Source organism: Cnephaeus nilssonii (assembly GCF_951640355.1).
Source record: "Cnephaeus nilssonii genome assembly, chromosome: 17".
In the NCBI taxonomy this organism is placed as follows: Eukaryota; Metazoa; Chordata; class Mammalia; order Chiroptera; family Vespertilionidae; genus Cnephaeus; species Cnephaeus nilssonii.
The window spans coordinates 34,015,138-34,086,585 of NC_137088.1; the positions used below are offsets into that span (position 1 = coordinate 34,015,138).

The window sequence follows — 71,448 nt, forward strand, 5'->3', positions numbered from 1 at the left end:
CATAAGGTACGTAAGGGAAATGAATGCAACACGATTATAGTAATCAGTCATTAGTGAATGTTGTAGTTCGTTATTAATAATTATGTATAACAGGATATTGTAAAAATTATGTTACAAAATTTTTATTAAAATGTTTCTTACATACCGTTATATTGGCTGGGCTGCAAAAATATTCGTTGTGGGCCGCATGCAGCCCGCAGGCCATGAGTTTGACATGCTTGCTGTAGGTGCTAGAGGCTTCGAATTCCTCTAATCTTTGTTTTTACCTCCCCTCTTGACTTTGGGCTTCCTCAGATAGTCCTCCTCAAAGAGTTTGTGTTTTGTAGCTCTTTTAGCTATAACCCACTGCTATTACTGGAGCTCTGATCGTATGGGGGAGAGAGAAATTGGTCTCTAGTCTTATGATAAAATCTTAGTATTTTAGTGGGCCTGTGTCCCTGGGCTGTGACCATCATAAATGTTTCCTATCCCTGTGATATCTATATATATAAAAGCCTAAGTGACCGTTACAACCGGTCGACCAAACAAACCAGTCGACCGGTCACTATGATGCGCACTGACCACCAGGGGACAGATGCTCAATGCAGGAGCTGCCCCCTGGTGGTCAGTGTGCTCCCACAGCCAACCTCCTGCATCCAGCCAACCTCCTGCGGTCCCTCCCACCTGGCAAACCAGCCCCGATTGGCCCCGATCGGCTCTGATCAGGACTGGGCGAGATGGCCTCAATCGGCCCTGATCGCTGGCCATGCTGAGGGACCCCACCCGTGCACGAATTTGTGCACTGGGCCTCTAGTTGTAACATAATACAATACTAGAGGCCCACTGCACGAATTCGTGCATGGGTGGGGTCCCTCAGGGTGGCCTGCAGGAATCAGGCCAAAACCCGCAGTCCAACACTGCCTGCAGCTCCTACCTGCCGCTCCTGCTAGTCCTGGCTCCACTGCGCCTGCTGCAGGCTCGCACCCAATCAGTCTTGATCACCAGCCATGAGCCCTGCATTTGGCGCCCTCCCAAGGGGAGTGGCCTGCGGGATCAGGCCGAAACCAGCTCTCTGACATCCCGAGGGGTCCTGGATTGCGAGAGGGTGCAGGCCAGGTCAAGAGGCCCCACCAGTGCATGATCGGGGCTGGGGAGGGACTGTGGGAGGGCTCCAGGGCATGTCCGGCCCCATCTCGCCCAGTCCCAATCGGCCGGACTCCAGGAGTAAGCTAACCTATTGGTCAGAGCGTCTGCCCCCTGGTGGTCAGTGCACGTCATAGCGACTGGTCAACCAGTTGGCTGTCTGCCCCCTGGTGGTCAGTGCACATCATAGTGAGCAGTTGAGCAGCCTTAGCATATCATTAGCATATTACACTTTGATTGGTTGAACAGTCGACCGGTCACCAGGCGATCGGGCACTTAGCATATTAAGCTTTTATTACGTTGGCTATGTATATTTGGCCTTTGTTCCTGGTTCCCAGCTGGAGCTTCTAAAAGCCTGTCATTTTCTGAGACAGAAGCATCTTTTGTCATAATCTCTGGATTCTGTCCCTCTCCCTGAAATGGCTCTGGATAAAAGTGAAAGGAGCATCTTTGGTTATATCAATCCCCAGTTCAAACACACCTGTTTATGCAAATGAAGTGACTTTTGGAAAGCCCAAGGGGCCCGTTACCAGGAGAACCACGTGACAAAGAGTATTGGAACACTCAGCCCCAGCAATTTGTCAAAATGTTCCTAACAGGTATGGTTCTAATGGCTTTGCTCCAAGTAAGCAGACCTCGGCTGTGACTCTGAATTTACCTTTTCCCAGATGCTGGAGTGGCCATTTGCCCTGCAATCTCAGTTCTCTGATGGGTCCAAGAAAAGTCAGTGATTTTCAGTTTGTCCAGCTTTTTCTTGGAAGGACAGGAATGACAACTTCCAAACTCTTTGTGTGCCTGAGCTAAAACCACAGGTTTGTTCTGGCGGATTTTTTAAACTGTGCTAGGCTACTGAAGAGTTTTAGGCAGAAGAGCTTTTGATCTTAAAGCCCACAGGGAACACTTCCTATGGATGAAATACCCCATCCCACGTTAGAAACATGAGTGTCCACAGACAAAGCAGGCCGGGACAGTTTGGGTTTTGGAGTCACACAGACCTAGACTGGAATCCCAGTGGTATAACCCTGAGCCTGTTTAATCTCACCACACACATTTTTTTCATCTGTAAACCGAGGTTGTTGGGAAGATTAAGTGAGGTAATCCATGCATAACATGTAGCATTCTGTCTGGCCCACAGTGAGCACTAAATATTATTTCCTCCTGGTTTAGTAATCTATACAGGTCTTAGAAAGTTCCATGTCAAAGGCTCAAGTGATATCAGTATCAGAATCCCACTCAGCAGCTCCAGGTAACCTGCCCATCCCTACCACCTTTGGGACAGAAATAATGCTTGTGCATTCCCACCGTGCCTGACCCAGATCAAACCCTCCTTGCTACTCAGGGCAACGTGGGTCAGGCAGACCAGGCTTTAAATCCTCATCATCCCAGCACTGACTGGCAGTGCAACCCCAGCCAGGCTAACCTCTTTCAACCTGTTTCTTCATTTGTCAGATGAATACCCGAGTAAGTACCACACAGGCCTAAATGCAGACCTAAATGCAGACTGTGTGAGTATGTAGCAGTGCCTGGCACAAATGGCAGTGAAAGGTTCCTCAACCTTGGTAGGCCTGTTTCTTCCATGGGGGTAACAGGATTACAAAGGTTTACACTATGCCTGTGTAAAATGGTTCATCTAATTAACACTGCAGGAGTAACTGGGGATAAGGGCAGAATTGGAACTCACATTTACCCCAATGAGAGCCCAGTGACCTTGATTCTGTCTGGAGCCCTTAAGCCGACAGGTGAAACAGGAGCTAGGGCTATCTTCTGATACTCGGGTCATGAACAAAGTGGGGAAGGTATGTTATCTGGTGACTCTCATGCAACATGCATGCACACATACATACACATCTCCAACCACTAATATTTGTTATTTTATTTTTTTTTAAAGGTTCCAATACCAGGCCCCAGTGCATGCAAATCAATATCTCCATCATTGTCAGATGACCAGCATAATCTGCTACCACAGACTCTAACCTGGTAGAGACCAGCTTCTCACTTTGAGTCCCAAGATAACTATGCAAATGTCCAACCTACCACATGGCGGCTCATGGTGACCAGGTACATTTTAGTATCTGAACAGCAAAAACACATTGAGTTGCAAATACATTGAATAAGTATCCTTAGTGTATTAGACAGGGAAAAAAATACAAACAAGGCATAAAAGGAAAAAGCCAAAGTCTCTCCCATATATGATGTTTTTGGGAGATCTGCCAATGCTGTATCAAGATCTTGCTCATTTTCTGATGAAGGACTGCAGGAGGTGAAATATTCACATGAGTCAAGAACTTGAAGTTGTGATTATAATTCATAGGCCATCTTTTCCCTAATGTTAACCCACCTCTGCAAATCCAACTGTGTGCCTGTGTGAATTCTGGGACATGGTACTGCTGAGGGATAGTGAATTCTAACTCCTATCATGTCCATGATTATAGGAGAAGAGAGCCATGTAAGAATTAAATTAAAGAACTCATGGAAGCTGCCCTAACTGGTTTGGCTCAGTGGATAGAGCATCGGCCTGCAGACTAAAGAGTCCCAGGTTCGATTCTGGTCAAGGGCATGTACCTTGGTTGCGGGCACATCCCCAGTAGGGGGTGTGCAGGAGGCAGCTGATGGATGTTTCTAACTCTCAATCCCTCTCCCTTCTTCTCTGTAAAAATAATAAAATATATTAAAAAAAAAAAAAAGAATTCATGGAAGATTATGGCCACAGAAGAATTCAGTCATATCAGCGGGTTTTAGTTTAATTTAGGATACTCAGTGTTTTGTGGGGGAGGGTTTGTGTTTGGGGTTTTTTTGTTTGTTTTAAAAATGTTTCCTATGTGTAGTTCTCAATGCTTAGTTACTTGCATATTGCTACCTATGGTTGATTTCAAAGACTAGTTTAGTAAACTAGTGTTAATTGAAACCAGCAGCTAACTAAAAGAGATATATTCTCATAAGGAAAGTGATTATGATGTAAAGCAGCTTTGGCAGCATTTAGGAACTACCTGGTTTTTTGGCAGAGAGCTTTCTCCTCTTCAGTCAGAGAGAAATGACAGACTGAGCAGGGAGGATGTTTCTGGAGGCCATCCATGAAGCCTCCAGAATTACAGCATGAAGGGCGTGGACCTCAAGGGAGAAATGACGCCTGTATGAGGCAGCATTATAAATGCCTGAATGCCAACTTCCCATAACTACCATGCCAGCAACATTGGTACTGGCTGACGTTAGTAACCCACTCATGTTCCTTTGTGAACAGAACCCTAATGCAAAGAGTCTTCCACTGACTCCCCATTCCCACATCCTTATACACCCCCCTTTTCATTCAGCCCAAAGATCCAGCAGGTGCTAAAGAAATGTAAATAGTGTCAACACAAACACACAATATTTTTATACCACAATGTTTTTCAGAATGTAGCTCTCCCATCAGTAACCAGTGAGAGTATGACCCAGAGTTAGTTAAGGGGTATAAAGTGACTAGTGGTCAGTTATTGTTCATTAATTAACAAGTGTAATTACAGGAACTCTACCCAGAGCTGAGCACACTTGGATATCATGATGTCAGATGTCAGTTAAGGGTTATGTTCCCATAAACCAAAGCACCAGAGCTAAATTAACAATTTCCCTTTTTGTCCTTAGTTGGTGAAGAGTTCAAGAACTGCCGTGTTACTAGAATGGTCCCGGGTTGTGCTGCTTCAAACATTTTAGTTTTTTAATGTTAAACATTGGGAAGAAAAATCTCACCAGTGCCCCAGGTCAGGACAGGATGAACAAAAAGGGAAGAAAGCTGATTAACCAGCCTTGGAAATTATTTTGATTTACCTTTTGACTTAGGGAAGCGTCTATCTGACAATGTTCCACGAAAGCCTCCTGATCACCCATTCCTAAATTACAGACAAGGCCTCTAAAAAACCCCAGGCACAGGTAATTTTGCCAAAGCTCCAGGAGGTTTCTCCAGGGCCAAACAATTGTTCCAATAGTCAGAGAGAACAGACAACATTTGGGTGGAGACTCTTTTCCCAAATAATACGACCTTGATCAACCAAAAAGTTAATCTTCTATTTTCTAAAAAGCTCATGATCAGACTACAGTGATACCTCAGCACTGGGAGTTTAACTTCCTAAAAGAGACAAATAAGAACTTAAACTGAGGGAAACACACCCTGGTGAAACCTCATCCCCATCACCTTCTTTAAAAAAAGTGCTGGGATCTCCTGGGTCTAAACTAGCACCTTCCTAGCATACCTGACCCCTTCCTTTGCACAGGCAGGATGTACCCAGCAGGGCAGAGAAAGATCCAGGGAAAGGAACCCACAGCCTAACGGGGTCAGGCTTCTGCCAGAGGGCACGGTTTAAAGGAATCCACCTTGTCAGTCTTGGCTAACGGAGGCCATATATAAGGCTGCCCTATAATACTCATCACGACCGAAGACTAGGCAGGACAAATGGACCCACGAGTGCACACCAGGACCCAGCAGAAATGCATTTAGTTATATCTCAGTAGTGAAAATGTTAAGTCCCTTCTAAAGGGAAAACCCAATTTAAAAAAAAAAAAAAAAAAAAGCCCAGGAAAAACAGCAAATGATTGCTGGTTCTTCCTGTTCTAGTTCCCATTTTATTTTTCAATTGTAGTGAAAAAACCTCCAAGTACACAGCATGAAATAGCAGATTTCCTCCCCTGACCTGTATGCATCTTAAAATTCTCATCCTTCCTCCTGCCCATCAATTCCACCAAGCCTCTCCTGCCAGGCCCCTGGGCCCAAAGGTGCTCTACCTGCCCAGTGGCCAGTCAGAGCCCCCCTTCTGTTTGGCCAGGGTACGCTTCAGCTCCCTCAGGTTCTCTGTCAGTACCTCCACCTCATCCAGGCGACCGCACTGCTTGGCGTCAAAGATGTACGCCTTGATGTTATCGATCTGCTGGAGGAGGAGCTCCTCCTCTATGGGCTCCTCGCCCTCTGGCCCACTGTCACTGTCCACCTCGAAGGGGTTGGTACCCGTGGCCTCCTCGAAGGGGTTGCCAGGAACAGGAGGGCTTGAGGGCCTCTGGGGAGGACGCTCCTCTTCCTCACTGAAGGGGTTGGGTGCTGGGCTGCTGGAGTTAGTGAAGGGATTCCCTGCCGCTGCCACCTCTTCCTCGTCTTCCTCAAAGGGATTGTACTCTTTGAGGATGCGGGATGGAGGGCCAAAGGAAGGCTCTGCAGCACGCGGGCTGGTAGGGCCCTCGGCTGCAGGGCTGGAGGAGTCTTCCTCATCAAAGGGATTTAGGGAGGGCACCTCGCGTGGCTGTGACCTGGTGCTCTGGGGGAAGAATTCCTGGCCAAGGGCTGCGGGCCCAGACCACACTCTGATAGGCTCAAGAGCAGAGCTGGGTGAAGGGGTCTTGGGAGTTGCACTGCTCTGAACTGGGGAAGAACCCAGATCCAAAGCATGAGCAAGGGGGGTGCCAGGCTCTGTGCTGGGCTCCAGCTGAAAAGGCCTGATTTCTCGGAAGTCCAGGGACCGGGTCCGTGTGTGCAAGGATGCCGCCTGGAACTGCTCCCTTTCTCGCTCCCACTCCCGTTCACACAGCATCTGCAGCTGTTCCCGCTGCAGGTCCTCTTCCTCGGCCTGCTTGCGGGACAGCTCGATGGCCTTCTCTGTCTGCTGCTGGTCATACTCGTCCTGCAACTGCTGCAGGTTCTCCTGCAGGGTGCGCACTTCGTCTGTCCGGCCTGCGGCCTTGGCCTGCCTGATAAATGATGTGATGTTGTGGATCTGCTGGAGGAGGGGGTCCAAGTCTTCACTCTGCCCCTGACCTCCTGACAGTGGGAGCCAGCCCTCAGCCTTTCTCAAGGGGGCAGAGCCCCTTCGAAGGTACACCACCTCCCCATTGGCACGAGATGGCAGGTCACTCCGCCTTTCCTCAAGCCTTCGCTGGGATTCCAGGGAAGCCTAGGGAGACATCAGAACCAAAGAGAAAAAACACAGTCACCAGGCCACCAGCAGCCACACAATCAGCTGCCCTCTGCATTCTCACTATTCCTGTACCTGTGAGACTCCAACTGCCCCCTTCAGGACTAAGACAGCCAACTGCTAAAATCAAACCATGCTTTCGTTTCAGGGAAAGAGGTGGGACAAACCCTGATTCTCAAAAATAAAATAGTAACATTAAGCTAAGGGATAAAATTTTCTCAATCTTAGACCCACTGGCCATACACTTGTCTTAAAGCACTCATCTGTAGAGAGCGCCTGGGAAGACACATGGGCATTTCTTTAATTATTGTCAGCTGAATCCAGTGGCGTTGGCAAAACCATGTCCTGGAAACACACTTTGCCAGAGGCAGGAGTGTTGTCAGCTTGACCTTCAGCCCAGGTGCCAGGGGGTGGGTTTTGTTATTTAAATCTAGCCAAGCACCAGGAATGAATAAAACTCGGGCCCACCCAAGAATGCACATAATCTCCTTTGTCTTGACCTTTAGTAAAACTTCCTGTTTTTGCTGTATAAAATAAACACACTGTATTGGCTCAGGGTCCCTGTCTCTCCATCAGAGGACAGCATTCTCACCCAGCCCCAGCTTTTTCCTTCCATCTCTGTGTTTGTCTCTTTCTTTCATTTTCTCAATCCCCAGCCGCCCCTACTCAGGAACCGGATCGCTCTCTAGCTGCGCTGGACTCGGAAAAGAGAGAAATATCCACACTCATCTACACCAGAGACTCTCACAGTATTAAATTTAATATTGCATATTCCAAAGTGTTCTACAAAGAACTTGCTGGTGTGTGGGTCCTCAGCCAGTCTCTACTGTATTCTGAACAGAAGAAAACCAGTAGCACCTCTGAAAGGAAAATAGGACTTGCAGAGAAAAACAAACAATTCTGATGTCTAGAGAGAGAGGCCAAAACAGAACAGAAGACAAATGGAAACTAGAGAGAGCAAGAGTTCTGATGTACAACCGCAAAGGACCTCTTGGGAGCATGTGGAGGCCTCTGTGCTCAAAAGAGCCCCAAAGAGGAAGCCAGATGCCAGCATCCCTGAGCTTCACTCACCTGTTTCTCCAGCATCTTCTTCCTTTCCATCTCTTCCTTCCTTTTCTTTAGTTCCTCAAACTGTTCTTGGGTTGGCAGTGACATCAAACCAAGCAACTTTTCCTATAGGGATTCATAGACAATGTTACACGTAAACCTTTAATGAACCTGAGCCCTGTGCTGAGAGTCTGTTTAGGCTAAGCCATTCCATCCTTGGACAGTCACATTAATTAGCAGTAGTAAAAAAAGACTAAACCCCTAAATGGGTCAGAGAGTCAGCTTCCAAATGGGCCTGCCTGTCCCTTATGAAATGACCACTACCAGATACCCCAGTTACCCACCTTCCCCATGAGGCCTTCTCCCTGCCCGCCCTGCCTCAGTGTGTAATTCTCCACCTGCGCTTCTGCCATCCTTCCTAGGCTTTCTATTTCCCACAGCACTTTCCAACGTAAGCTACATATCTTAGTTGTTTCTCATCTAACCCCCTTTCTGGAATAGATGCTTTGTGAGAACAGGAATGTTGCCTTTTTGCTCATGGCAGGATACCCAGCACCTAGAACACTGCCTGGTACACAGCAGACACTCACCATATGACTGTGGAATACAGCCACTAATCAAAAGGAGAAAGGCCTAATTCTCTGCAATACAATGTTGGAAAACTAACCCAATAGGACATTATTAAATTTCTCTTTCATGGAGCCCAAAGGTGGTTAAATGTGGCTCTCTGGGGAGCTTTCTGAGGTAGAAACAACTCAGATCTAACCACCCAACTTCAGCCTGCCCTTGAACAATCAGCTGTTTCCTCCCAATGGCCCAGGAAAAGTCCCTTAGGATCTTATCCCAAGGAAGAAATACTATGCACACATATATCCATCAGGCAATACTCACAATGGCAAAAAATGGAAGTCTATCAAATGTCCATTTGTTAAATAAATAGTTAAATAAAGGATGGTATATATATATCAAAGCAGTACTTTGTAGCAGTATTCAAATGATAGCTCTTTGAGGACCATGTAAAAAATACTATGATATAAAATTTAGTGATAAAAAGAGAAGACACAAATGTGCAAATGTATACTAATTATAACAATTTCTATTATAAATATAAATGGGAAAAAAATATATATATATACATATATATGTACCAGAATAATGGGTGGTGGTATTGGGGACATTAGGATTAAAAGTAGCTTTTACTTTTCTTTGAAATCCAGATTTTTCTCAAAATGTGGCATAATGCATTTATAATCTTAAAAAATAATCAATGTGCAAATAGGAAACGAACAAGCCATTGGCTTGGTCTGCCTCCTGAATGGTAGAAGAGCAGGGGCGGCAAGTGCAATGTTTCTGCCACCCCAGGATGGCTTTACCTGCACAAAAAGTGTAGCCGAGTATCTGATCATCCTCTGCAGCCGCAAAGTGTTTGGATGTGGTGGAGGGTCCTGGTTCAAGCCTAAGGTTAAGATCTTCTTACTGAATTGGAACAAACACATCAATGTAACAAGCGCTGTCAGCCTCAGAAACAAAGTCTCTGAGTTGCCAGGCTTGCATGCTGGGAAGATTTGTGGAGGAGACAGATTAGAGACTCCACCGAAGTGTCCTTGAAGGCAAAGTCCGTTTCTTACCCTTTGGCTGTATCCGAGGCCCCTAACACAGCACAGGGTACATGACAAACACTTGGCCATTGAGGGACTGACCACGGTGCAGAGGCAGCTTCAAGGGTGAGTGACATGAGCAACCACACATGGGTCTGGTGCTTAGAAGAGCCCCGTCCTTGGCTTACTATTCTGCTGTCACTGTCTTAAAATTCTTACAGTTTTGAACAAGGAACGTACATTTTCATTTTGCTCTAGGCCCCACACATTAGTTAGCCAGTCCTGCCTGTACGGACGAACAAGGGTTCCTCATCTCAATTCTTTCTGAGTCACTGTACTCCCTACACTGCAAAGGGCTGACTCAACCCCAACATCCAGTCCCCAGTTAAAACGTAGCTGCTGACTTGAAGAAAGAATATGGGTTTCAATCCTGGCTCCACCACTTTTGCTAGCTGTGGTGCATTTTCTCACCAATAAAATGGGGATGTTAATCCCTACTTCACAGGGTAACTTTGATAGAAAAAATGAGATGCACTCTATAAAAATATCCAGTGATATTTCCTGGCACACAGCTGGTGTTCAATAAACGCACATTCCTTTATAATAATACTGAATACTAGAAATCCTTAACCAAAAGTTACTAAGCCCTAACCGGTTTGGCTCAGTGGATAGAGCGTCGGCCTGCAGACTCAAGGGTCCCAGGTTCGATTCCAGTCAAGGGCATGTACCTTGGTTGCGGGCACATATCCAGTAGGGAGCGTGCAGGAGGCAGCTGATCGATGTTTCTCTCTCATCGATGTTTCTAACTCTCAATCCCTCTCCCTTCCTCTCTGTAAAAAATCAATAAAATATATATTTTTTAAAAAGTTACTGAGGCCGAAACTGGTTTGGCTCAGTGGATAGAGCGTCGGCCTGCGGACTGAAAGGTCCCAGGTTCGATTCCGGTCAAGGGCATGTGCCTTGGTTGCGGGCACATCCCCGGTGGGGGGTGTGCAGGAGGCAGCTGGTCGATGTTTCTCTCTCATCGACATTTCTAGCTCTCTATCCCTCTCCCTTCCTCCCTGTAAAAATCAATAAAATATATTAAAAAAAAAAAAAAGTTACTGAGATGTTGCCGAAACCAGTTTAGCTCAGTGGATAGAGCGTCGGCCTGCGGACTCAAGGGTCCCAGGTTCGATTCCGGTCAAGGGCATGTACCTTGGTTGCGGGCACATCCCCAGTGGGGGGTGTGCAGGAGGCAGCTGATCGATGTTTCTCTCTCATCAATGTTTCTAACTCTCAATCCCTCTCCCTTCCTCTCTGTAAAAAATCAATAAAATATATATTTTTTAAAAAGTTACTGAGATGTGTTGAGTGCCAAAGCTGACACCTTCCTCAGCCTCATCATTAGAAATACTGCTGTCATCAGGACTCCAGGTAAGCTCAGGTCTGCTAGCCACCCAATTCCTCATTAAAATAGCACCTCCTCTACTCAAGGCAGTAAGTAAGACATCACCAAACATTACCTTAAAGCATCTATTAGCTCGTACACTTTCTGCACTTCTACCCGAAGGTCATTGGCATGTTCCAGCCTGTAGGTTGTCTCTCCAGCACTAAGGAGAAATCATAGATTTTTATTTTAGGTTTTTAAATTTTTTATTTTCATAAAATATACAGCCATGAGTCATTTTATTTCTACTGTGGAAAAATTATCATGAATGATTAAATATTTAATTGCATTAAGATAAACTGGGCTTTCATATGATTTAGATACAACATATCTTTGAAAGCTAAATTAGCTTACTGACTACTGAATCTGTTACATTAACTGAGTGTAATTTTCACATTATCAATTGTTTTTATGGTTTATACTAGAGTCCCGGTGCACAAAAATTCATGCACGGGTAGGGTCCCAAGGCCTGGCCGGCGATCAGGGCTGATCAGGTTCCCTGCCTCCCCACCTCCTCCTTCCCTTGCCAACCACATGCCACCATGCGGTTCCCCCGCCTCCTCCTTCCCTTGCCACCCGCATGGTGGCGGTTCTCCCGCCTCCTCCTTCCCTCACTCCCTCAGCACCCCGCCGCCACCACTGGTAGCCTGCCATGTTCCACGTTGCCCCCTGGTAGTCAGCATACATAATAGCGAGCAATTGAATTCCTGTTCTCCCAGTTGAACTCTCGAGGGGACACTTTGCATATTAGCCTTTTATACATAGAGAGACTAGAGGCCCGGTGCACGAATTCGTACACGGAGGACGGGGAAGGACCGCGGGAGGTTGGCTGGCCACGGGAGGGACTGTGGGAGGTTGGCTGGCTGCGGGAGGGACTGTGGGAGGTTGGCTGGCCGCAGGAGGGACTGTGGGAGGTTGGCTGGCTGCGGGAGGGATTGTGGGAGGTTGGCTGGCTGCGGGAGGGACTGTGGGAGGTTGGCTGGCCGCGGGAGGGACTGCAGGAGGTTGGCCACCAGCCCCAAGAAGGGAGCCGGCCCTCAGCCCCCCTGGGAAAGGGGACGTGTCCACCACCACCCACCCTCGGTTCCCTATCCTAGTCCAGGCCCAAAGGCCCTGGCAGGGTTGGAAGAGAAGGCAACAGTCACTGGGTTGGGTGCAGAAGGAACGGACACCGATGCCACCATCGGCGCCCCGCCACCGTGCAGTTCCCCACCTTCCCCGCCCATCCTTCCCTCGCTGCCACGCCACCACCATGGTGGGCGGAAGGCCCCTGAGGAAGAGAGAGGATGGGAGCGAGACAAACTCTTGTGTTGAGTGCTGACTTTCAATAGATCGCAGCGAGGGAGCTGATCTCTACATACAAAACCCCGACCCAGAAGCAGGTCTCTACAAATGGTTTAGCACCAGGGGCCGATGGGGGCTGGCCGGCCAGGGGGAGGGGCTGCGGGAGCACATTGACCACCAGGAGGCAGTTCCTGTATTAAGCATCTGCCCCCAGTGGTCAGTGCGTGTCATAGCAACTGGTTGACCAGTCATTTCAGTCCTTTGGTCATAACGGTTGCTTAGGCTTTTATATATATAGATACTCACTGAACAATTTTTCAACATCATTTAAAATGACTGAAAAACAAAGGTCTCCAATATGTATGAATTAAGTAAATGTATATTAATTAGAATTTGAACACTTACTTTCTTCAAGAACAAAATGTTAATGGCATAATCATTAATTGTCCATGCACCAAAGTTGAGAAAATGAATTCACTTGGAATTTCTACTTCAATTTGCTAGCAAATATCATACTACTTAGAAGCCACTCTACATTTCATCACACTGACTAGAGCAGCGGTAGCCAATCTTTCGGACCTCATGGACCACCAGTGGTCCTCGGACCACCAGTTGGCGACCGCTGGACTGGAAAGTATAGCCTAAGAGGACTCTAAAGGTTTAAGGCCTCACAAAGGGACACACAGTTAATTCTCTCCAAGTGGCATTTCAGACTTTTGTACATAATGTAGTACAAAAGTTTGCAAATACCACAGGCCTCGAGGACCAGCTCTTAAACTCATCAACAAAATAAATGCAACCTAACCTTCTTTGGCCTATTTCCCCTAACCAATTTCACTATATCTAATAACATGCATGAAATCGTTTACTAAATGAATTGGTTACCCTACATCAGAGCAGAAAACACTTGGCTTTTCTCACTCACAGGCTATCCAGACACAACAGGAACAACTGGAAAGCTGATCAAGGGATTCCCCAATAGCGATATTGTATCAATTGCCCCATGCTCTTGGGTCTCATGAACAACTGCTCCCTACATGAGAAAAGCACTTTGACTCCAAATCTAGGAGGAGGAGAAGGAGGAACTCTGCCCAGGGTGGAGCAAGGGACAACAGGGAAGGCCAGAAGTGGTTTAACTCCAGTCTCAGAGAAACAGCAGTTACTTTGTGGTCTTAGAATTGATCATTTGAAAATATGTCACCCCCACCAGACTTTTAAATTCCAAGCACTGTGATTGTAGCTTTTCATTTTGATGTCTTCAGTAACTAGCACATGGATCAAGCTTAATCAGTGTTTACTGAGAAGAGAAACATTTCGGAAGATCTTGCAGCTATTAATCCAGCCTGAGCGTTGGCCACTCAACCCCGCTTCTGAAGCAGCAGCAATTTAAGTTAAATAAGCAGAAAGGACTGCTGTGCTTACCTATTTTACCACCTATAAAACAGTCCTAGCTGGAAAAATATTGGTGTGTGCTATAATTTGAGGACTCAGTAAGATTGTTCCATTATCTTTTACTACTTAGTTTGCAAAAAAGAACATTGGACTAGAATTGAGAAGACCTATGCTTTATTTCAATATCTCCAAGTCATGTGGAAAATAACAAGGCTGGCCCAAATCTGAAATCACTTCCCCTGGTTGCAATTATGACAACCAACTGCATTTCCCTCAGAGCAACGATCACATCTGGAGTTATCCTGTTCATTCTTTGTTCACTTGGATAAGGCCTGTGCTCCCACAAAAATGAAGCTCCACAAAAGTGGACATTGCTGTTCTGCTCATTGCTGCAGCCCCAGCACCTAGATTAGTGCTAGGAATAGAGCTAGTGCTTAATGACTATCCACTGAATGAAAGAGTAAGAGAATGAAATGCATGTAAAGCTCTTTAGAACCAGCCTTTCTAAGAGGAAGGAGTAGGAGTTAGATATATGGAAATGCCCTTAGCAATGGTAGCTCCCACCTGGCTAGGGAGGTCCATGAACCACAATTGTGTCTGAGGCACAAAGCAAAAACCAACTGAACTCAGGGAGAGGAGTCCGTTGGTAACAATTTCATGAGGAAATCACTGAGTGCCAGATCAGACTTCCAGGAACACAGCTCTCCTTGCTGACGTCCATGTAGAAATAGTTCTGCTCTAATGTCAAACCAATAGGCAGGGATACAGGAGGGGTGCTGATTCCAGAAAGCTTTAGGGGGAAAAGATTCTCCACGCCAAGAACTTTCCATTTGGGGGAGGTATATGTCAGAATCACCTGGAGTTCTTCTTCCAGCCTGCTCACAGAGAGGGCAGACTGAAATTCTTGCTCATTTCCCTGCTGTTCTTTAGAACCAGTGCTCTAGGCTAAGGAATGGAAAGAGGAAAATTGGGGTCTAGGAGGTACAAATACAAGGATTAAGGGGCCATAGGACAGTGGTGGCTGAGAGGGCTCAAGAAATAGGATTTTCTCTTCTTCCACTGTCTGCTGCCAGGGGCTGCAGACATTTAGATGTTAGGATGGAGAGAAACTGGGACAGGGCCTACAATGGTTTCCCTACCTTTTTGCTATTCTCTTCCCTGTGGGCTGGGAAACATTGGGGAGAGAACAGGGAAGGGGAGAAGAGAACCAATGCCACAGTAGAGTCAGGAAGAAATGTAAAAGAAGAGGTGTTTTTGCCACAAAACAACTGGATTTAGTCTTTCATGTTTTGTAAATCAAAGATTTACAAACTCAAGAGTCAGGAAACTCTTTAAGGACTGTACAAACAAAAAAGTTAATTTTCTTTATATATGAAATCCACAATGAGCTTAGAACATGGTCACTAACATATAAAGGTCACTGACACCCTTTGTTTTTTGAAACCACTATACAATATTGCCACTGTATATGTCCAAATAAAAATACAGGTTTGTTCTAAACAAAGCACATCTAATCCTACATGCATCACTACAAAAATGGCAGGTGGCAACACAGACTTAAGACAAAGGCAAACAATCCTCAAACTGAAAACAATGACTACCACAATTTTTTCTTCTGAAGGCTGGGAAAACACTGCTGGGATCTGACTTAGTAGTAGCACCTCAAATTCTAGCTCACACATCACTTCCCTTCAGAAGGAGCAAAGCTCTTAAGAAAAAGTCAGCAAATCTTTTCCATAAAGGGAGAGGGGGAATGAGCTATGACTGCTCATTCAGGATGCTGAAAAAAAATTTTTTTTAATTGACTTTAGAACAAGGAAGGAAGAAGAGTGAGAGAGAGAAATATCAATGTGAGAAACATCAACAGGTTGCCTCCTGTATGCATCCCAACTGGGGACCAAACTGGCAACCTGGGCATTTACCCTGACCAGGAATCGAACCAGTGACCTTCTGGTGCACAGGATAATGCTCAACCAACTAAGCCACACCAGCCAGAGCGAAAATGTGAGTTTGTGTGTGTGTGTGTGTGTGTGTGTGTGTTTAAAATATAATTTTATTGATTTCAGAGAGGAAGGGAGAGGAAGAGAGAGAGAAATATCAATGATGAGAGAGAATCACTGATTGGCTGCCTCCTACACGCCCCCTACTGGGGATCTAACCTGCAACCTGGGCATGTGCCCTTGACCGGAATCGAACCTGGGACCCTTCAGTCCACAGGCCGATGCTTTATCCACTGAGCCAAACCAATCAGGGCAGGGCAAAAATGTTTGAAAATTAATGCAGTGGTGATGTTTGTGAATATACTAAAAACTACTGAACTGTACATTTTAAAAGAGTAAATTTTATGGTGTGTGAATTTTATCTTCATTAAAAAAAAAAAAAAAAAGAATTAGCCCTGGCTGGTGTTTCTCAGTGTTTAGAGTGTCAAACCACACACTGAAGGGTTATGGGTTCGATTCCAGTCAAGGGCATGTACCTCAGTTACAGGTTCATTCCCCGCCCCAGTTGGGGTGCATGTGGAAGGCAACCAATCCACATGTCTCCCTCACATCGATGTTCCCTCTCTCCCTCCCTTCAACTTTAGTTAAAAGCAAGGGAAAACTATCTTTAGGTGAGGATTAACAAGAAAAAAAGCAGCAGCAGCAGATGGCTAGATTTGGCTTATGGGCTGGCATTTGCCAACCCCTGCTCTAAAAGAAATGCCTGCCCTAAGCCCTGATACCTCAGTGTTACCCGGAAGTGGCATCTACCCAGGCATGAGCAGGAGACACACTGCTCTTGCTCACCTCCAGATGCTGCACTTGGCAGTGGTGCCTCCGCCTGAGACCCTTCCCCAACTTGCTCAATCAGAGTAGCTGGGGTCCCCTCAACATGGCTACAGAGGACTGTAACAGTGCCACACGGAAAGAGACATGACAAAGATTCTCTGCAGTCGGACACAGAAGAAAAGTACAGCCAGAGTTAAGATTTTCTTTCAGCTACTAAAGATTTGACCTAAAATGCCTAAAACGAGTCAGCACTGGTTCAGAAAAACAGAGAGGAATAGCTTACTTTAATGATGCTGCCATCCTGATGTATTCAGGAGCTTTTTGGTCAACTTTCTCCATGCAAAGTTGTAGTTTCTAAGAACAAAAAAGAAGAGTAAGTGGTGCTCTCAGGGAACAGAAAAGCCTACCCAGAAGTTATGCTGCATCAACAAAGATATATTTAAACTGTACAGTTTTCTAAAATATAAAAATGCAGATAGTGCATTTTTTGTGGGGTTTTTTTTGTTTGTTTGTTTCTTTTTACTGTTATCAATTTCCTGAGTTACAGACCTACTTTACAAGCAGAAAATCTTGCAGGAAGGAAAGAGGAACAAGGCCTTCCAAGACACAAGCCAGAGTTTAGGGAGGCAGAGAAAAAGAATTAGTTGCTTTTTAGTTGGAATTTCTAAATTAGTTGAATTAGTTGGAATTTCTCTGCGAAGGGAAGACACCAGCACAAGGCATCACCAAGGCTTACTTCAAAAAAGACAGAAGCAAAAAGCACAGTGGCAATTTACAAAATGAGTTATCAGGTCATGAACTCCACATAAAGGATGGATAACGGCTGCACCTGCAGCTCAGCATAGGGTTTAATTAACACAATTTTTAGTAACTTGAATATTTTCATGGTGATTCCAGAAACACCGCCATTATAACCTGCAGAGCTGCTAACAGGGACCATGCAGTGATCAGCAGACAAATAAACACTGTTCCTCTGCTCAGAGTTTTGCATGAGTTGCTTCCTCTGCCAGGGCTCATCTCCTCCCCATCTCTCCCCACCTCCCTACCTACCTCCTCAGCTTGTAGGTCTCACCTGGCCATTGGGAGGGCAGCCTCTGTGACACTAAATCCCATGTTTCTGTACTACACTATGTTCCTCTCAAAGTAGCATCTACTAAAGGTGTTCTAGAACTGAGGCACGTGAATGGACTAAATGGGGAAGCTCTAAGCCTGAAGATCCCGAGTGAGTATCACAGGACTCTTCTGGCCCACTGTTCACCACCAGCTCCAGCTTCTACCCTCACTCACAGAACCTGTCCACACCACATGGCAACAATCCTTTCTCCTCTTGTCCCTGGGCCACCAAAGCCTCCAACCTGTTTTCAAAAGGCAAGAAAGTGAGGGAACAAGTTTGTGGCAACACACGCAGGATGAGTCTGACTCACCCAGGGCCCTAGTTAGGAAATCATGCCACAGCCCTTCAGCAGAAACTAAAAATGCGTCAAAGGAACAACTTTCCAAATCATCCTCCCAAACCTGCAGGCGTGGATGTAATGAACAGCCAAATCTGCCTCTCGAAGCAGACCCAGGGCCGCACTCAGCCAGTCACCTCATAGAGCTTCACAATGTCGGGGATGTGCTCCTTCTCGTCAATCTGCTGCTCTCTCTTGAGCAGCGTGCCCTTGCAATGGGTACAGCAGCGGATCCGGTCATCATCCTTCTCATCCAGGACGGAGCTTACGCTGCTCACACTGCTGATGCTGCCCCGGCGAGAGCCATGGACACTGTTGGGTGACTGGCTAGGGCTCGTGTGGGAGCTCAGGGAATCCTTGCTGGCACTGGTGAGCTTATCTGTAAAGCACAACACAGGACAGGCAGCCGTGAGCCTGAAGCCTCCAATCACTCCACTGCCCACGACAGGAGGGGAGTCCATGCTGCTGGCGAGGTAAGAGCAGGCTCTGCCTATGAGCAAGAAGTACCCACATCTCTGCCTCCCTGGGGTCAGGTTCTGTGGCGGGAGGGACTCCACTGCCATCCAGGAAAGAGCCAGACAACCTAGTCTGTCTTTGAGGGTCTAAGGCCCACCGCTAGCCTAGCATTACCTCCTACTGCCGCCTCCATTTGCCACGCCTCAGACACAACCCACATTCTTCCTGGACTATGCTGACAGCCTTCCCCACTCCCCAACACCTGAATCCTACACCTTCCGAGCTCAGCTCAAATGGCATGTCCTCCGGAAGCCCTCCCCTATTCCTCGAAGCACGAATGATCTGCCTTTCCTATCAGTTCTTACCATGTTGCCCCTCATGGAGAACTTTGCACTTTTCTCCCTGTATGACAGGTCTATGTACACCCCCTGAGCTGCCTTAGGAATCTGTGACTCTTTCAGGGTAGAAATGACTTATTCATACTTATATCCCTACATATACTACAGGGCCAATTCATAGCAGCTGCCCAGTAAATGTTGGTTAATTAACCCAAGGAGAGAGGTGAATAGTCTCCAATAGTGAGCTTATAAAGTCTCAGGTGAGACAGGGAGTCGGTCTAAGGAGAAAGGGGAAGTATCAAGGTAATGCGTGCTCGTGGATGTCAGAGCTTGACAGAGGAAGCATCTGCTTCTGCCCATGTTGTCCAGACGCTCCATAGCCAACAGCACATGCAAGGTCAGCGGAACTCTCCAGGGTTGCAAAACCACCCAAATGTCCCAGAATTGGCCAGAAGCCCATAAGATCATCTCGAGCAACTTTTAACCAGCTGAGATTCAGAGTCCTGGACATCTGGTTCCACCTAACCTTTGTAGCTTCATTCCCACGATTCTCAAATATGTCTTCCACACTCCCCCAAATATTCTGTTTGCTCATCCATTAACCTTCCACAGGGCCTTTCCAAATTCCATGCCTTTGGTTCTGCTGTTTACCCAGGATGTCCTCCTGCGCCATCTCTTTGCAATCCTAGTCATTTTAAGGCTCCTCTTGAACATCACCTTCTGACCCTGAGTAGCCATGCTCTCACTCTCCCCCAGCCTCCACAACACTCAGTGTCTCTTATATTATGGCATTACCGTTTGTTCTATATGACAATGACCATTTGTGACTTTTATCTCAAAGAAATGGATTAGTCTGCTGCTCATTTTTCAAGACCGTCTCCTACAGTCTCCTCTCAGCACCTCATCTGCCACTTCTAAGCAGAGCAGATAAAGATTTGGTCAGCTCTCCTGAGTGCCTGATGCAACTTCTCTCATCGTACTTATCTCTTGTAAAGCAGTTACAGACAGTCCTCGGGTTACGTCAGACTCGACGTACGTCGTTTCATAGTTACGTTGCCATCTCCCATTTATTTATTTAAAAAAAAATGTCCGTCATTTCGACGTATGTACATATGTGCTTTATGTTTTTTATTACTGTTTTCTCGGGTTACGTCGGACTCGACGTACGTCGTTTCGTGGTTACATCTCCATCTCCCATCTTACCTAATAATAGACAAACATGGAGCACATACACAGCAGTAATGAAGTGAAACAGTGACAAAAATTTAAAAGAAAGATAACAATCCCTGACCTTTACTTGTGGTAAATAAATAATAAAAAACAAAAAGCACATATGTACATACATTGAAATGACGGAACTTTTTTTTTATATAAATAAATGGGAGATGGCCACGTAACCACGAAACGACGTACGTCGAGTCCGACATAACCTGAGGACTGTCTGTATCTGTTTGTGAGTCTATATCCCCTGCTAGATGCTGAACTTCTTGGGGGAATGAACAATGCCTTATAGACCAGAGGTGGGCAAACATGACTTATAAGCCAAGTCCAGCCTGTTTTTGTATGACCCTTGAGCTAAGAATGGTTTTTACATTTTTAAAAAGTTGTTTAAAAAAAGAAGAAATGTCACAGAGACCATATGTAGCCCACAAAATCTAAAATATTTACTATCTGAACTTTACACAAACAGTTTGCTAGCCCCTATTGTAGACCATTGCATCCCTGGCCCCTAGCACAGTGCCTACCCTGTTCTGGGCTTCATGGAATCAACAGGTGCATGAATAAAGATCCCAAACACCACTAATTTAAACAAAAAAGTTCAAAAATCACCCAGTACTGATTAACAAACAAGCTAGTCTCAGGAGGAGATTAGGGTCTAGGGTCCCGCTGCCATGTTACCTACTTGCCAGGGGAAGGCTGATGAGCTCCATACATTTCTTGCACATTATCGACCCGCAGAGCCGGCAGTGGTGGCGGCGGTTACGGATGCTAAACTTATTCCCACAGTCTGGACAAAAAGGGACATCCTGGTCGTTGACCCAAGGCACCACAGACTTTTCTATTGCTTTGAGAAGAACAAAACAAAAACCAAACAAATAAAAAAGCCATTTAAAAAAGAAAGTTGGTCAGGGAGAAAGAAAAATAGAATAAATGTGAGCAAAGTTCTTAAGAGTTACCTCGGATCTTAGCTGACTCAGCATTCGTTCTGTCAAATGCAGTGAGCTGACAAGGAGAAAATAGTGCCAAATGTAATTATCAGGTGATGGATACACTTTCCACAGGCATGAGGCATTAAGTGGAAATGACCATATCTGCATTTCTCAAGTCTCACCTCTCAGCTCCAATCCCACAAAGTCACAAGCAATTTCACATGGGATAATCTAGAAGGCACCTCCCTTTCTATGACCCACTTCCATTCTCTTTATTGTCAGTTAGCCCTTTAATTCTTAACCAGGGGTAGGCAAAGATGTGATGGGGGTGGCTCCTGAAAGCAATGGAGAACTCCTGATTCTCTACAATCCTACTGGACTATGCAGGAGGAAAATATGTGGCTAGTTTAGTAACTGTACCAGATCCTGACCAGTGTGGCTCAGTTAGTTGGAGTGTTGTCCCATACACCGAAAGATTGCAGGTTCAATTCCCCGTCAGGGCACATACCTGGGTTGCAAGTTCAATTCCCAGTCGGGGTGCATACGGGAAGTCAACCAATAGATGTTCCTCTCTCACATTGATGTTTCTCTCTCTTCCCTCTCCCTTCCCTTCTCTTTAAAAATCAATAAGCATGTCCTCAGGTGAGGATTAAATTTAAAAAACGAAAAAAACAACTGTACCGGTGTTTGCTGCCATGCCCACCACACAATCCAGCTTATATACCACAAGCATTTCTAGGGTCAAAGTAAAACAGAGTGATCGTGGCATGGAACACGCAGTCATACCAGAGAACAAAAGGCCTAGCCAAGATGTTTCAACACCAAGTTCTCCTCAGAGACCTAGTCACCAGCTCCCCCGTTTGCCAAGAAATGATATCACACACTATGCCCCAGTGTGTGATTACGCAAGGTCGAGAGGCTTCTTCAGAGAGGAAGAGGAAAGACTCTGAAGACAGAAAGGTTTTGCAGTAGCCAAGTGGGTTCATAGGAAGGAAAAGGGAAACTGGCTGTGTGGCAAGTCTGTCAACCTGGGCTATTCCCCTCAGTAAAACCAGGCAGGCGAGAATTGTCCCCCCATTCTCTGTACCTCTCTAGGTGAGGCATTTCTCTGCCAACATCAGATACTGCCAGCACCCAATATATACAATCTACGTAACACATGCTGCAGAAATGTAATTTTCCCCCAGAAAATATATACTTGCAGGAAAAGGGTGTTTTAAAACAGCAAAATTTACCTTTTCCAACCTGATTATTAATTTATTGACTTCAACAACATAGTGGTCAATCCTGGCAGCTCGGTGTTTTTTAAAGTCTGAAAGATGGCTTCTCACAGCACCTAAAAGGAGAGGAGGTGGGAGATATATAACTTGTCATTTCTCTGAGGAAGCCTCTCTACCTTGCTGCTTATCCTCAATAAATTTTAAAAACAAGTAAAAATTCTAGGATTTTAGAGTCCTACTAAAATTCAAAAACTAGGAAAGCATCCATGTATCTTTTCTTCTCTATCCATACTCTAATTAAAATTTACTTTCGTGTTCTTAGGGGTGACTGTAAATATTAACTTCTAAAATTTGCCATTTGCTTGACCTTCCCGAAATTTGTGACTTCCTTCAGCTACTGTAACAGGCAAGTTATTCAGAAAATCACCCTGATAATTTAACATTAGCAATCACGAAATAAGTTATCAAAAAAGCTAATAAGGCCCTGGCCAGTATGGCTCAGTTGTCTGAATGCTCTCCCATGTACTGAGAGGTCGCAGATTCAATTTCCAGTCATGGCACCTACCTGGGGTTGTGGGCTCGGTCCCCAGAATGGGGCATGCAGGAGGCAGCCAATTGATGTTTCTCTCTCTCTCTCTCCTTTCCTCTCTAAAGTCAATAGAAAACATTTTTTTTAAAAGCTAATAATAATTCACATACCTGAAATTTCTCTTTCATGTTTCCAATTGGCTTTCAGATGTAACTCATTATTACATGTGTATAGTATTATATTTAAAGCCATTTTCTCCCGCCTTTATGAAAATGTTCCTACTTTCCAATATGGTAGCCACTAGCCACATGTGGAGATTGAGCATCTGAAATGTGGCTAGTGTATGGCTGGAAAATTCACTTTTAATTTTATTTAATTTTACTTAAATTTAAATAGCTACATATAGTTAGTGGCTATCATAGAACAGTGCAGTTCTAGAAATTTCTTCATTCAAAAAGACACATTCTGTAGTGGCCCTATAAAAATATGGTAAATGACCCTGGGTAAGTATTTCTCTTTTTAGAGCCTGTTTCCTCATATATAAGTGGGAATGAACATCACTATGCATTCTGTCTCACAAAGCTTTGGGTGAAAGGTGAACAAGATAATGAATATGAAAAGATAATAAAGCACATGTAAGATTAGCTAGTTCAACTCTGTACACCATGATCTTTTTGGTAACAGTTTTATTGAGATATTAGTCACATATATACAATTCACCATTTAAAGTATACAAATTCAATTGTTTCTAGTATATTCAGAGTTGTGCCACCATTACCAAAATATATTTTAGAATATTTTCATCACCTCAAAAAAGATGATTATTTTAAAAATAAATATATGGTACCATAGTTGTGTGTTTCAGAAAATTAATTGTGCAAACCAGTGCCTCTCAGTAGGCAGGTACTGTCCTATGTGAGAGGAGACAGTCCAGTCAATGGAATCTGTGCCTGGGTTGATGTCACAGACCTGGATCCCTACCCCAGTGTCTGATCCTGAGCAGGTGCCCAAGGGGTGCAATGAGTGTTAAATGAGAGCACCCATGGGAAGCATTTAATGCAATGCCTAACACAAGGCAGGTGCTCAGCTCATTCTTGTCCATTTTCTCCCTCTCACCACACTAGACATAAGGTCCACAAGAAGCTTAGACCATTCTGGTTTGCTGATGCCTCCTCAGCCAACTCTTAAGACATTACCAAGAACATGGAGATGCACAATAAACATTTGCTGAATGAATGAAGAAAATTTCTTACCAAGCTCCTGGGGTTCCCACATGTAAGGATCAACCCCTCCATAACTGAAAGACTCATATCCTTGGGTCCCTGACTCTGCTCGGTCATCTCCTTCTCGTTTTAACAGCCTGTTCTTTGCTTTTTTAGCCTTCTGAACAAGACCTTGAAAAATGGAAAAAACACCATAAATGAGTCCATGAAAAACAGCCAGTAAAGAGTGGAGTGAAATCTCAAAACACAAGAGTTAGAAATAATTATGCTTTGTATAAAAAATGCTCAAGCCCTAGCCAGTTTGGCTCAGTGGATGGAGCGTTGGCCTGAGGACTGAAGGGTCCCAGGTTCGATCCTGGTCAAGGGCACATGCTAGAGTTGTGGGCTCGATCCCCAGTGTGGGGCGTGCAGGCGGCAGCTGATCAATTATTCTCTCTCATCACTGATGTTTCTATCTCTCTCTCCCCCTCTCCCTTCTGCTCTGAAATCAATAAAGATATTTTAAATGCTCAAGAAAATTCTGGATCCCAAATAAAATAGAATAATAAGCATTCAACCATTATACTACAAATACCAGAGCAATCTATTTACGTCTCAATATTAGCAGTAAACGTAAGAGGTCCAATTATATAAAAGTGTTAAAATTAATTTCAGTGAGGGGACCAGGGTAATGGAAGTGTTTTTTTCTTTATCTTAATTGGAGAGGTGGTTACATGAATATATACAATTTTCAAAACTCACTGAATTGTACACTTAAAAACTTATGTGTAAACTAAACCTCAATTAAAGTTTTTTAAGTCAAATTCTACAATACTGATGTATTTACCCTAAGGATTCATGAGTAAACACTTCTTGTTTACCTCCAGGATGAGATTCAGCCAAACCATCATCCTTGGGCTGCTGTTCTCCATAATGCTTAACTGTACATAGAATTCTTTTTCTTCTACTCACTTACCAAATGTATGTGTAAGAATATTGACAAAAAGCTTCAAGAAACAGATATAACACTTAAAACACAACACAAAGAGAACTAGATGTGGTAAAAACAGAGAAAATGAATGTATCCTGAGTTGATTCCATATATGTACCAGGCACAAAGTAAAGTACTTTCTTTCCTTCTCACCCGAGGATATTTTTTCCATTGCTTTATAGAGAGAGTGGATGTTGATGTTTCTCTCTCATTGATGTTTCTTTTTTAAAATATTTCTATCGATTTTAGAGAGAGAGGAAGGGAGAGGGGAAGAGAGACAGAAACATCAATGATGAGAGAGAATCATCAGTTAGCTGCCTCCTATATGCCCCCTACTGGGGATTGAGCCTGCAACCCAGGCATGTGCCCGGACGGGAATCAAACCGTGACCTCCTGGTTCATGGGTCGAAGCTCAACCACTGAGCCACAATGGCCTGATTCATCAATATTTCTATCACTCTTTCCCTCTCCCTTCCTCTCTAAAAATCAATAAAAACATATTTAAAAAATCATTTTTTTAAAAAAGAGAGAGACACACATCAATTGCTTGCTTTCCACACATGGAGGGGATCAAACATGCAACCCTTTGGTGGGAGGTTCCATGCTCTAACCACTGACCACACCGGCTAGGGCCAGCAAAGTACTTTCAAAAACCTTATGCCAGTTCATGCTCACATTATGAGGCAGGTGATAGCCCTAGAGGACATGACATCAAAGAGGGGCAAACGATCAGAGCTAACAGGCACCAGGGTTAGAACTGGAAACCTCATGTCTGAAACAAGAGCCTCAGTTCTTCCGAGCCAGCATTGATTTCAAAACTGTACCTCTGCAGAACAGGAGTTCGGCCACCTCATTTGAGGTGAGAGGACCTGCTATCAAAATAGAACAGTCAACTGGTGGGAAAAAGAATTCTCAATTCTAAGTTGCTCTCATTAATGTTCTTAAATCTTGGGTGACTGCTGCCCGTTTCTGCCACTAGAATCAAGTAGAAAATATCAGATTTAATACAATATAACCATAGCCCTGGCTGGTTGCTCAGTGGTTAGAGCATTGGCCCACATGGTTCAATTCCCAGTCAAGGGCAGTACCTCGATTGTGGGTTCCATCCCCTGCCCTGGTCGCAGTGCATGTGGGAAGCAACCAATTGATGTCTCTTTCTCTTTCTCTCTCTCTCTCTCCCATCCACTCAGTCTAAAACAATCAATGGGAAAAATATCTTCCCACCTCCTCCCTCCCATCCACTCAGTCTAAAACAATCAATGGGAAAAGTATCTTCAGGTGAGGATTTAAAAAACAAACAAACAAAACCACTCCCATAGCTTTTCAAATGTAAATGCATATATGGAGGGGCTTGTCAGGCAGGGGGTGAAATTACCAAGGTTACAGACATGTCCATTCAGGCTAATAAGCAGATTCTTTGATTATCAGTCACTCTGGGATGGCTTTCCCCAACTGGAAATAAAGGTCCACCAGAGCTAAAGGACACATCCTCTAAAATATATTAAGTAGTTGTTCTTAACAACAGGAGAGAGGAAAGTACCTGATGTAACAAAGGGTTTAGGAGATAGGAAACTGGAGTTAGAAAACATCAATTCGTTTCTGCAAACAACACTACACTGTGTTGAATTCAACAGGTAGTCCATGCCCTGTAACCTTTAGGAGGCATAGAAAAACAACCTGGCAACCCTCCCAGGGTAGGTGTAGCCCTTCAAGAGCGGCCAATTAAGAACAAGCCCATATGATCTTAAAAAACACTTACAAGGCAGAAGCCAAACTTGATTCTCAACCACCTTTTCTTCTACGTTACTGTACATGTGCTAATGTTGAAACAGGGCTGGAGCCCAAACCCACTGACCACTTTTTAGTAATGACAAGTTTATATTTTATTTAAACTGCCTCCAAAACATAAAACCAAGGTTCACTCTTTTGGTTTTAATATTTCATTTGCTTAAACTAGCAATGTCATAAATTTCTAAAAAATCAAAAGATCAAATGGAGAGGTGATCCTCTTTTCAAAGAATTTCTCAAAAATCTGATATCTATCTTTAAAACTTTATTTTTCTGATTCTGAAATAGAGAAAATTACAACATAATTAAGAATTCCTCCCTGACTAAAGAATGCTTAACTCAATCTCTTAGTAGAGATTGGGGAAGGGGGGGGGGGGCTGGGAAGGTAGTGGAGGGAGAAATAACAAGTGAATACTTTGAAGTTTCTTTCACAAGGAACAAAATTTCCACTCTATTTAGTATTATCTAGATTCTCATACCTATTATTCCCTAAATAACCTTAACCATTTTTCCTCTAATAAAAGGGGTATTATAAAAGGAATCTGAGGACATTCTATAACCTCTCTATCCACTGGCATTGAAGTCTTAGTGGTATCACAATCTATGACCCAGTTCAGCTGATGCTAAGTCTAGACACGCATTGAAAATCATGGAGGCCCTTCAGGTGCCTGAAGGGAATTTAGATAAACTGTTTGTTTGTTTTCCAGCTGCAGTATATGCAGTGATGCCATGTGGGAGGAATAGCATTAGACTTAGAGATGATAGAAGACCTGGGTTCAAAGCCTAGCTCTGCCAATTGTGTGACTTTAGGCAAGTTATCTAATCTGTGTCTGATACCCTCATCAGTAGAACTGGGTTCACAGACAGATAGCTACTGTGAGGATTAAATGAAGTTAATATATGGGAAGACTGTGAGCAATGCCTGGCACAAGGTAAGCACTAGATATATGTTTGTGACTATTAGTATTAATTTATGGTTATCACGTTCTGGTGGCAACATGGAAGGTGATGAAAATTATCCCATGAGTTAAAGCTCCCACTGACAGAATGGGATAAGCAAGATCCTCCCCTCTTACTTTTAATTTGCCCTTTGACATCATGGTCTTCCCCGGAGTGTTCTTCCTCATAATGTGACTGAAGCTGATAGAACGATTGCAGGTCCTTCAGGCACAAAGGGCAGAGGAAGCCTTCCCGCACTTCCCCTGGGTCATCCAGGGAAGCCATGGGAGTATCCCTCTCAACCCCCACAATGCAGGGGCCTCATGCCAAGAGTCAGCTGGATTCCTCCACAAGGAACAAGGCTCCGGCAGCATTAGCTTAGCCAAGCAGCACACAGATAATGGGGAAGTGGCATCATGGCCCTGGATGGGGCTTCCTCTCTGGAGCAAGAGAAGCCTTGAGAAAGGAAATAAGAGAGGGGGGTTAAGTCAATCAGGCAAATTAGCAGGAATTGAGAATTTTCTTCTTTTTTTTTTTTTCCACAATTCAATAAGGGTCTTTAATGTTTGCTCAGTACAAGAATGAGAACACAAACTGAGTTCTCAAATCCTTAGATGAAAACACAAAAACCAAGATATGAGAACATCACAGGACAATGGAAACTCAATAAAATGGGAAACACAGATTCTTGAAGCTAAAAAAGGAAAATTCAACTTCAACAGCAAACACAATACTAAGGCAATTCTCCAACATTTGTTCCAAATGGTCCACCTTCAGAAAATTGTATGACCACAGGGAAAATGTCTGAAGTACTTATCAACAAACAGAAGTTTTTCTTTGACTCTCTGTACCCTGACCATTTATTCAACCACAAACACTGAGCTCTTGCACCTGTGTAAAAAAAACACACGCAACAATTAGAAAGATTGTGTTTGCCCTAATAAAACCAAACTGAACAAAAATCCCAACATCAGTTTAAGAAGAGCATTAGAAACCTAGTGGTCAAAAAGAATAATCTTTTTAAAAAATTTTACTGATTTTTTTGAGAGAGAGAGAGGAAGAGGGAGAGAAACATCAATGTGAGAAACATTGATGTGAGAAACATCTATCAGCTGCCTCCTGCATGCCCCCTACTGGGGATCAAACTGAAACCCCAGCATGTGCCCCCGACTGGGAATGGAACTGGTGACCTCTCTGTGCATGGGACAATGCTCAACCAAAGGAGCCACTCTGGCCAGGGCAAGAAAAATCTATTTTGTGTTTTATATTTGTACAACACTTTCTTTCCAGTGAACTTACTAGATTTTATAAACTAGTAAGTGACAGTTGAGCAGGAAGCCTAATGTTCTCACTGCCTCAAAAATAAAAAGACTAGCCCTGGCTGGTTTGGCTCAGTGGCTAGAGCGTTGGCCTGCGGACTGAAGGGTCCCGGGTTCAATTCCGGTCAAGGGCACATGCCCTGGTTGCGGGCTTGATCCCCAGTAGGGGGCGTGCAGGAGGCAGCCAATCAATGATCCTCTCATTACTGATGTTTCTCTCTCTCCCTCTCCCTTCCTCTCTGAAATCAACAAAAAAATATATTTAAAAAAAAAAACTCAATAAAGATTTTAAAAAACAAAAAGACTTGGTGCTTAAACAATTTAAGGCTTAATAAGTTACATTTTCAGTTTTACTGGGCCATGGCAAAGTCACTTCCAATGTCACCTCAGAAAGACACCCAGCCATAAGGAGAACCCAGACAAAACCATCCCACAAATGCAGAGAAATTCCTCCCCAAGAGCTGGAGGCCAGAAACCACAACAGAGAGTGAGAGGGAATGTATGACCTTCAGCTTTGGGTGGACTTGCCTACAGGGCCACTGAGGAGGGACTGCCTGACGGGTGAAGCGTAAACAGGGTGACAGTGACCCAGAAAATAAAGAAATGAAACATCAGGCCCCTGTTTTTTTTCTTCTAGTTAAGAAACCCAATGACTGACGATACACAAGCAGATCTCAGTCCCTTTACTAAGTCACTGAAATATCAGCTCCAGTTCCCTCCCCAGCCAGTGGTTCCTCTGAGCTTTTAACTCTGAGAGCCCCTTTCCTTCCGGTGCCCTAACCCCTAAAACCGCAAATCACACACACACAACCTTCACATCTCAACCCAACCTCAGTTTCTCAAGAAAATGCCCTTCACTTTGGGGCATTCTCCCATCTGACATGTCAGCCCCTGCACTTCTTCACAGCACTGATCTCAATTTAGAGTGGCTGAACACCTAAGACTGTAGGCTCTGTGAGAGCAGAGAATATGTAAGTTTTCCCCACCAACATATCCGCAAGGTCTAGCCCAGTGCCTGGCACAAATCACGAAGAAATCCAATGAAACTCTAAGATCATATGACCAAACATCCCCATAAACCAAACTCTATCACAAAGCACCAAACCAGACCCCACAACGATAACGTAAGCAAATCCTCAAAATAAAACATACCTATCATGCACCTATACCACCAGCTTGAAGGCTACGCGGCCACATGCCCATTAGACGACACATCACACAGCTGCATTAATCACGGCCTCAAAATGGCACAAAACCCGCCTCAACACGAGTATGCACAGGTCGCAAAAACCACACACAGCACGAAGGACTCAGCCCCACCGAGCAGACATGACAGCTTCACACATCACACAGACACCACGCAAAACGCTACAAACAACCCCACACAAACTCAGACCCCAAACACCAGCACCCGGGAGACGCCAGCCATCCACCCCTCGGCCTCATGACCAAACACAACTGTACACGCCCCGCGTGACCACCCAACCGAGCAGAGCCCACTCTAGGCGAGCACACACAGGCGACCCGTCCGGCCCGAAAGCCACATCGCCCACCAGGCACGTCACACCCACCACAACCACCCCACCCCACACCCGCGCGGCTCGCCGGTCCCCGCGCCGGAGGGAGCCCCGTCCCTCGCCCCTCGCCACTCAGGCCAGGCCTGGCCGGCCCTCTGTACCCGGTCGGGCTTCCGCAGGCTCGCAGGCCCGTCCAGTTCTCCGCCCAGGATCTGGGCCTCCACGGTCTCTCACACAGCAGCGGACGCCATCTCCATCAGCGGCTCGGCGCTCGGCAGGAGCACCTGCGGCGGCGCGGAAACCGCAAGGCAGGCTGAGCGAGGAGCGCCGAGTCCTCGATGGCGGGAAGGGGGCGGAGACAGATTCCAATTGTGTTGGGCGCCCCGCGGCTTCCGCGCAGGCGCCGTAAGAAGACGTTTGGACGTCCCAGGTGCTCACGTCCAAGGCGTTCAAGTCGGCCCCGCCCCCTCCTCCCCTTGAACAGGTGGGAAAACTGAAACAGGTGTGCAATGAATGAGGGGGCAGCAGGGGTGGGGGTGGGGACTTTAACACCCCCACCCTACCCCCAGCTACAGTTCTAAATTAATCCACGTCAATTAAAGTTCCTGAGAGCTAGAGATAAAAGGAATATGCAAGAGAGTTGGAGGATGTGGAAAGACCCGTTTTAGAACCACAGGAGAGTGAGGACTTAGAACGAGAGGGAGTATCCGTCTGCAGGGTATACAGTATGCTCAAATCTGGCATTTTCAAATGCAGATCAAAACCATTAGGGGAGGGGAAAATTGGAGAAAGGTGGTCAAAAGGTACAAACTTATAAGATATATAAGTAGTAGGGGTGTAATGTGTAACAGGATGACTATAGCTAACATTGCTGTATGATAAGAGTAAACCCTAAGAGTTTTCATCACAAAGAGATAAAACATTTTTTGGCTTTATTTTTATTATACTATAAGGGAAGATGGATGTTAGCTGAATCTACTGTAATCATTTCACAATATATGTAAATCAAATATATGTGCATCATGCTGTATGTCTTAAACTTACACAGTGATGTATGTCAGTTATTTCTCAATAAAACTAGGGCGGGGGGAGGTGGGGAGAGGACCCACAGCATATGGTGTAATTCTCACATGGACCAAAAGCAAACAAAACAACAACCAAAAAAACGCACAGTGAAATATCACCTTACACCTGTTAGAACAGCTATTATAAAAAACACAAGAGATAAGTGTTGGCGGATGTGGAAAAAAGGGAACACTTGTGCAATGTTGATGAGAATGTAAATTGATGCAACCACTATTGAAAATAGTATGGAGGTTCCTCAAAAAATTAAAAATAGAACTAATGATCTAGCAATTCCACTTCTGGGCATTTAGTTGATGAAAATGAAAACACTACTCAAAAAGATATATATTCCCCTCTCCCCCATTCATTGCAGTATCCTATATAATAAAAACCTAATATGCTAAGTGTCCGGCCGTTTGTTCAACCAGTCGCTATGACATGCACTGACCACCAGGGGGCAGATGCTCCAACCCGTAGGTTAGCTTGCTGCTGGGGTCTGGCAGATTGGGACTAGGATAGACAGGCCAGACATGCCTTGGAGCCCTCCCACAATCCCTCCCCGGCCCCAATTGTGCACTGGTGGGGTCCCTTAACCTAGCCTGTGCTCTCTTGCAATCTGGGACCCCTCGGGGGATGTCCGTGCACTGGGCCTGTAGTTATCCTCTCTAATAAAAGAGTAATATGCCAATTAACCATCACTTCGCTACATAAGCCACGCCCACCAGCCAAGCCACCCCCACCAGCCAATCAGGGTGAGTATGCAAATTAACCCCAACCAAGATGGCTACCAAAAGGGAGGCTTGGGTTTCCCCGGCAACAGAGGAAGCCAAGCTTTCCACACACTCTGGCGGGCCCAGGCCTCCACTCAAGGATACAAAGTTTCAATTATAGAAGGTAAACAAATCCAAACAGAAATGGCGGCAGCCACGGATCAGATTGAGCAGGAGGCTTGGCTCCTCTCCAGGCTACAAAGTTTCAATTGTAGAAGGTAAATAAATTCCAGATACCAGGGCCTCTGCTTGGGTCGCCAGGGGCATGGCTGGCCTGCAAACCACCACAGGCCCCTCGACCAGGCCTCTCCACGCCCCAAGGGAACCCCACCCTGATCCAGGACACCCTTCAGGGCAAACCAGCTGGTCCCCACCCATGCACCAAGCCTCTATCCTATCTAATAAAAGAGTAATATGCAGATTGACCATCACTCCAACTCTAATAAAAGAGTAATATGCAGATTGACCATCACTCCAACACACAAGATCAAGATAGCTGCCCCTATGTGGTCAAAGATCCTGCCCCCATGTGGACACAAGATGGCCACCACAAGATGGCCAGCAAGGGAAGGCAGTTGAGAGGGACCAGGCCTGCAAGGGAGGGCAGTTGGAGGCGATCAACCCTGCAGAGGAGGGCAGTTAGGGGTGACCAGGTTGGCAGAGGAGGGAAGTTGGGGGCAAACAGGCTGGCAGGGCAGCAGTTAGACATCAATCAGGCTGACATGGGAGTGGTTAGGGGTGATCAGGCTGGCAGGCAGAAGCGGTTAGGGGAAATCAGGAAGGCAGGCAGGCGAGCAGTTGGGAGCCAGCAGTCCTGGATTGTCAGAGGGATGTCCGGTGGGATCTGGCCTAAACGGGCAGTCGGACATCCCTTGAGGGGTCCCAGATTGGAGAGGGTGCAAGCTGGGCTGAGGGACACCTCCCCCCCCACCCCCATGCATGAATTTCGTGCACCGGGCCTCTAGTTTATAATAGCCAAGATATGGAAGCAACCTAAGTGTTCATCAATTGATAAATGGAACAAGAATACACACACACACACACACACACACACACACACACACACACACACATTTATATATGAATATTATTCAGCCACAAAAAAGATTGACATTTGGGACAACATGGATGGACTTTGAAGGCATTTATGCTAAGTGAAATAAGCCAGAGAAAGACAAATCCCATACAATCTCACTTATATGTGGAATTATACCAGCTCCTGCCTTGGCTCCCAGTAGCCAGTTCTTGGGGAGTGAAAACACCTTCTTGAGTGTCTGGAGCTGGTTAAGTCCCAGAACTGGCCATGCACATAGCCAGGTGATGAGCCTTTTATTAAACCATCATGATTTTGTCTGTCGTTCTATCATTTAGAAAAGCCAGTGTCACGTTCACCATTTTATTTGCTCAAAAAAAGTAGCAATTTGGCCTGCAGATTAGGAATTAATTCTGGAAATCATGTTGGATCAGCCACTGCTATTCTACTGAGATTTTTTTTTAAACTGATGGTGGCAAAGACCTTCCTGTATGCTTTACAGTTTAGCAAAATCACTTTTGTTACTTAAAATCTTTGGACAACTTTGTTACTAGTTTCATTTTAATAAGAACAACAACAACTAATGTTTACTGAGTGATTTGCATGTGCCAGTCATTGTTCTATGTGCTTTACATGTCTCAGCTCATACAACCCTATGTGGTACAAACTAACATTGTTCCCATTTTATTCGTGAGGAATATGAGGCACAGAAAGGTTAAGTGACTTGCCCGAGGTCACACAGCTGATAAGTGCTGTGTCCAGAGTCATCTCGTCTTGAGACTTTCATAGCCCCCACGTTTCCTTCCTCTGTGAAGGCCTGATTTTTGAGTCTTCCTGTATCTCAGCATTTTCCAGGGACCAACCATGTACCAAGCATAGAAATAGAGGATGTGAGGAGAATCTGTGTCAGGCAAGATGGTCTCAGTCTTCAAGGAAGAGAAGGCAGAGAAGACAGCAGTTCATAAGACAATAGAGAGACGAGAGAGAGAGAGAGAGAGAGAGAGAGAGAGAGAGAGAGAGAGAGAGAGGTGCACATGTGTGCAGATGCTCTGGCATCAAAGGGAAGGCTGAGGAAATCCCCTGTAGGGATTCAGGAAAGGTGTCCCAGAGGCAGCAACACATGAGCAGAGCTCTCAGGTAGAGATGATCAGGAGGGCCTCCAGGCCAGGGGAACGGCATATGCAGAGGCATGGTCATGGACCTATGTCCTTTGAGAAACTTAGAAAATTAATTCACACTTAGAGCGATGATATTGAGGCATGCTTCCTTTTCCCTGCACTGCAGCGAGCCACTTCTAATCGTAGAACCTTGGGTAGCTGGCTCTCTTCACCTTCGCCTTCCACCTTAGCGTTCTTGTTCTCTCTCTCTCTCTCTCTCTCTCTCTCTCTCTCTCTCTCTCTCTCTCCCTCCCTTTCCCTGTCTCTGTCTCTCTCTTCATATCTCTCTTTCTGGCCCCTTATTATCTAAGTTTTCCACAAGCAGCACAAGAATCTTGGCATTACATTGAAATCCCTGAGTGGGAAAGAGAAATCATGATGTGGGTAAGTGTACGTCAGGGGAAGGTGTGCGGCACAGCATGTAACTCCCCAAAGATCTGGCTTCCCTCCAGGCTGGCCCAAGCCCCAGCTCCCCAGGCCTCTGCCAAATGCTGCTGCCGTCGTGAGCGAACGGGTTGAGGAGGTAGAGGTTGGCATACCCCATAGGCTGGCACAGGGAAACGAGAGTATTGACGGAAGGACTGGCAGGGCCCAGGAGGGCAGGGCCTGGTCTAGAGAATTGACAAAGGGTGTGCCAGGCTGGGTGGTGGCCAGGGGAAGCAGGTGGCAGCTGCTCAGGGACAGGAAGGAAGCAGAGAATGGAGGGAAGGAGAGAGGGAAGGAAAGGAAAGAGAGGGAGAGAAGCAAGAAAGGAAAGAGGGAGAAATGAAAGACAAGAAAAATGTTAAGAGATAGCCAGGCTTCGTGGTTATAAGCACAGACTCCACAGCCTGTCGATGGGGTCTGAACCCCAGCCCCGTAGCTGTGTGATCCTGGGTGAGTCAAATTCTCTGAGCTTTAGTTTCCTCATATGAAAAATGGACAATAACAGTACCTACCTCCTAGGCTGGAGGATTAAAAAGGTTAGTATTTGGAAAGTGCTAGAACACTGCCTGGCACATGGAAGGGCTATGTAAATGTTTGTTACATGAAGAAAAGGGAAGGGAGGTGTCATTCAACGCCTTGGCAGTTGTGTCAAGCTGAGTCAGACACTGCCATAGGCGGTGTGAGGATCCAATTTGGTATCGCGGGAATAAATATCTTTGAGAGTCATGGCCCTGCCAGATGGGAACTGAGAACAGAATCAAACCGTAACTACATTCATTGAACCCAGTGGGGCAGTGGGGTGGGTAGTGACAGCCTCAAAAGACCGGAAAAGTAGGAAATATGGGATTGATTTGGGGACTGTGAGCTGCAAGGCCACCCAATTTGCAGGTCATGGGCTGGCATCTCCTTTGACAAAGCAGTGCCACTGCCAGCCGATAGGGGCTTTTGGTGAATGGGAAGGAGGCCCCCCTCCTTCCAACACATGCAGCCCCGTGCCAGGACTCAAACCATATGCTTCATGCGTTGGTCATGAGCTAGATTTCTGCCCCCATGCACCCCCTCAACTGTGCTGTACACACCTACAAGATGGTCAAGGCTCAGCCAAGGTCATGAGAAAAAAGTCACACTGGTTGCCCTGGCTGGTGTGGGCCGGTTGGTTGAACGTCATCCCTGTTTACCGAAGGATTGCCGGTTGGATTCCCAGTCAGGGCACATGTCTGGGTTGCAGGGTTTGGTCTCTGGCTGGGGTGCTTGGGGTGCATGTAGGACTTGGGGTGCATGTGGGAGGTGACTAATAGATATTTCTCTTTTACGTCGATGTTTCTTCCTCTCCCTTCCTCTCTCTCTAAAGTCAATAAAAACATATTTTTTTAAAAATCACACTGGTTGTCTGCAGCTTCAGATCTCATTCCTCAGCCAATTGAGAAGTTAACCCCAATTCTAACCCAGATTTGTACATGTGGTATTTTAAATAATTAAGGCATTTAAGAGAGCTTGATGTGTAGAGCATCGAACACATTGGTCTTGTGACTCCAATTTAAAATGTGTAACTCAGAAATTGACTTGGGCCTGTGATTTTAAGTTAATTCAACAACCTATGTATTGAGCACCTGCCTACATGGGTGCCTGAGCTAAACCTGACAGCAGTTTTTGCCCTTATGCAGCTGACATTCTAGTGGCGAGACACAGATGCTAACAAATAAATATACTAAGTACATTATATAGTATATTAGAAAGTGGTAAGTGCTATAGAAAAAATTTAAAAAATTGAGTAAAGGGGGTGGGAAGTGCCAGGTCACAGTATTTAGTAAGGTGGTTAGAATGGGCCTCACCAAGAAGACCAATGTGAACAGAGAACTAAAGGCAGAGAGGAATTGGCCATGTTGATCTCTTGGGGAAGAACATTCCATGCGGAGGGAACAGCCAGTGCAAAGTCCTCAAGGCAGGGGTGTGCCTGGCAGGTTGAAGAACAAGTAATGAGGCTAACACCCACGTGCAAAGCAGCATTATTCACAATAGTCAAGAGGTTCTAACAACCCGTGTCCACCAATGGATGAATGGATAAACAAAATGCAATGACATATTATTTGGCCATAAAAGGAATGAAATTTGGGTATACACTATAACATGGTTGGACCTTTTCCATCATGCTTAGCAAAATAGTATAGACACAGAAGGACAAATACTGTATGATTCCACTCACATGAGGTACCTAGAACAAGCAAGTTCATAGAGACAGAAAGTTGAATAGAGGTTACCAGGGGCTTGGGGGAGGGGAGGTGGGGAAATGGGTGTTTAATGGGTACAGAGTTTTTGGGGGATGCGGGAAAAAATTTGGTATAGAAGTGGTGCTGGTTATACTACAGTGTGAATTTGTTTAATGCCACTGAATTGTACACTTGCAAATGGTTAATATGATAAATACTATATTGGGTTTATTTTACCACAAGAATAAATGGTAAGTAGGCCAATGTAGCTGGATCAGAGGGAGCAAGGGAGGGAGTTAAGGAAGGTCCAAGAGCTCAAGGGGAGAGGGCAGGTCCTGGATATTGTAGGGACTTTGGCCTTTACTCTGAGGGAAGTGGGGGCCTGGGGAGAGTTTGGAGTAAGGGAAGAACAGGATCTCACCTCTGGCTTCGGTGTTGAGAAGAGATGCAGAGGGAGAAGTGCTAAGTGTGTTTGGCACACAGTAAATCCTCAGTAAGTATCATGTTGAGTGCATCTCCTTTGGAAGGGAACACAAACTCTAATACCGTAGTCATTGCCTCTGGGGAGGGGAGCTGGTGTTTGAGGGAGACCTCTTTTCACAATACATGCTATACTCTTTGTGGGCTGTGTATGCAAGGTGAGTAGAAGGCTAAGAAAAGCCGAGCTAGCCACCAGGGGGCGTCATATGGCCATATAAAAACCTTGCAGACAATCTAGGTTTTCAAAGCCAAGGTGGTTCTGCTGGTTCATGTCCAATATCTTCAGAGGCTCCCACCTGCTGTCTAGCAGAGGAAGGTGAGGATCCCACTGGCCTGGTGTGGGAGATTCAGTTTCCCCTACCAAGCCCCTGCACTGAAGACTCCATCCCCCTTTCTCTGGCAGGGAGGAGCTCAACTGAGCAGTCAATGACCGTATGGAGCTCAGGTGGCATGGCAGTGAACTGGTCTTGTGCCTTCAACAGAGCTCATGGGTTCTTTTTCCTTGGGGCCCCACCCCTAAGCCTGCTTTTTCCACAGCTCTTTCATTGGAGTAAATGGCAGGTGCTCCAGCCAGAACCCTTGAGGCCATCTTTGACCCCTCTCTTTCTCTCACAATTTACTTCTAATCCATCAGCAAGTCCTGTCAGCTTTTGCTTTGAAGTGGATCTACAATAGGCCCACTTCTCCTCACCTTGCTGCCACCCAACTTTCTCTCACCTGGATGACTGCTGTACCCCCCTCCCTGTAATCCCTGCCTCTGTTCTCACCCCCAATTCCAGCCTCTGCTCCCCATGTCCCTCCTCTGTTCAGTACACTCCCATACCTCCCACCAAAGTCCTCACAATGGCCCACAGGGCCTTGCATACCTGGCCCTTATACCCACCCCACCCCACCCCCAGACTCATCTCAGCACCTTCCCCAGGCCCAGTATGCAGGCACAATGGCCTCCTGCTCCTGTTCTCACAGATGGATGCTCCATCTCCGCTGGTCCCGTGCATGGAGTCACCTTTTCCCAGACTCCTAAACGCCTCTCTCCCTCATCTCCTCAGGCCTCTGCATAAATGTTACCTATCGAAATAGCACATCCCAGGCAGGTCAGAACGGGCTTTCTCACATGTTTAGGAGTTGACTGGTCTGGAGCGGTTTTGACTGGAATAAATTAAATGAATTCTCCTCCATGTGGTCTCTCATTTTCCAGCAGGCCAGTCCAGGTTTATTCATAAAAAGATAGCAGGCAGAAACATGCATAAACTCTTGAGACCTGAGCTCAGAATTATCACACTGTCACTTCTAATGCCTTCTAGCCTTCTATTGGCCAAAGCAAGTCACAAGACCAGCCTAGATCGAAGGACGGAGAAATAGGCCCACCTCTTTCTGGGAGGAATCGCAAAGGGGTAGGTGTCAGTTTGCAGGCTACCATAACCAAGTACCACAGACTGAGTAACTGAACCAACAGAAATGTATTTCCTCCAAGTTCTGGAGGCTGGAAGTCCAAGATCAAGGTGTCAGCAGGGTTGGTTTCTTCTGAGGCCTCTTTGCTTGGCTTGCAGACGGCTGTCTTCTCCCTGTATCTTCACATGGTCTTCCCTCTGTGCATGTCTGTGTCAAATTTTTTCTTCTCATAGGGACACCATATTGTGTTAGGGCCCATTGTAATGACTTCATTTTAATGTAATTACCTCTTTAAAGACCGTATCTCCAAATACAGTCACATTTTGATGTCTCAGGAGCTAGGATTTCAGCATATGAATTTTGGGGGAACACAGTTCAGCAAATAACAGGTAATTAGACTGTGACTAATTTTGTGCTCAATCTACCACAGATGCCTAGCTATATCCTGAATAAAATGATGACCCTTCAAGGTGGGTGTTAATCACCAATTCACACATCTGGAGCTGAGCTGCCGAGAGGGTAAGTGACTTGTGGAGCCATTATGGGAACCTTGGTCCTCCTAACAGAAAGGCTCTCTCATGTTTTCTTTTCCCCATGAAGGGTGTGTACTGGGGCAGACCCCCAGGCTGGACACAGGTCATCTGGAAAGCCAGTTGTTCCTCTTTTATAAAAAAAATTATTTTATTTTATTTTTTCCATCACCATTTATCCCCTCTATGCCCTCTCTACCTCCAGTTGTTCCTCTTGAACAGGCTGATGTGAGAAGCAGGGAGGGGGCCAAACACATGGTGTCTTCAGGGTCCTCGCCTCCACCCTGCCTCATGGTGGAACACAGAGAACACCCAGGTCTCCCTGCTCTTGCCCTGAAAACATGCTGGTTATTTCTTGGAACTGTGAGCCTTGATTTCAGGATACCAGGTGCACTGTCATTGCACGTCCTCCCCACCCCCCGTCCCAAACAGAGGTGGTATTTCATCTATCGTGAGTCCCTAGTTACATATATATTTCCCAGGTTTGTCACTCCACTAGACTGTGAGCTTCTCAAAGGAATGACTGCTGTGTTAGTCACATGCCAGTCACGTCCTAGCTATGAGATCTTGGACAAGTTATGTAACATCTCTGTGCATCAATTTCCTAACCTGCCAAGTGAGAGTAATAAGGACCCTCCTCAAAGGATTGTACGAGGATTGAATGAGTTAATACAGTGGTCGGCAAACTCATTAGTCAACAGAGCCAAATATCAACAGTACCACGATTGAAATTTCTTTTGAGAGCCGAAAACCGACTTCTGCGCATGGGCCATGAAGTTTCAATCGCGCTGTATGTGCGCACCCACACGTGGTACTTTGTGGAAGAGCCACACTCAAGGGGCCAAAGAGCCGCATGTGGCTCGCGAGCCGCAGTTTGATGACCACTGAGTTAATACATGCAAAGCACCTAAAACAGTAGCTCAATAAATGTGAGCTATTATTATTTTTATTATCCTCCAGTGCCTTACATAGGACCTGGCCCAGGAATTACTTGCTGAATAAAATAAATTGATAAATTATGAATGACCTTCAAGTTCACAAGCAGATTAGTGTGCTTGAGGATGGGTAAAGCTTTACCTAAGACAAAAATATCACCAAGTGCATTAAGCATTTTAATTAGAGCCTCCTCCATGCCTTGGTGCTGTCTGGTCGCTGCCTTCGCCTCCTCTTTTTGTTTGGCCTGGGCAGCACTTGGAGGATCGGAATTTGGGCCATCGTCCTCTGCCTGCTTCCTGAGCCCCTGCATTAGACATAGTGGCCTCCCACATGCCTCCCAGCCGCCTGCTTTAAATAGCCTCCTCTTGCTAACCGTTAATAGGAAGCCTGGAGCAGAGCTTATATAAGCTGGCCAGACTCTTACCCCCATTTATCTGAGAGACCCCAACTTCCCCAGCAAAGCTCACCAGAGTGGGCCCTTGCGGCTCCTCCCACCACCAGGGGACACCCAACATTTGTCTGCTCCTGAGAGGCTCAGAGGAGCTCTGGGGACCACTCAACTGCCCCTGGTGGAATTTATGATGCTGGTCCCACACCCTCAGATTGATCTGGAACCAACCTAGACATCGGGATTTTTTAATGCTCCCCACTGTGATGTTGATGTTCAGCTAAGTTTGAGAATCACAGCCCGAGAGCCTCTGTCTTCCTCTACCAACTGCTGGTGGGCTCTTTTCTAGGCGCTAAGCACCAGTCTCCCCTTCTCGATCCACTTCTTACAGGTGGTAGCAGCATTTCCAAGCTTTTGAGTTGTTCCTGTCCCTCCTGTACAATTTCCCCCTGTCTACAAACTGCGTATCATTTACTTTGAACACAACTCACTTTTAAATTTTAACCACATTCTGTGCAGATATGAAATTATGGATTGGGTGTACTTGTTTGTTTTCTTTAATATGCATTTAAGTAAATGTTAAACTATTAAAACTAGTACCACTAGACCCATGTACCACTCAGACTCATTCTTTGCAGAACCAGAGGTACATTCACCACACCTGGGAGGGAGTATGTGGGATCAGGGAACAGAGATTGCCTTCTGGGGTTGCATATAAAGGACAGCACATATATGCTGAAAATGCTTAGAATATCTCAGAACTCTAACTTTGTCTGAGAGTGTCCAGCCGGAGAGGTGCAGAATTGGGGTGGGGGCACCCAGTGTTTGGGTCATGGGAGACCCACTATCCTCTGTGTGGGTCACTTAACCTCCTATGGCGTCAGCCAGGGTAGGCCCTTAAAACAAATGTTTCTCTGAGTTTCAGCCCAGAAGGTGCTTTCTGAAGATATGATGGCTTTCCATCCCATCCCTAAGCGCTGGGCCCTGTGAGAGAGCCAGGCTGAGTGTGCCCAGGGCAAGTAGGAGGCCATGAAGTCTCCAAAGGAGCTGGAGGAAGCCTCATGGGAGCAACTTTGCAGAAAGCTAATAGGGTCTAGGGGCCCAGAGGACAGAGCAAGGACTCACAGGACATCATGGGGCACTCACAGGGTACAGGTCTCAGCTCAGAGAGAACAAATGTTTTCTTCTCCTCAGAGCTGTACTGGTTAAGAAGGTCATTCCTGAGGGAGTAAGATCCCCATCCCTGGAGGCAAGCATGGACTGAGGAAACATGTTAGGGAGAATTTTCCTACCCTCCCTTACCTTTAAGGGTCTTTGAATGCTAAGCTTCTGTGACTCCAATTCCCTGACATGAGTCCTGCTTCCTCCTCTGCTGGTGGGCGAAATGTGAGAGAAGGTGGGAGGTATTCTCTTGCCTCCATGCCAATCTCCTTGCCTCCCAAAGAAGAACTTAGGTGGGTGGAGAGCCCCGAACTGGAATGATTGGGGAGGTCCTTAGGGTTATCTAGCATCAAAGGTCATTGTTTGGCATTTATGTAGGAACTTGGCTTTGCAAAAGCACCTTCAGGAACAAAGGAGATGGTGGGAGCTCTTGCTACCTCCAAGCCAATGCATCTCAAGAGTGATGTGGGTTCTTGGGCAGTACAGTGGCCTCTGACTCAGGCCTCCTGAACAATTTGGGTCTCCAAGCTATAAAAACTGCTACGAACTTTTAATTTAAAATATGTTTAAAATTATGTATTTTTCACATGGCACAAATTCAAAAGGTGGGCAAGGTCATTTAGTGAAAAGTGAGTTTCCCTTTCTTACTTGCTCTCCATGGCAACCACCAATCCTTGGTATCCTTCAGAAATAGTCTGTAAACATGCAAACAAATACATACATCTCTCATGAAATGGGATTTGAGCACCTAATAAGTATAAGGGTGGGGGTGAGGACACACAGGCTAGGGAATTAGACAGGCCTAGGTTCACACATCAGCTGGTAATATTTGGCCGTGTCTACTTGCTAAGAGCAAATCTTTGCTTCCTGGGGACCAGATCATTGTTCTGTGATCTTTTTGTATGTTTTTTCATATAATTCTCACTCAGGGTCCTCTGAGAAGCAGACACCAATATGGAGTTAGACATGAAAGAGATTTATTGGGAAAAATACCTGTGAAGGAAAATGGGGAAGGAAATAAAGTAACGTCACCAGACTCAGCAAACAAAAATATGGGACACCTAGTAAATTGGAATGGTAGATAAACAATGAATAATTTTTTACTATAAGTATGTCCTGTGCAAAATGTCCCATGCATACTCACATTAAAAAATTATTTGGGGAAAAACAAAACTATTTGGTCCTGGCTGGTATGGCTCAGTTGGTGGAGGATTTTCCCATGTACCAAAAGGTTGCCAGTTCAATTCCCGGTCAGGACACATGCCTGGGTTTCGGGTTTGATCCCCAGTAGAAGGCATGCAGGAGGGAGCCGATTGATGTTTCTCTCTCACATCAATGTTTCTTTCTCCCTGTCCCTTTCTCTCTCTCTCTTTCTAAAATCAATAAAAACATATAAGAAAGAAAATTATTTAGCCCAGCCAGGATGGTTCAGTGGTTGAGTGTCAACCTATGAACCAGGAGGTCACAGTTGGATTCTCAGTTAGGGTATAAATTGTGAGCTGGATCCCCAGGAGGGGGTGTGCAGGAGGCAGCCAATCAATGATTCTCTCTCATTGATGTTTCTATTTCTCTCTCCCTCTCTCATCCTCTATGAAATCAATAAAAATATCTTTTTAAATTATTTCTTGTTTACCATCATTCAAATTTAACTGAATATCCTGTACTTTATCTGGAGGCGACTGAGAGAGTCACCGGACCACGATGCAGTCTGACCCCTGGAAGAAAGGAGGAAAGGCGGGTGGTGTGATAGGCTGATAATGACCCCTAAAATGCCCATCCCTTGGGACCAGTGAATGTTACCTTATATGGCAAAAGGGACTTTGCAGATGTGATTAAATTAAGGATCTTGAGATGGGGAAATTATGCTGGATTATACAGGTGGACCCTATATGTAATTGTAAGAATCCTTATAAAGAGAGGCAAGAAAATCGAAAAAGGAAATGAACGGTGTAAGATGAGGACTGTGGAGAGTTCTGTTTCACAGAAAGGAGACTGTTACTCAGTGGCAGCTGAGCCAGTCAGTGACACTCCCCATCCTTGAAACCCTCAGCAGCACATTTGTATGGCTACCATAAACCACAACCTTATTCTTCTCATTCTGCCACAAAGAAGCCAACACACAGAGAGGTTAAGAAACTTGCCAAGGTCACACAGCCTTCAAGTATTGTTGCTGGGATTTGAATCTAAGTAGTTCGACTTTAGAGTCCACCCAATTTAACCACCATTTTAGAATGCTTTCTTCACGCACCTTTGAATAAAAAAATCTGCCTCAAACCACTCGTGGAATCAAGTAGAATGTATTTTAGAAATAGGTTAATTTAAAAAATATTATAGCCTGATAATATCCAGTGTTAGAAATTATGTGGGGAAATGTGTACTCTCAAATCTCATGCAGTATAGGGGGAATATAAATTAAGTACAGCCTTTTGTAGAGCGATTGTCAGTATCTACTATTTTAACTGCCCGTGACTTTTGCCCTAGTAATTTTTACTTTTATGTGTTTTGTCCCACAGAAACTCTCACGTCTACACAAAGACAGGAACAAGACTGCTCATCATGATATTGTTCATAATGGGGAAGCACTGAAAATAACCTAATATCCATCAGAAGGGGACTGCAAGATGATTATGATGCATCCAAATATCAACCTTTGCACTGATTAAAAAAGAACAGGGGAGAGCTCTGATGACTAACCTGAGGGTGCCATGTCATGTTGTGGTATTAAAAGAATCTTAGGCCAAAGAGCAGAGTAGAGGGACCAGGCATTTATATAAAAACAATAGGAAACAACAGTGTGAGAGTGTGCGTGCATGTGATGTGTGCAAGTATGCAAATGCAGAGGCAACTACTGATGGGATTTGTATTTACCTCTGGACACTCAGCATGCATCCTTTCAAACCTGATACTTACTGAGTGTGCCAGGCACTCTTGACTGTTTTGCTCTCTACATCTCTTTTCAACACAGAGGCCAGAGGTCCTGTCCCCCGGGTGTTTCCCTGTGTGGCCCTGCATGGGCGGCTTGCCCCCTCTTCTTGGGAACTGTGAGTCCCCCAAGTAACAAACTATCTTTTCAATGGCAGCCTCTCCATCTGTTGGCCTCACCGTATCGGACTAATAAAATCTACATGCTAAAACACTGCCCCACTTCCGTACTTCAAACACCACCCCTCAATGTGTGGGGGACGTGGAGACCTACTAGTAAGAGTCCAGCTTCCTCCTCGCTCGCATCCATCCGGAGCTGTACTGTGTGAAGTGGACACACCACATGAGCATCCTGCTAGGATGATTATGAAGCTATGGCCAGTGGTAACACAACCCTCTGTCACCTCCCCTAACCCCTTCCTCATCCTTACTGGCAATGCCCAGGGCTAACCACCTTCAAATTGTGGACTTTGGCAGCCTCTTCAGAAGGATGCTGGGAGGTGGGAGTTATACAAGGAGACTAATTTTTGCTCTGCATAGCTGTATATTACATACACTTTTTAAAAAATATATATTTTATTGATTTTTTACAGAGAGGAAGAGAGAGGGATAGAGAGTTAGAAACATCGATCAGCTGCCTCTTGCACACCCCCTACTGGGGATGTGCCCTTAACCGAGGTACATGCCCTTGACCGGAATCGAACCTGGGACCCTTGAATCCGCAGGCTGACGCTCTATCCACTGAGCCAAACCGGTTTCGGCTACATACACTTTTAATGATGCTCTGTTAATGTATTACTTGAGTAAATTTAAAAGATTAAAAATAACGATGGGCTTAAGGGGGAAAAAGAAAGAACATACTGAGCCAACAACAGTATTTATGCAGCAGGGGGAGGTGAGGGTTGTCTTTTGCTGGCTTGTCATTGTTTTTTGTTGTTGTTTTTGTTGTTGTTGTTTTTTGAAGCTTTGCTCTAATAGAAGGTCCCAGCCTGGTGATGGGAAAGGGGCCTCTTACTCAGACCTGTTGGCACTTACTGCCTTTGACGCCAATGTCTCCTCCAGTGAGCTCAGCTTCTGTGGGCCTCCTCCTCCTCCTCTCCAGCAGTCTTCAGGAGCCTCTCATCAAAACACAGTTATGGGGATTACTTGTCCCTGCCTCACGCCTTGGCCCCACTCATCATGAATCTCCAGGAGCTAGATGCTTCTTCCTGAGACAGCTGCCCTCTCAGAAAGCAACACTCAAGAGGCTATCCAGGAAGTGAGCCCCCCATTATACAATTAGGTCACCTGGGTTCAAATACACATTTGCCACGTGACCTTAGGCAAATGGCTTAATCTCTCTGAGCTTCCGTGGCCTCGTGTGGAAAATGGGAATAAAACAGGATATATTCCATAAAGATGGTTGGGTGTGCGAATATATCTGAAACACATAACATATTCTTTGGAGTAAATGCTCATTTTCAAATGTCAGATTTTGTTGTTATTAATCACCCTGTTCACTCGTTTTCTAAACTAACATTTGTTGAGTGCCTACTATGTGCCTGCTGTTTGCTAGTTCTCAGAGCTATAAAACAGAAATTAAACTGCTTGTTCTCTGTGTGCCACAGGCTGGTTTGGAGCCAGTGACAGCAAGAACTTCCTAGTGTGAAAGGTTAGTAAATTTCAGACGTGGAGGGCAGGGGACGGAGGCACACGACTCTACTAATCGGAGGAGAACCTGGCTCAGAAAACATTTGGACTACTGAGACCTTCACAGCTTTCTGAACCGCACGGGCAGGGTCCTGGGCAAGAGAAGAGGAGAAAAGAAATACTTTTCCAGACAACACTTTGCGTGTCTGAGAGGAGCCACATGAAATTTACAACTTTCCTGAACAGGAAGGTGACTGGTAGTTTGCTTCTCTAGCCCAGCAGGCCCCAGCCTGGCAGGACTGAGATAGATGAGAGGTTGATGAGAAATAAATGAGGCAGGTGCTGCAATTTCTTCTTTGCCAATAAAAGAAAGTTACAATTTGAAATTGGTTGAGTGTCTCCAGCAAGTGGGAGAAGGGGATGTGGTGGAGAAGATTCTCCATTATAACAACTCCATTAGCTGCAGGCACCCAGGGGAGCCAACCACTCAGCCGGGATCCTCCCTTCTGCAGCAGGTGCTGGGGCTGGGGCCATGTGGCAGTTGATATAATGAGGCACTTCAAACGCATAAATCTAGCATGGTTCCAGGCGACTGGATTTGACCAGTGGTCCTCAAACTTGAGTGTCAGAACTTCCTGGAGGGCTTTTTACAACACAAATCACTGGGTCCCAATCCTAGAGTTTCTTTTCCAGTCGGTCTGGGGTTGGGGCCTAAGAATTTACATTTCTCACAAGTTCGGGATGATGCTGGACCAGACTTTGAGATTCACTGCTCTAGATAAACCCTAGGATTCTGGGCTAGATCCACCCAGCTCTGGCAGGTAGGAGCCCAGGGGAGTTGCCTGATATAATGTGGGAGGTAAAGAAGACTTCCTGAAGGAAGAGGTACCTAAGTTAAGTCTAAAGCTGGGATTTTCCAGGTCATAAAAAAAAAAAGTCCAGGCAAAGATGCAGTTTATTGGCTAAGAAGAGAAAGAGTTTGGTCTGCACAGTGTGCCTGGAGCGGGTGAGTGGTAGGAGCTGAGCCAGGAGCAATGGGCAGCATCCATTTCACAAAGGTTCTGGAATGACAGACCAAGGAACTTGGCCTTTGTCCTGAGGGCTGGGGAGTGTTGCTCAGGGTTATCAGCTCAGAGGTGACATGACCAGAGCTGACTTTTGAAATGATTTATCCGAAAGGTAGGGAAGCAGGTGTTCAGGTGTGATTATCTATCCCCTCCTCAGAGATGAGGAAACTAGGGAGTAGAGAGTATAAATAATTTGCCTAACACCATTAGGCTTGAAAATGGCAGAGCCAGGACCCACCCTGGTTTGCCTGATACCAACAGTACACTTCTGCCCACCATCCTTAAGGGTTTGGAGCACAGAGACACAAGGGTCCTCCTAATCCTGGCTCTGCCCAAGCTCACTGGGGCCTCATGTTCTGACCCTCCCTCTCTTGGCCACTAGGAGGACCAACTAGTAAAGCATTACAGGTAGTTTATTATAAATGCAGCTCAGAAAACGGGCTGGGGCTTGGGACTGGGGAATCATGGGGTGGGTAGGGAACAGTGCCAGCCTAGAGGGCCAAAGCCACATCTTCCCACTGACAACACTGCCTACCGAAGTGTGAAATCCCCTGGCTCATGAGGCCCCGACACGAAGGAGCTGCAGCCCCTGCCAGCCCCCTATCAGAGCTGCTGCTTCCCTCTGCTCTAATGAGGGGCCTTCTTGGAAGAGGTAGCAGGAGCCCCCCCTTGCTGGGTCTGCTCTCAGTGGGTGCTAACGAGGTGTTTGGAGAGTCCTGAGGTCACCGAGACCCTGGGCCTTGAGGGAGGAATGATAAAGGGAGGACTCATTATGGTAACATTCAGGCAGCAGGCATCCTGACCCCACAGAGGAGTCAAGTGCCTGGTACTCTCCTGGCAGACTTTACAAAAGCAAGATGTACAATCTTGTCATGATACCCACCACTCCTTTTCCTCCCACACCAGTGATTTTTATTTTTATTTTTTTGAAGGAAGCTTTATTCCGTGCAAACAGTTCAACTGTGATACAGCAAGGCTGTGAAGACAGCATGGCTGTTCCTCAGCCCTAAGCCCATATGGCCGTGGGGCCAGGGCCCTCTCTGGCCAGACAGTTCTGTTCTGCTGTGTGTCACCTTCAGAGTTTTCACCTCCAGCAAGGGAAACACAGTTTTCAGTCTTTGGTGGAAAGGGAAAGCAAACCAGTGGGTTTTTTTTACTTTCCTGGATCATAGGCCCCTTTGAGAATTTGATGAAAGATCGAAACCCTTCCCCTAACAAGAATTAAATGCAAACTAATAAAGTAATAATCCCAAGAGAGGGCATCCTATATAATAAAGATGTAATATGCAAATGTTCGTTACACTGTGAAGCATAACGACCAATCGCGTAATGACCGGATCACAGATCAGCAGGAGGGTGGGGCAGTGAGCTACAAGTGGGCTGCGGAGAGCTAAGGAAGGGGCAGGGCAGCAAGCTATGAAGGGGGGTCAGGGGGCGGGTGGGAGAGCTACAGGGGGGCAGGGCAGCGAGCTACTGGCACACAGATTCATGCGCAGGGCTACTAGTTTGTAAATAACTTACTATTTGCCTGGGATTGAGTTACATGGTTCACATGCCTCACCTCATTTAATCTTCACGACATCCTAAGTTTAGCTATCTCTACTTTGCGGGTGGGGTACTGAGATACAGAGAGGTTGTTAACTGTTGGAGGCCACACAGCTAGTTAGTGGTTGAGCTCAGACCTAGGTCTGTTGGATTTCAAAATCTGCATGCCACCCACAGAGGATTGAGCCTAGGCATGTGCCCTGATCAGGAATCAAACCTCAACCTCCTGGTTCATAGGTCAACGCCCAACCACTGAGCAGCACCACTCGGGCCAAAACCTGCTTTTTAATCATCTCACTTTACCACACAAACACATACACATGAGCAGAACTTTGAAGACAATTTCAGGACATGACATGCTCACAAAGGACCTGAGAAGCATCCTTCCTGAGTGCTAGGGACATAGCTCCCCCTGCCCCTCCGAAGATCTCACAGTTCAGTGGGAGACAGACATGCTCCCTGATGTTTGGTGTTGTAAAGGGGGAGCTGGAAGCATGGAGGAGAGTCATCCACCCCACTGGGGATGGCAGAGCAGAAAGACAGGTACATCTGAGTCCTTGACAATGTCATTGAGCCACACAGAATTAATCAGCCCTGAAGCCACCCCACCTCTGACATCTTGTTATGTGGGAAAATAAAGTGGACTCCTTGTTTAAACCACTTCTAGTTGGGTTTCTGTTACTTGTGGCGAAAAGCATGTAACTGCTCCAGAACCTGACATTTCAGCCTTGTTTTCTGCCACCTCCCAGCTCTCATGCTCCGCCCCCCTTTGCTGTCACTTCTCTTACCTGTGCACTGTCCCCAAACATGTCACACTCTTTCCAGCCTCTCCCATTTTGCCCCCAACATTCTGTCTACTAAGAATGCCCCTTCACATTTATCCTTTAAAACCTCATTCTTGTTCCCTGATTGATTCATTTCTATATCATCTTGTACTTGTTTTATGGATGCTATATTTTATCTTATCTCTCTGAGGATACCAATTAGAAGGTATTTTCTTTCTTCTCTTTTAAAATATATTTTTCTGTTTTCAGAATTATCTGTTTCCTCTGGGTCTTTTCTCCTCCTTTATCTTAGTCTCTCTTCTTTGGGTTGCAAGTTTTCCTGAAATGTTAAATCATCCTTGATTGTTCATTTAGAAAGAAGGGGAGCTAACCATGTGTGATCAATCAGCGATCTCCAACCAGAAATCTCCTGAAAAATTTAAAATATAGAATCAAGAGAAGTTACTAGGTTAGAGAGAAGCACAGACACACAAGCTCTGAAGAGAGAAGCATCCAGGCTGTATTTAAAAATAGCTTGAGCCCAGCCAGTGTAGCTCAGTGGTTGAGCGTCAACCTATGAGCATCAACCTATGAACCAGGAGGTCACAGTCAGGACACATTCCCAGGTGTGGGCTCGATCTCCAATGTAGGGCGTGCAGGAGGCAACCGATCAATGATTCTCTCTCATCATTGATGTTTCTATCTCTCTCTCCCTCTCCCTTCCTCTCTGAAATCAATAAAATAAAGTAAAACTAAAAATGAGCTTGAGTTATTAACACTGGTATTTGTGCAGTACCTGATCCTCTCCACAGAGCCCTTTAGGTAGAAGACCTCAAACACACAACAAGACCTAGTAAGGAACATGAACAGAGACAGTCTAGGAACTGCTTCCTCAGGTGTGACTCATTAGGAAACTGTGGTTGAACCTCTTAGAAGTCAATCACATGGTGCTAGGAAGACTGGAGTCTTGAGTTATCCGTGGGTTGCTTGCCTGACCTTGGACAAGTTACTTAATGGTTTTGAGCTCAGTTTCCCCATCTGTAAAATGGGATAACTGTAATACCTAAATTGCCAAGCTGTTTGTGAGAATAAAATGAGACATTACATGTAATACGCCTGGCATGGGCATTGTATGTGGTCAATTAATGTAAGTTATTACTATTATTGTGGTTAATATTAAAGCACTGCTCTTCAGACAAAAGCTGAGCCCCGTTGAGAAGGCAAGCCGGGCTCTGTCTGGCTCTCAGTTCATAGCTGGGATCAGGAGAGGAGAGAGCAGAAGAGATGTGGAGGGGAGCCCTCTCTCCTTCCAGAGGTTGCCCTGGGCTTGAGTTTGAGAGGCTCCTGTGGGAGTGGGAGCTGGTGCTGTGAAGAAAGAGGAAGCCTCTGCTAAAAACCAATGCCAAGTGAGAGGAGAGAAGGCTGCTGGGAAGGCAAGACAGGCAGAATTTAAATCTCAAACCGAAATTAGATTCTGGACTCTGTCACGCGATCTCTAGTGTAGTGGCTAAGAGCCTGGGTTTTGAGATCATATAAAATGGGCTCTTAATCTTGGCTTAGGAACTCACTAGCTGTGTGTGATCTTCAGCAAGTATCTTCTCTGAATCTCAGTATCTTCATCTGTAAAATGGGAATAATCTCAATACTTACCTGACAAAATCATTGCAGGGATTACATGTGATAACATTTGCAAAGTTCTGAGTTCGGTGGGCAGCACGTAGTGAGTATTCAGTAAATGTAGCTGCTATGATGATAATATTTTCCCTTGGTGTTAATGGAGATACGCAGGCTATTAAAGTCTTCCCTGATCCTGAAAGCCAGACTGGCCCCTGTCTTCACTGTGGCACTATCGTTATGACTTACCGGTAAGGCTGTATCGATCAGAGTCCTGTTAGGAAACAGCTGCCCACTGCAAGGGGTACCTAAAGAGAGCTTATTGATGGGACTTTTTATCCTGGGAAGGGCAGAGGTAAGAGAAGCACACGAGACAGTGCAGCACCCCAAGGCAAACAACCGTGGGGAGCCCTGCAGGCTGAGAGGGCGAGGAAGAGGGCAGTGTTGCCAGAGCCCAGAGAGGCTGGGGCTGTCGGGATGGGCGGCCCCATAGGAGCTGTGGCCTAAGAGGAATGAAGCTCAAACTTCTGCAGGAGAGGAGAGGAGCAGGAGCACCCCAACCTTCCTCTCCTCCCTGCCTCCGATCTCCTGAGGAACAGGGAACCTGCACGGGGCTGTCTGTAGAAACTGAACTGCTGGATGCAGACAGGGCAGAGCGGGGTCTGGAGGGCAGACAGAGGAAATCCCCAAAGCCAAGGAAGTCGGTATCTGGAGTGAGTTCACCAAGCAACGACCAGAGGTGGAAAAGAGTCCAGCTGGGCCTTAAGAAATGTCCGTTATCGACAAGAGCGGTTACAGCTTTGGAGGAAGGGGTGACAGGGAAACTGCACGACACAGTGATTGGAGCCCTTCCCAACATACCAGCAAGTGGTTGGCAGGAGGAGGGTGGGAGAAAGGAAGGAATAGTACCCACTTGAAAACATGCTAAAATCGTGTGAAATGTATAGACTGTGCTAAAACTTGTGTTGCATTAGAAAGAAACACAAATGACTTGAGATAACGTGGAATTTATTGGCGCCTGTAACTGAAAGCTCCGAGGTAGGATGTATAACTGGATCCATACGTTCAAAGTCACTGGACAGCTGTCTCTCTCCATCTTTTCACTGTCTTCTGGTTGGTTTAATTCCCCACCATTGTAAGTGCTGTGGCAGCTCCAGGCTAACATTGTACCAGTTTAGCATCCCATCAGTGAAGGGAAAGAGAGAGCCTCTTGCCAAAAATTCCAGCAGAAGTCCTGGAGCTGACTCATTGGCCTGGCTAGGCCCACACCTGAGCCAATATCTGTGACAGGTGGGGCCTGGGTCCAGCTTAGAGTTGGGGAGTAAGGAGCCCCCATCCTGACTGTGTGATCTGGGCAAAGCACTACATCTCTCTGTGCAGAAATGACCTTATCATGGGGAACCTAGGATCTGGTGCCCAGTAAGTTCAGGCAATGCTGCCGGAAGTAGGGTGTGGAACCTTGGTGCCAGAGACCACCGCGCAGCAGCATTGGCATGAAAGTGCAACAAGGAACTTGGAAGGCCATGAGCCTTGGGGGTCGGAGGGCTGACGCCAGCACAGGCTTTTCTTGCTGAGATTGCGGTGTCTCAAGCGATTTCCTGACCTGGTAATCTTTGAGTAAATGGAACTACCTGTTTCCTGAACTTTACTGACCTTTGATACTATCTGCTTACTGTGGGCTCTACCTATGTGCTTTGCTAAGGGCAAATGTGAAACCAAGTTGAATAAAAACAGGCAAGACAAGGGCTCGTGGTTCCTCTTCGCAAGAGCGGTTCCACCTGGCCCCCATGCTTAAGACTTATGTCTTGTGTAGTGTCTTCATTACGTGTCAGCCCCCCTACAGGTCCTCCTGAACCCACCGTGCAGGTCGCGGCTCCTTGGCTAGGAGCATAGGCCCTGGAACGTGGAGGCGTGGGTTGGTGTCTGAACTCCGCTATGTCCCAGCTGCATGGTCTTGGGCAAGAGACTACCTCTTCACGCCTTATTTTTCCTGTGGAGATAATTATAATGGTTACCTCCTGGTGTGAAGACTAAATAAGTCAAAATACATAAAGCACTTAGAAGAGTGCCAAGCACACAGAAATGCTAACTGTCAGTTCTTATGATAGTATATAGCAGTGCTTCTCAATCTTGATCTCTGGGCCCCTTTATGCTCTTAAAAATTATTGAGGATCCCCAAAGAACTTTTATGTGGATTATAGCTGTTGATATTTCCCATATTAGAACTTAAAATGAGATTTTTTTTTTTTGGCCTTTAATGTAGTTTTTATTTTTTGTTAATCATTGCCAGAGGATATTTTCCCCATTGATTTTTAGGGAGAGTGGAAGAGAGAGGGAAACATAGATGTGAGAGAAACACATCAATTGGTTGGCTCCTGCACGCGCTCCGACCAGGGCCCGCACTGGGGAAGAGCCTGCAACCGAGATACATGCCCTTGACACCAGAATCGAACCTGGGACCCTTTGGTCCGTCCACAGGCTGACACTCTAGCCACTGAGCCAAACCGGCTAGGGCTCTAATGTAGTTTGTAATTCATGACTTGTGACTTAGAGCTTTTCTATATAACTTGAGTTGCATCTAATCCAAATAGGACTTTAAAGAATTTTCCATTGGGCTTTCCAAAATAGTTTCATTCCTAGCACTTAAAGTGACTTTTGTCACTTCTTCTTACTTTTCTTTTTTTTTTTTAATTTCTTTATTGATTAAGGTGTCACATATAAAATGAGAATTTTTAAAATGTTTATTTGTTCATTAAAAAAAATAACTAATTGGCCCTAGCCAGTTTAGCTCAGTGGATAGAGTGTTGGCCTGCGGACCGGAAGCTCCCGGATTTGATTCCAGTCAAGGGCCCGTACCTCAGTTATCGGCTCCTCCCCAGTCTGGGCCCTGGTTGGGGCTCATGCAGGAGGCAACCAATCAATGTGTTTCTCTCACATTGATATTTCTTTGTCTTTCCCTCTCTCTTCCACTCTCCCTAAAAATCAATGGAAAAATATCCTCGGGTGAGGATTTAAAAAAATAAATAACTAATTGCCCAGCCAGTTTGGCTCAGTAATTGAGTGTCGACCTATGTACCAGGAGGTCATGGTTCGATTTCCAGTCAGGGCACATGCCCGGATTATGGGCTCCATCCCCAGTGGGGGACATGCAGGAGGCAGCTGATCAATGATTCTCTTTCATCATTGATGTTTCTATCTCTCTCTCTCTCTTTCCCTTCCTCTCTGAAATCAATAAAAATAAATATATTTTTAAAAATAACGAATTAATCCATTATGTGCTAAGATAAATAAAATCTTTTTTCAAAAAGTCAATTTAGAGAGAAGAGTGGCATTGGTTTACATGTTTACAATTTTTTAAAAATGTCTGACAGTAGAATACACCTGGATTCTCTTATGTGCTTCTGCATTTAATCAACAGATTTAATTTTGGTTGAAGTAGATGCAGAAAACCTGGCCTCACACAGCTATGTAGTTAGTAAAGTGAAGACCTTGTAGATCCCCTAAAATGGTCTTAGAATCCTAGGGGTCTTCAGAGCAACATTGAGAAGTGCTGGTGTATATAAAGCCTGAAAGCCAGCATTCTACAGCTCTTCAACTGTCTGGATGCAAACCTCTGTGCCTCCGTTTCCTCCTAGAGAGGGCTGAATGACTTGCTTCCTGAGGAGTGGTTAAAGTAGTGCTTGGCACATAGTAAGTGCTCAGTAAACACTGTTATGATTATTAGTTCTGAGTCTGGCATTAGTAAGGGTTCCCTTACCTTCCTAGGCCAGGCATCCCTTTGGAGATAATGTTCAACCATTCTTGAATGACCTGGGTTCCGCACTCCCCAGAGCTGTCCTGAGACCCTGTGCATCTCCCAAGGGAGACTGGGCTGAGCCCAGCATGTGCCCTGTGCCATCTCTCTGGCCACAGGCCCAAAGCAGCTGTGCCCACGTGTGCTTGCCGGCCTCTGGCACCTCAGCTGGGTGTACCTGTGTCGCTACTGGGAAGCTCTCCTCCCCAGCAGCTGGTGATTAGGAAGTCACTCTTCATAATGGACGAAGCCTAATCAGCATGCCAATAATTACCAGGCCCAGAACGTGGCCGAGATTCAGGAAAGCTGATCCCCAAAGATAAGAATCACTTAAATTCTGGCATTGACCACGGGTCCCCTTGGTAACCCGTAACTCTCAGCACGATTTCACCGCTCAGCTAATTGATGTTCTCCAAGGCAGTCAGCTCATACTGGCCAATCAAAATGGGCTCTAATTGCCAACATCCTTCAGGTAAGAAGCCCCACATGTTCTCATGCCACCCAAGAGGCCGGAGCAGGAACTGAGTCTCTCAGCAAACCAGTCCTCTGATTGCAGTTAATTAATCAATATAAGGTTTGTAGAAAGGATTAATTAAAGAACCTATTAGAGGAAGTCATGGTATTGGGATGTTTTATAGCAAAGCTTTGCTGAATTCATGAGAAGAAGATCCTTGAAGAAATGCTCCCCAGCTCTTTAAAGCTGCCTGAGTCAGGAACAGCAGGGGTAGAGGAAAGACAACTGGACTTGGGGTCTTACAGAACCAGGGTGAGCCCAGTGGTGCTAATCCATGCAAGATGTGTGGCTTAGGCAAGTCTCTTCATCTCCCTGAGCCACAGAGTAGGGGTACCATTGGTGGGTAGAGAATGCCTTGCATAGGGCCCAGCACATAGTAGGTTCTAGATGGCACAGTGCAGAGCTGAAAACCGGAGCCTGCAGAGAACTGTTTGGTGTCCTCTGAAGGGTTTTAAAAGGTAGAGTAATTGGGTAGATGTTATATTTGGTTGCAACATAAGCTGTCAGTTCTGTGGCCCTCTTTGGGGCCAGCTTCACAGGTTTGTAGTGACTGCATAGTGACCTACAACATTTGGATTTGCCACACCACCTTCCTTTTGGGCCCAGGAATCAGGCAGACCTGGTGGCAAATCTCAGCTCTACCTTTGCTCACTTGTATGGCCTTCATTCACACACTTGACACTGTTTACTGTCCTCAATGCTGGAGCACAGAGTTCAGTGAAGGAGAAACCATTTATGAAAAATCTAGTGACCCGGTTCATGAAATTCGTGCACATTAAAAGGGAATTAATTAGAGGAAATAGTTTAATATTGCTATTTGCCCTTTCTCTATAATAGAAGTGTTAGAGATGAAAGAAAATTAGTAAAATGTATATGAAAATCTCCCTCCTGTCAGAGTCTGGGGTGTGCCGCAGGACCCAGAGTCAAGTCCATGCCCACCCGAGCATGCCTCAAAATCACGTGAGACCCAGACACGGCCGGCCCCACCCCCATCAAGCCCCACAGGGTGGGGGGCGCAGCCTCAGGTCCCCCAGCCTGGCGCTGGGGCAGGAGGCGCAGCCTCAGGTCCCCCAACTTGGCCTCAGGTCACCCCGCCCCAGGGCAAGGGTGTGACAACCATTTGCATATTAGCTCTTTATTATATAGGACAGTGATGGGCAACCTTTTGAGCTTGGTGTGTCAAACTTCGCCAAAAAACTGAGCATAACTTGGGTAGTGTGTCACTTTGAGGAAAAAACATTATTTCGCAAATGTTTCATTCTCAGGAGCAGCAAATGTTTCATCCTCGGCATGCAGCCGCCTCAGCGGCCGCGTGTCATCAGAAATGGCTAAGCGTGTCAGTGCTGACACGCGTGTCATAGGTTCGCCATCACTGATATAGGATCACCCAAGAAGACTGTGGCAGATGCTGCTGGTACCTCACCCTGTCCCCTCAGTTCTCACCTTTGTGGTACACACAATGTTTTCCTGAGATTCTTCACCTAAGGGCCTTTTGTGGTCAGGACACAGGGCAAGCTGGAAGTGCCAGGGAATTAACATCCCCAAGAGCAGCCCTCAACTCCTGATCCATGGAATTCAGAAGAAAATTTCCAGTTTCCTCACCCTGTGAAGTGGGACAACTCTGAGTCCTGTTCTACTAGTACGGTTTCCCAAGAAAAACCTGCTCTCTAATGCATGCCCTGTTCACTTCCTCCCCTTCCCTGAATCACTCCTTCCCCACCCCCCGAAGACCAGTGCTTCCTGGGATCACCCTCCAAGTAAACGACTTGCACTCAAATCCTATCTCAGGGTCTGGTGCTCCAGGAACCCAACCTAAGACAGGTACAGTTACAAACTGTGATAGCGGCAAGGAAGGAGTGGGATGCAGGGCCACATGCCACAGTGTTGTCTGAAGTGACACTAAGGAGGAGGAGGCCAGGAGCAGGGTGGTTGCAGAGGAGCTGAAAGTAGACGGGTAGATTTGAGACATAGCTAGGACACGCTAAAAATGAGATGATAGGCCTTAGAGCCATGCAAACAACCCCCAAGCTTCAGACTCAAGTGCTTGGAAAAGTCACTTGACTTCTTTCTTAGTTTCCTTTTCTCTAAACAGGGGTGACTATAATGGACAATTCATTCATTCATTTACATATCACCTACAAAATGGCATTTCCTAATGTCTGGCCCCAGAATTAATGTTTGGGAAACATTTTTTTTTTTCTTTTATCTTCCAAAGCTCAACCCAAGTGCCCCTTTCCCTAGGAAGGCTTGCTCAATTCCACCCCAAACCACACTGTTTCTAATACTCTGAGCTGCGGCAATCAGAGTGTCTGTGGAGACTGGACTGAACCGGGCAGGGGCGAGAACTGCATAAGACTTAAGGTCTGGGTTACACAATGGAGTGGGGGGAGTGAGGGGAGGGAGGGTCTAAAACACCTCAAATTTCAAATGTTAGCAACTCCAAGATCATGTGATTTCTTTCCATGGGACCTTTGTTAATGCTCTTTCCTTCTGCCCAAAATATCTTTCCTCTTATTTATCCTTTGACTCTGCTTGGATGTTTCCTCTTCCACAAGGAAGCCTACTTTACCCGAACATCCCTCATCCATGTTTTCTTTGCATGCTTTGCTCACCACAATCAATACATCTCACACTAAGTAGCCATCATCTGTTTGCTTGTCTGTCTCCCCACTGGATGGGGACTCCCTTAAGGGCAGAGAGCCTGAGGAAGTCAGGCTGAAGAACTAATATAGAAGTGACTTGAAGCTTTCAACATTCATTCAACAAATATTTATGAAGCACCTACTTCCTGCCAAGCCCTGAGCTAGGTAGCTTTGATGACCACAGACACATATGAGAAGGATTTTAGTGGAGCGAGAACAAGGGAGAGGCTTTTGTGTTAGTCACAATTGGCTAAGTTTAGCTGCAGTAACAAATAAACCCTGAAATCTCAGTGACTTAATACAATGCAAGTTTATTTCTTTTTTTAAATTAAATACGTTTTTATTGATTTCAGAGAGAGGAAGCGAGAGAGAAACATCAATGATGAGAGAGAATTATCAACTGGCTGCCTCCTGCATGCCCACTACCGGGGATCAAGCCCGAAACCCGGGCATGTGTCCTGAACGGTAATCGAACCATGACCTCCTGGTTCATGGGTCAATGCTCAACCCATGAACCAAGGCAGTGTTGTCTGAAGTGACAACTAAGGAGGAGGAGGCCAGGAGCCACACCAGGAGCCACACCAGCCAGGCACAAGTTTATTTCTTCCACATGAGAAGTCTGATGTGGGTGAGCAGTGCCTAAGTTCCATCTGGTGATGCCAGGGTCCAGAATCCTTCTGTCACATGCTCTGCCATTTCAACATGTGGCCTCCCAGGCTTCTGTGGCAGGAAGAAAGGGGTAAAGGAGGTTCATGGAATTTAACTGCCTCAGTCCAGGAGTGACACCCTTCTCTTCACAGCTCATTGGCTAGGGCTAGTCATATGACTCCACCCTAACTGCAAGGGAGGCTGGGAAATGTAGGGAAACACATTGACTATCTCTGCCATAGCATCCTAGGCTGAGCAAAATTCATGTATGTGAGAGGATGTTTGGGGATCAGTGCATAGACTTAAGGATAAAGCCACAGTGCTTGACATGGACTTACAATAAAGCCCCAGTGACTGGCTTGTGTGTGTGTGTGATTGGATTTAAGTGTCTTTAGATAGCCTATTCAGTTTGCCACAGTCCCCACCACTCCCTCTTGTCCTGCACTTAGCCTGACTCCCTGCCTGGCCCCAAAGGCCCCTGGTTTGAGTCCCCAATCATAGCTTTCGTCTTCATTTTGCCTGCCGGGTGACACAGACTGTTGATTCCTGCCACAGAACTATGTTGATTACAAACCTAAGCCAGACCAGCTCTCTCACCAAACCAGGCAAACTCAAGGCAGGGTCCTGAGGTGGCCTCTAAGACCTATAGCTCCACCTCAGCCAGCTTTGTGTCTTCCAGAATGGCCTTCCTCTTTTCCAGGCCTCAGTTTCCCCGGGTGTCAAATGGGCTCCAGAGTCCCTGTTCACCTCCCAAGCTTGTTCTGAGGTGGGGGGCAGTGGAGAAGACTTTTCATGCCCCCAGGGTCCCAGGGTCCCTTCTCAGCAGAGCTGGGGAGCTCTTAGTCCAGTCCCCTCTCCATGCTGAAAAGAGAAACCCCACATCAGCCGAGACAGAACTGCAACCACAGAGCTCCACGATTATCTAGATGTGTTTTATTATCATTAGGAGGATTATCATTGACAAGAAGAAGGTATCCAGCAGGTTATATACAAGCCGTAACATCCAGGATGATATTTACATATTCCCACATACATGTTTATCCCACAACTTCCAGGGCAATGCTTACATATTCCCACACACATTCACACTGCAGCTACCACACAACACAGCACCGCAGGGATCTCCACCTAAAATGCTTCCCCCAAGCAGAACACAGCTGTGGGTCAGGTGCTACCACCCCCTCCCCCCTTACAAACAAACAAACAAAAAAACCATCCAAGAAAACCAAGAAGGGAAGGAGACCCTGGATTCTGGGGGCAACGTTTACATGTGGTGACTCCTGATATACGGGGTGGGGGATGGAAGCTAGATTTGGACATCACCACTTCAATTGCACCCCACCCTCACTGGCTGCTTGCCCCAGAGGCACTCTGCCCCTCTCTGGGAATACCTTAGAAGACACAGAAGGGTCATCTTAGCCAGGACTAAGGCAGGGGAGGTGGCCTGCAGGGTAGGCGAGGATCTCTGGGATCTGACCCCTTGCCTGCGATACGAAATGAAGTAATATGGGGTTTTAGCTTATGGGATGGCCTTTTCATGTGCCTGAAGGAGGGGGGCAAGCAAGGCCAGGGGTTTGGATATGTGCATACAGGGGGGCTCAGGTTTATGATTAGGGACCTAAGGGTAAGGGAAAGAGGGGTCACAGAAGGATAGGGTGCACAGGACTGAAGATATTCTTAGACCCCAAACTCGACTTCACAGGAAAATGGGCTCACTCCTCCAGGGGCTCCCTGGCCCAGGCCGCCCGCCGTCCAGGGTGCTGCCGCTTCTCCTCAGGCCTCTGGCCCCTGCTCAGGTCATCCAGGAGCCCCAGCAGGAGGCTGGCTTGACCACAGTCTCCCTGGGGCCCACACCGGCCTCCCAAGACTCTCTTGCCCGGATGCTGGCGTTTCTCAAGCATCAGCTCTCCCTCCCCTTCCTCCCCTTCCTCCTCCTCTCCCCAGCTCCTTTGGGCCTTGGGGTCCACCAGCCGTCTGCCGGGGTGCTGCCTCTTGGTGAAAGTATACCCCAGCCAGAAGGAGCGCCGGCCAGGGTGCTGCCGCTTCTGGGGGGCCACATCCACTGGCCGCGTAGCTGCATTCTCCCACAGGCCTGGATGCTGCCGTTTGTGGGGCCCCACAGCCCCTCCTTCTTCTTCCTCCTCTTCAACTCCCTCTTCTGCCTCCTCCTCCCTTCTGCCTGGATGCTGACGCTTAGAGAGCCCATTGGACTGAAAGTTCTGGGACTCTGTGGAAGGAAAGAGCTAGTGAGGGATCCCCTCACCCTTGAGTGCCTACTCTAGCCTTCCTCCAATCAAGGCAGAAATTCCTGCAGAGTTAGGGCCTTGCATCTGTCTCTCAGGACTCACGGACACATACACTCACACAGATGGTCAAAGGCATGACTTCTGATTCCAGTCTCAACGCGGCCCCTCCCTCGCTGTGTGACCATACGCAACTCTGAGCCTCCGTTTTCTTTGGTGTAAAATGAGGGGTAATAACGGTTCCTATCTAAGGGGTTGCGAGGAAGATCAAATAGTGTGACAAAGTATTTGAAGTGCTTAGAACAGTGAGGGCCTGGCATTTTCTTCCCAGCACAGAATCTTCCCCCACTGTGGGGATGTTTTCTGTGACATATTCCCAGGACTGAGATGCAAGAGGAATCTGGTCCCAGGAAAGGGTCAACTCATGACCTGGCTGAGGGTGTGGCCAGTGAGAGTTTCTGAGCAACAGGCTGGATGACCAAGTCGCTCCCTCTCCTCTGTTCCGGGTCCCCCCCCACCACCCCCTACCCCACCCCCGCAGCCCTCTCCTCAGCCTCATCTCGCCTAGGCAGCCCAGGTCAGACCCGCCTCTCACCTGATTCGCGATTTCCCTGGCCCACTCGCAGCTGCTGGAGAAGGCGCAGGAGGTCCATGAGGGTCGGGTACTCTGCAGCGAACTCAGCATCCTGCGGATCCACCTCGGGCTGTGCGCGGCCTCCGGGGACACCGGTCAGGGTCAGGGTCAAAGCCGTGGCGAGCAGCAACCAAGGGCCAGGCATCGTGGCGGCTGGGTCCGGAGGACAGAGAGAGAGAGAGCGCATAAGCGCGCTGCGCACCCCCGCGCCCCCTCCCAGGGAGCTGCACCTCCTCCTTTCCTGACCCAGCGGGTCCCTGAGGCCGGAGGAGTAGCGAACCGGGGGCAGCAGGAGGGTCTGCCTCGCCCCGGTGTCCTCCCCTGTCAAGTTGCTCGTAGCGCCTGCCCACGCCCAGTTCTGCCCGCCGCGAGCCAGGGGGCCGTGGGAACCCCGTCGCTGCCGCCGCTCGGTGTTCGGGGAGCCGGGGCAGCCGGCGCCCGGGCGGACTCGGCAGAAGTGTAACCAAGGCTCCGGCGTCGGCCCGACGGCCAGGATGCTCGCGGCCCCCACGCAGGCTGATTCCCCCCAAAGTTCCCGGCGCCACGTCCTAATGCCCACATTCCGCCGGCGTTCTCATTCCCACGCCAAGACCCCATTTCTAATGATAAAATGCTTCTATGGCTGAGCTAAGGAATACAATTCTGGCCCTAAGATCCTAACGTCAACGTTAATCCCCGCGCTAACACTGAGATGCTGAGGCCACTGAGCGTCTAACGCGCCCATCCCGTTTCCAACGTCGGGATTCGGTTCTCGCTCCCAGGCGCTCCCGCCACGCCCCGCCTGCCTCGTTGCGCCGGGACCTGCGGGCTGGCGGCCGGGCAGGGTGGGGTGGCGAGTCTTCCCCGCGATGCCCGGACGCAGGGACCTGAGTGTGCCGGGGTGGCCGCCGCCGGGGTGCCCGCGCCCTGGAAGATGGGGCGCGAACGCAGCGCCCCGCCGGAGCACAGGTGCGGCGGCTCCTCCCGGGGCGCCCTGCAGGGCGGGAGGAAAGGGCCCGCTCTCCCGGACGCCGCCGGTGGGAGGAGAGGGACGGAGGTGGTTACCTGTCCGGCGCGAGCTCCGCGGGACCGGTCCGGGATCCTGGGGCTTCGAGTCCGGAGTTTTTGGGGTCCAGAGGCGGTGGGTCAGGAGTCCCGGTCACCGGTGCCCGCTGCTCCGCGGGACGCGCGCTTATATCCGCGCGAGGCAGCCGCGCTGGTGAGGTCAGCGGGGAGGGGTCGCGGCCAACGCGAAGGGACGCTGACGGCAGCGGGCCCCGCGGGTACACCGCCCCCCCTACTTCCCTCTACCCCCTCCCGCCCCCCCCCCCCCCCTGCCGCCTCTCCGCCTCCGAGCTCCGCCGGAAATCTGGGGCGGGGGCAGGGGGGCGGGAGGGAGAGTGAGCTGACACACGCCGCAGGATGGGCTGCTGGTGCGGGGTCATGTCTGCACCCAGCTCTGAGGCCAGTTGCCCAAGAGTAGGGGACAAAGAGACAGAGCATCACACACACAAAAACACACATGGGAGAAAATAGGAGATAAAGACAAGGACTGAGAGATGCATACAGAGAGAGACAGAGAGATACACACCACGCACATCAGAGAGACGGACAGACACAGAGGTAGAGACCAAGAGGGAGAGGAGCGGGAGAAAAGGAGGAAGGAAGGGGTAGAGTGAGAGAGGGAGAAACTAGGGGACAAGTGGGATCTGGGCTTTGATCTTGATAGTCACCTCTGGCAAGTGCCTCCCACGCCCTGGGTCTCAGTTTTCTCGTCTGTACAGGTGGGGAAGCGGACAGTGTTCAGAATGCCAAAGCTGGTCGTGCGTGGGCCACCACCAGTTTACAGACTGTTTTGTGTGACTCCCACAGGTGTTATTTTTTAAACCCGAATAACCAACAATTAGACATCAGGAGAACTTATGGTAAAATGTGGATTTATGACTTCTCTTGAAAAATCTCTTGGAAAAGAGGGGATCTTGCTGGCCAGTGTGGGCTCTGTGGTTGAACATTGACCTATAAACCAGGAGGAGGTCACGGTTAGATTCCTGGTTGCGATTGCGGTCTCAATCCCAGTGGGGGGCATGCAGGAGGCAGCCAATCAATGATTCCCATCATTGATGTTTCTTTTTCTCTCCCTCTCCCTTCCTCTCAGAAACCAATAAAAATATATTTTTTTAAAAAAAAAGAGTGGACCTACACTTCCTCCTAACAACAGCCAGCTGGAGTTGAGCCTGGCTGCCTCCGGTCACCATACTCTCCACCACTGCCTACCGTCTCCCAATGTGTTGCCCCAGTCACCAGGAAGGGACACTGGAGTTTGTGGTGGACTCAGGACCAGAAATCTGTAGGGGCCCACGCTACCCACGCAAAGGAGGGGAGGCAATGTTGGGAGGAGAAAAGCACAGATGCCAAGGAGCTTGTCCCCCAGTCTCTCCCCAAAGTCACATGGTACCTCGGAAGAGAACCCTGCTACGTCTAGTCCTGGGCACAGCCTCCAACCTGAAGCATCTAATGGCCCCCTCGTTGGTTTTGGGGACACAGACGTTAGCCAGGCCCACTCAGAGTGAACCACATTTTTGACAGAACAGTGTCTGTGAAGGTATCTCCTACCTCTGGACAATCTTAACATTATTCTGCCTCCATATCCAATATTTCTTCAGCCTAATACTTGCATGCCCAGACCATGCTAGTGGTCTGGCAAGGAATTCCAAAAGGACTTTAACTGTTGCTCCTTCCCTTGGTAGAGCACCCAACCTTCCTAGCACATCCACCACCTCACTGCATCCTCACATCACCGGCAAGATAAACAAGGTAAAGACTATTAGTCCCGATTTACAGATAGGGACACAGAGACCTGGAGAGGCAGAAGAACTTTGAAGGGTAGAGAAGGAAGGGAATTTTCAGATGACCAGCCAAAAAGTCCTCTCCTCATTTTTATTTTTTTAAAATATATTTTATTGACTTTTTACAGAGAGGAAGGGAGAAGGATAGAGAGTTAGAAACATTGATGAGAGAGAAACATCGATCAGCTGCCTCCTGCACACCCCCCACTGGGGATATGCCCACAACCAGGGCACATGCCCCTGATTGGAATCGAACCCGGGACCCTTCAGTCTGCAGGCCGACGCTCTATCCACTGAGCCAAACCGGCCAGGGCTCTCTCCTCATTTTTAAATGAAAAAAAAACTGAGGCCTGGAGAGATGGCCTGATCAGCCTCCCAAATCCCAGGCATACTTGGTGCCCCCAAATTTAGATGATTGGCTGGGGTAGATTGCAAACCTGAAATCCCAGGCTTGCTCTTCCAGTCAGATTCCAGAATTTGAAGAATTGACAACCTAGCTAAGCATTTAATCAGACAGACAGACAGACCTGTTATTTTTTTACATACAATGGTGGAGGTGTAAATTGATACAACAACCTCTTTGGGTGGCAACCTGGAAATTTAACACATATGTACCCTCCACAAGACAATTCCATTTCTCAGACTTCATCCTATAGATACCCACACCTACGCATGAAGATGTGTACACAGGGTATTCCGTGCGGCCTGGCTTATAGAAGCCAGAATTGGAGGCCAGCCTGGCCGATGTGGCTTAAGGTTGAGTGTGGACCCATGAACCAAGAGTCACAGGTTCGATTCTGAGTCAGGGCACATGCCCAGGCTTCTGGCTCGATCACCAGTAGGGGACAGGCAGGAGGCAGACGATTGATGTTTCTCTCTCATACATGTTTCCATCTCTCTATCCCTCTCCCTTCCTCTATAAAATTAATAAAAGCTTTAAACAAAATTTTAAAAAAGCCAGAATTGGAAACAGCCTGGATGTCTGTCCACTAGGAGGCGCCTGCTTAAATCAACTAGGGCCCATATAAAACTAGGAGGTACTGTTGCAGCTTTAGAAGAACGAGGCTGTTCCATATGTACAGATATGGAACAAGCTCCAGGAAAAAGTTAAAAAAAGCAGAGTGGAGAACAATGTGTACATCATGTACATCTGTGGTGGCCTGGGAGACGGACTGGTAAAGCAGAGACTCTGTTGGGGTGCACCAGTACAGTACCAAAGGAGAACTGGGGAGTCCAGACAGGGGAGGATAGTGCAAGGGAGCTCACTTAGCGCTGTTTGATTTTTTTGTCTGTGCAGCCTTACCTAACCACAAACCAACAAACAGCACCAAAAACAAACAAACAAACAAACAAATAAATAAATAAAACAAAATCTCTGAGTCTGAGGCTCAGGAGTGATAAGAGTGGATGGATAGAAAAGCTGCCTGGAAAAGGGTGAGGTAGCTGGAACATCGCCCCCGGGTGCACCCATCTGATGCACTTCTATAATCAGGGATTTGAGTTGCCTGTTAGGAGGAGAGTTGCTAGACAGATGGGTGGGGGGCAAATGGGAGGAGGAAATGGAGTTCCCAGATAGCTCCAGGGACCAGAGAGGATGATAGAGGTATCTGAAGTGTGCTCAGCAAGCCAACTCTCCCTCCCTCCTTCCTCTCTTTTTCCCTTTCTTCCTCCTTCTTTCCCTCAGCAAATATTCACTGAACTCCTAATAAGTAACAGGACCTGTTCTAGACCGTGGGCACTGTATTAACCATGTCTTTCTGACACTTTGACCTTTGGGGCTTTGGGGTTTTGCTGACTCTGGAGAGACTGCCAACTCCCAGAGTTAGCCAATTCCTAGAGATAAGTAAAGAACCCATATGCAAACAAACCAATTGAGAGCCCACACCCCTACCGCTCTCTGGGCTACTATCTTCTTGCCCTAATCACCCAGGGCCAGGTATCCGGCAACTAGGGACAGTGCCTATGCCCCAGAGCTCACTGAAATTATTGAAACTAGATGATCTGGAACCTTCTGACCCCACCTGGCCTGTTCCTTCCTGCAGAAACCACTTGCCCATCTTTCCCCCCACTCCCTGCTCCCTCTGCCTCCTGATGGACCCTGGTGCTGCCCCATGTGACCCTGCATGGCGTGGTTTGCCCCCTCCTCTTAGGAACTGTGAGTAATAAACTACCTTTTCAATAGTAGTAATCTCCTGATCAATTGACCTCATCATGCCTAAATAATAATAAAACCCACATTTAAAACAGGGAGCTAAGGCCTGGCCGGGTGGCTCAGTTGATTGGAGCGTTGTCCCATACACCAAAAAGGTGCGGGTTCCATTCCCAGTCACGGCACATACCTAAGTTGCAGGTTCGATCCCCAGTCAGGGCAGAGAACATACGGGAGGCAACCGTAGATGTTTTTCCTTCACATCGATATTTCTCTCTCCCTTCCTCTCTCTCTAAAAAAAAAATTTCAATAAAAACATATCCTCAGGTAAAGATTAAAAACAAAACAAAACAGGGAGCTGAGAGTTCAGTCATTATGTTGCACATATCTTTTTAACTTCTTTTTTCCCTCTGACAATACAAATGTGTTTGTACTTTAGTTGCTTATCAGATTAATACTGCTATGCTTCTGAAAATGAATAATGGGATAATTTAGTGGTGAGTTTGTGCACTAATTTCTAACTTCCAGTTCCCATCCCCACTGCAACACACACACACACACACACACACACACACACACACACACACACACCTTCCTGCAGGAGGTCTGCTGAGTTACTGGGTGGACTCTGATGTTCCAGACCCAGACTCCCCTAAGATCTCTCTCAAAGCCCCTCTGCTTCCTATTCTTTGTCAACCCTGAGCTACAGAAGGGCCGGAGGCAGCCCCTCCCAGCTTACCTTTAAATTTTTAAAAAATATGTTTTTGTTGATTTTAGAGAGACTAAGGGAGAGGAAGGGAGAGAGAAACAATGATGTGAGAGAGAAACATCAATAGGCCATCTCCGGCATGCACCCCTACCTGGGATGAACCTGGAACCCAGGCATTTGCACATGACTGGATGGAACCGGGGACACCGCCCCTCTTTCCCTACTTACCAATCCCCCTCCTGGCCCCCCACCCCCCTGCACAGGATGACGCCCAAACAACTGAGCCACACCTGCCAGGGCACCTCTTTTTATTATGGTATTTTTTAAATTAAAATGTTTGAGATCATTATAGATTCACATGCAATTATAATAAATAAGACAAAGAGATTATGGGTACTTTTCACCCATCTTCTCCTAATGGTTACGTCTTGAAAAACTATATAGCACAATATCACAACCAGGATATTGACACTGATACAATCCTCTGACCTTATTCCGATTACCCCAGTTTTACTTTTACTCATTTGTGTGTGTATGTGTGTACATGCACACTCACCTGCGTGCAGTTTGTTCTATGCAACTTTATGATGTGTAGGTTTGTGTATATACGACATCGTGGCTTTTTAATTAAAAAAAAATGGTACCTTTTATATACTCAGTTCTTTCCTTTATAGTCTGCTGTTATTGTCCAAAAAATGAAGGTCTTCTTTTCTCCAAGATCATAAAACTATCTCAGGAATTCAGGAAGATGAGTCCATTTCCTGTCTGCCCTTTCTCCATAGAAACCTGCTCCAGGAATCTCTCTAATGCACAGATTCCCCCTTACCTACCAATTTCATTGATGCCGAATCCACTGGAAATGTTGCTGTTCTCATTTCAATCACTGATTTATTTCTTTATTCAACAAATATTTCCAGTATATGCAGAGGTTTGGCAAGCATAGTTCTAGAACCAGGGTGCACAATGGTTATGGGTTGGGGTGGTGTACAATATAAGAAAAAAGTGGGAAGGGGTCAGATCCTATGGGACCTTGTTGCCATGGGGAGTAAGGAGTTTGGATTTATTCCCAAGACAATGGGAAAATAGAGGGTTTAAGGCAGAGGAGAGATGTGATTGATTTAATCTCTCAGACTATCCCTCTGGCTGCTTGGTGAATGATGAGTGTACAGGGGCAAGAGGGAAACAGCCAAGCCAACTGAGAAGCCTCCAGGAAACCCTTGCCCCAGCCTCCCTCACCCTGCTCTGTCCACCTCTCCTCCTGCTTTGCCTGTCTGGGGAGTACATGAGTCTGCTCTCACCCCATGCACCTTCCCCAGGTCTCCTCGTCCCCTGCAGTGTGCCTGGCCATATGCATATGCCTCCCAAATCAGCTTCTCCACAGAAAACTGCACAGTCCTCAGAAAGGGCCCCCTCCCTGGGTGATCCCTCTTACCAGCTGCAAGTGAGAGAAAACACAACCTAAAGTGGCATAGGCAAAATAAAAATGGGATGTCACCAGCAGCATAGACTTAGGACTAGCAGCCGGGATGGCAGAATCCTGAGGCTCGAATGGTGCCATGAGGAGTCTGTCCCTTCTCTCCATTTGTTATCTCTATTTTCCTCTAGATAGTTTCATTCTCAAGCTGACTATCCTCACAGGTGGAGAAGTGGCCATAGGCATCCCCAGGATTGCATTTTCCCAGCTGAGTAACCCTAAAAACAAGAGTCCTTCTCTTGACTATAAGTCCTAGGGTCAGCTCTTCTTGGCCCAGCCTGGTTCACATGCTCATTCCTGGACAGGTCCCTATAATTCAGATTGGCCAACCCTAGAGCTGCGGGGTGGAGTCAATCCCATTTAAACAGCATGACTGAGGGGCTTCTCCAGAGGCATTTTGGGGTTCACCTACTAGAAGAGGAGCTGAATGCTGAGCCGGTAAAACAACACAGGTCTCCTATGTACCCATTGCATGGGTGAAGAAACCAAGACTCAGAGAAGGGAAAGGCTTGCCTGCATCCCTCAGTGAATTAGCAACAACCTCAAGACCAGTGCCCTACCCAGTGTCTTTCCTTCACACTGGCTGGGTCAGGGTTTTCTCTAAGGGAACTAAAAGTAACCAAACTCGGGCTGGAAGACTGGGTTCTATCTTTCACCCCACGTGCCATCCCCACCTGCAGGATCTTGTTCTGGTCTTGGTGACCATAAATTGCCATTAAAAGAGTATCATATTTTCTGGAAACTTTGGGTAAGCCTAGCCCCAAATAACATTAAGCCTCTGGGAAATGACCCTCTAATGAGTTCTCAGACACCGTGGTGGGCAGGCTGTGCAATATGGAGCCCAAGGGGACTCCAGGCAACTCCAGGCAGCTGCTAGTTTGATTCCATGTAGGCCATCCTTGGTCACTGCTCAGCTGCCAGCAAAGAAGAGTTAATTCAATCTAGTCCCTCCAGGATGCTTCAATTCCATACACATTTATCGGGTGCCAAACTACTTGTAGGCAATATAATAGGTGTCAGGGAATATAGGGGAACAAACCTTGTATGGTTCCATGCTGCTCGTAGGATCAAATTCTTAGCCTAGCACTTAAGTCTCTGTAATTTTAGTACAATCTAGACTTCTCTCCTGACAGCTCTCTCCCCTCCCGTCCCCCCTCCCCCGCCTCCTACCCGCCCCCAACATCAACCAATGAAACCCATCTTACAAACATTCTGTGCAATTCCACACCTCTTGTTTGGGCCCCTCTCCTTACCTACTGCCTGCCACCTATGGGCCACTTACTCCTTCTTAAGAGCCTACTGCAAATGCCCATGCGTTCATTCATTCATCCTTTCATTCGTTCATTTAATAAACATTCCCTGAGCAGGTAATGTGTAGAGTTTTAGGGTCACTGAGAGGATCCAGACAGGAACACTGCTCTAAAAATGTTAGCAGTCTGGGAGGGGAGCAGGATGTGTCCACATAAATTACATTACAATGTACCATGTGTTCAAAAGCCCTGGGGTGGGGGCCATAGATCCAGCCTGTAGGTGAAGGATGGTTTGTTGGACAAGTCTTGGAATCACTTGGGATGAAAGGGCATACCCAAGGCTTTCTCTGACCACCCTGACTGGAATAGATGCCCATCACACTTTCTCTTTTTTTTTTAAGTTGGATTTTTAAAAATACGGTATATTTTTATTGGTTTCAGAGAGGAAGGGAGAAGGAGAGAGAGATAGAAACATCAATGATGAGAGAGAATATTGATTGGCTGCCTCTTGTACACTCCACACTGGGGATCGAGGCAGCAACCCAGGCATGTGCCCTGACCGGGAATCAAACCATGACCTCCTGGCTCACAGGTCAACGCTCAACCAAGGAGCCACACTGGCTGGGCCACACTCTCTCTTTCCCCAGCCTTTATCGAGTGCAATTGGGCATTTCCTTATTCCTTGTTATCTGCCTTTCACACCAGAACCTCAGCTTCATGTGGACAGCTACTTGTTCCTTACTGTTTATCCAGTTCCTGGCACATAGATGACACTTAGTAAAGATTTGCTAAATGAATGACTACATGAATACCAGTAAATGCTTTCAGCCTAGAGCCGTGGTCGGCAAACTGCGGCTCGTGAGCCACATGCGGCTCTTTGGCCCCTTGAGTGTGGCTCTTCTACAAAATACCACGGCCTGGGCGAGTCTATTTTGAAGAAGTGGCGTTAGAAGAAGTTTAAGTTTAAACAATTTGGCTCTCAAAAGAAATTTCAATCGTTGTACTGTTGAT

General features: G+C 46.7%; 2 protein-coding genes across 2 annotated transcripts; both read right to left on the reverse strand.

Moving 5' to 3' along the window:
- Window positions 1-950: 950 nt before the first annotated feature.
- RBSN (rabenosyn, RAB effector) lies at window positions 951-30,756 on the reverse strand. The gene is made up of 12 exons (XM_079795549.1): window positions 30,632-30,756; window positions 27,772-28,090; window positions 23,968-24,108; window positions 22,201-22,301; window positions 20,993-21,038; window positions 20,719-20,880; window positions 18,159-18,400; window positions 16,854-16,924; window positions 11,203-11,289; window positions 9,473-9,575; window positions 8,124-8,225; window positions 951-7,031 (listed from the first exon to the last, which is right to left on the reverse strand). Exons 2-12 carry the CDS (start codon window positions 27,917-27,919, stop codon window positions 5,871-5,873), a joined length of 2,364 nt encoding a protein of 787 aa, XP_079651675.1. The 5' UTR covers window positions 27,920-28,090; window positions 30,632-30,756; the 3' UTR covers window positions 951-5,870.
- Window positions 30,757-60,670: 29,914 nt separating this feature from the next.
- On the reverse strand, window positions 60,671-63,207 carry TRH (thyrotropin releasing hormone). Its single transcript, XM_079795465.1, has 3 exons — window positions 63,075-63,207; window positions 61,992-62,183; window positions 60,671-61,380 (listed from the first exon to the last, which is right to left on the reverse strand). Exons 2-3 carry the CDS (start codon window positions 62,173-62,175, stop codon window positions 60,866-60,868), a joined length of 699 nt encoding a protein of 232 aa, XP_079651591.1. The 5' UTR covers window positions 62,176-62,183; window positions 63,075-63,207; the 3' UTR covers window positions 60,671-60,865.
- Window positions 63,208-71,448: the final 8,241 nt, after the last annotated feature.

Excerpts from the sequence above, each read along its gene's own strand:
- RBSN (XM_079795549.1), bottom strand. The coding sequence starts at position 27,919 with ATGGCTTCCCTGGATGACCCAGGGGAAGTGCGGGAAGGCTTCCTCTGC. Across the intron at positions 24,109-27,771 it reads TGTCAAAGGGCAAATTAAAA|GTCTTGTTCAGAAGGCTAAA; the intron begins GTAAGAGGGGAG and ends CCATTTTTCAAG. Across the intron at positions 9,576-11,202 it reads GAGCTAATAGATGCTTTAAG|TAAGAAGATCTTAACCTTAG; the intron begins GTAATGTTTGGT and ends GTTCCAATTCAG.
- TRH (XM_079795465.1), bottom strand. The coding sequence starts at position 62,175 with ATGCCTGGCCCTTGGTTGCTGCTCGCCACGGCTTTGACCCTGACCCTG. Across the intron at positions 61,381-61,991 it reads CCAGGGAAATCGCGAATCAG|AGTCCCAGAACTTTCAGTCC; the intron begins GTGAGAGGCGGG and ends TTCCTTCCACAG.